Genomic DNA, 72,089 nt, shown 5'->3' with positions numbered 1-72,089 from the left:
TGTATATACAGGTGTGAGGGGGGACTGATGTATATACAGGTGAGGGGGGACTGATGTATATACAGGTGTGAGGGGGGGACTGATGTATATACAGGTGAGAGGGCACTGATGTATATACAGGTGTGGGGGGGACTGACTTATATACGGTGTGAGGGGGGACTGATGTATATACAGGTGAGAGGGCACTGATGTATATACAGGTGTGAGGGGGGGACTGATGTATTTACAGGTGTGAGGGGGGGACTGATGTATATACAGGTGTGAGGGGGGGACTGATGTATTTACAGGTGTGAGGGGGGGACTGATGTATATACAGGTGTGAGGGGGGGACTGATGTATATACAGGTGTGAGGGGGGACTGATGTATATACAGGTGTGAGGGGGGGACTGATGTATACACAGGTGTGAGAGGGGACTGATGTATATACAGGTGAGGGGGGACTGATGTATATACAGGTGAGAGGGCACTGATGTATATAAAGGTGTGAGGGGGACTGATGTATACAGGTGTGGGGGGGACTGATGTATATACAGGTGTGAGGGGGGACTGATGTATATACAGGTGTGAGGGGGGACTGATGTATATACAGGTGAGGGGGACTGATGTATATACAGGTGTGAGGGGGACTGATGTATATACAGGTGTGAGGGGGGACTGATGTATATACAGGTGTGAGGGAGACTGATGTATATACAGGTGTGGGGGGACTGAAGTATATACAGGTGTGAGGGGGGACTGATTTCAAAACTTTTTTGTCTTTTCTTTCTTTTTTTCTAGCAAAGAATAAAAATCCCAGCTGTTATTAAACACCACCAAAAGAAAGCTTTATTTGTGGGAAGAAAATCATAAAAATGTCACAGCGTTGCATGACCGCACAATTGTCAGTCAAAGTGCGACAGTGCTGAAAATTGGCCTGGGTGTGCAAGTGGCCGGTATTGAAGTGGTTAAATAAATAAAACGTATTAATAATTTTTTGTTTTAGATCTAAATTTGAGAGACCAGAAGATAAAGGTTTGCTGACTCTTCTTTGTGAAGACATTAAAGCATCTCTGGATGATTAAAACATCTCTTTCTCATCTGATGGGTGTATAAACTTATTTTTTGAATTTTTTTCATATATTATCAAAATTATTTATTAGTGTTATTACAATAAATTATAAATTAAATATATAACTTTTAATTTTCATTGTGTGTGTGACTGATTATTATTTTAATGTAACTTTTGTGTATAAAATGATATGTTATTTCCTGCTTACAAATAACTCGCCTTAAGCCCCCCCCCCCATCCACATTACATGGAAGGGGGCGGGGAGAAGGTGGAGCAGGGGGTGTGGTTAGGATGTTCTGTCCTGGAGTGGCACAATGTGATGCAAAAAGCAATATGGAGCCTTTGGTGACCCCTAAGACCTTCTCCCCCTCCCCCAATACAGAGCTGACCTGGAAATAAAAATGTCTGCAGACATCACACATCCACAAATTGGATGTCATCCTCTCATGTTTTATTGTTTTAGGACTTTTATACCTTTGTCTTTAAATATAATGAATAATGTGTGTCTCACAAGCTGGTTATTTTTTTTTTTTTTTTTGTAACAGCAATAAAGTAAACTTTTTTTTTAAGTGTAAAAAATGTTTTTAAAATAAAAGTAATTTAATTATTATTTTTTTAATTACCCCTCCCCCATGCTCAGACACTAATGCAATGTGTTTCACAGGCTGTTTTTTTTTTTTTTTTTTGTAACAGCAATAAAGTAAAAAAAAAAATGTAAGTGTAAAAAAAAAATTTACAATAAAAGTAATTGAATTATTATTATTTTTTTAATTACCCCTCTCCCATGCTCACACACTATGCAATGCACCTACATGTGAATATCACAGTTAGATAATAATTCTATTCCCAGAAATCACCATTAATTCTAAACTGATAACCTGTAAAGGGCTCTTACAACGCCACCTATGGATAATTTTAGATACTGTTGTTTTCTTTCACCATTTCACAGTCATATGCAATATTAAATCTTCACATATTTGATATTTATTTACTCAATGCCATACCATGTTTTATATTTTACCCTCCCAAAAAATCGGGTATTAAATTGTGTTTGTGTGTGCTAGAACTTATTTTGGTGCATTTATTTTTATGAAAATTTGTATTTAATAAAAGGCTACGCCAACATCGTCTGACATAAAATATGGCAGCAGCCACCATTTAATTCTTCAGGATCACTGCTTTCAGAAAAATATATAATGTTTGGGTAATTATAATCCATTTTCTTGCTAAAAGACATTTTGACAAGTGTGCGAGAAATTTAAAAATTATCTCTGTTTACAAATTAGCAAAAAAAAAGAGGTCATGTGACGTGACCTTATAACATATTTGAATTGTTTGTCAGTTAGAAAAAAATAATTATTGACTTTTTGGGTATCTATTTACTCATCTCAACCTCATGTTTATATTTTATATATATATAAAAAGATAGGTATTATATATTATAGGTGTTTGTGTGCACTAAAATGCATTTAGATGCGTTTTTCCCTGAAATTAGCATTTAATAAACAGCTGCACGAATATTGTGTGACACAAAATATGGCAACAGCCACCATTTAATTCTCCAGGGTCACTGCTTCGGAAAATATATCACGTTTAGCTATATAAGCCATTTTATTGCTAAAAAAAACATGTTTATTGTAACAAGTGTGTGAGAAATGTCAAAACTGTCCCTGGCAGCGAAGGGTTAACAGGTTTACAAATTTGAATTTGTTTGTCAGTTAGAAGAAAAAAAAAAAAAGCTCATGTGACATGACCATATACATATTTGAATTGTTTGTCAGCTGAAAAAAAAAAAAAAAAAAAAAATATATATATATATATATATATATAAAATCCTGACTTTTTGGTTATCTATATACTCATCTCAAACTCATGTCTTATATTTTATAAAAATTATTATAATAATAATTGTTATTATTATTATAAGCCATTTTTTTCTAGCTAAAAAACATGTTTATTTGAACAAATGTGTGAGAAATTTCAAAATTGTCCCTGGGCAGCGAAGGGTTAACTTGTCAGTTAGAAGAAAAAAAAAAAGAGGTCATGTGACATGCCCATATATGGTCATCCCACGTGATGATGTCACAGATGGACAGTCCCTGATATAAGGAGCTTCTGGCAGTTGCTGGGCTCACTCATAGAATTTCTCTTCGTGGGAAAGGACGTGAGCTCTGTTGCTCTGAGACACGTTGCTGATTATTTTATAATTGGCGCGTTTTCATAGCAAGAGAAGTGCGATAAAGTCAGCGGATCTTCTGTTTATTAAGATAGGAGAGCCAATTATGCAATCAAAAATGGTTGTGGAAAACCAGCCCCCCGCACAGCCCAAAGCCCCTCGTAGAGGAGTGGTGTAAGGGTATCAGGCGGGGGTTCAGGGCAGTTCTTAACACCATCTGCCTCTGTATTCACCTAAAACCCCGACAGAGACACCGAGAAGGTATGTAGGATTTAATTTAATTATAATGTAGAAGCTGGAGGGAATTCTTTACTGGATACATTTTTATTATTCAAATATAATCTCAGCTCACTCCTTCAGATGGCAGTTGGGTGATCTTCTCAGGTGGCAGTTAGGTGGCAGTTAGCCAGCAGAAGACATGAATCAAGGGAGGGAGGAATGCCCACATCTAATTTTTTATTTTTTTTATGAAATGTCTCTCTGTCTATAGACTGTATATATAAATGTATACAATAATAAAAAATATATATATATATATATATATATATATTTTTTTTTTTTTTTAATGAAATGTCTCTCTATAAATAAATATATAAATGTATACAATAAAAAAAACAATATATATATATATATATATATATATATATATATAATGTTAGAAAATATGTTATAAAAATATAATATATATATATAAATGTCTCTCTATAAATAAATATATAAATGTATACAATAAAAAAAAAAGAATATATATATATATTATGTTAGAAAAAAATAAATATATATATATATATATATATTTTTAATGAGATAATGAGATGTCTCTCTATCTATACATTGTATATATAAATGTATACAGTGTATATATATATATATATATATATATATATATATATATATATATATTTTTGTAATATATATATATTTATATATATACACATACTGTACATACTGTATATATTTGACAAAAAAAGAAAAATACATATATATAGAGAGACATTTCATCAAAACAAAACAAAAAACATACTAGGATTATTATTATTAGGCAGAATGATGTAAATGCTTGGGGTTGATTTACTAAAGGCAAATCCACTGGGCACTACAAGTGCACTTGGAAGTGCAGTCATTGTAGATCTGAAGGGAAGCTCTGCTGATTTCTATCATCCAATCGAGTGCAAGCAAAATGCTGTTTTTCTTTTGATTGCATGTCCCCCCTCGGATCTACAGTGACTGCACTTCCAAGTGCACTTGTAGTGCAAAGTGGATTTGCCTTTAGTAAATAAACCCCATCCAGAGGGTTTACAAGCAGTACTGAACAGGCAGCACAGCCTGTATACATACTGAACCAATATGGTGCCCCCCCTCCGTAGCTGATAAGTGGTCTTTGGCACTGAGATCTCAGCACAGTGAGATATCATATTAGGATTGTTATCTTTTGGTGGCCTCGAAGTTAAAGTCCGGATATTCCCGGGGGGGTGGGGAGGGGGATTGGTGTTAGAGATGTCATGGGGGCTTTTTGAAGCCCACGTTTTCTGGCACAGAATGAGCTGAGAATGGTCATGAGCTGAGAATGGTCTCCTGGGGGGGACAACAACAATATTGTCCATGTGTGTATAGAAGATAAATTCTATAGATGAGTACCACATGTTATTATCATGGCACTTACATACATATGTAAAAGAAAATATATTTAAGTGTGCTCAGACTTGTATAACATTTTTCTTTTCTTTTTCTCTCTGCAGGAGAAAATTATTTTTCATCTCCCAGTGTCACCAGTTCCACCCTGGAGGGTAAGAACATTCCACTGGTTCCATCCACCAGTAGCAGCGAGGAAGCAGCACCATCTGTGGAGGACCAACAAAGTGCAGTCCCCCCATCTACCATTGAGGGTGAGACCACTGCACTGGTTCCATCTACCTGTGAAAGCGAGGAAGCAGCACCATCTGTGGAGCACCAACAAAGTACAGTCACCCTATCTACCATTGAGGGTGAGACCACTGCACTGGTTACATCCACCAGTGACAGCGAGGAAGCAGCACCATCTGTGGAGGACCAACAAAGTGCAGTCACCCCATCCACCAGTAAGGGTGAGACCATTGCACTTGTTCCATCCATCAGTGACAACGAGGAAGCAGCACCATCTGTGGAGGACCAACAAAGTGCAGTCACCCCATCTACCATTGAGGGTGAGACCACTGCACTGGTTACATCCACCAGTGAAAGCGAGGAAACAGGACCATCTGTGGAGGACCAACAAAGTGCAGTCACCCCATCTACCATTGAGGGTGAGACCACTGCACTGGTTCCATCTACCTGTGAAAGCGAGGAAGCAGCACCATCTGTGGAGCACCAACAAAGTGCAGTCACCCCATCTACCATTGAGGGTGATACCACTGCACTGGTTCCATCTACCTGTGAAAGCGAGGAAGCAGCACCATCTGTGGAGCACCAACAAAATGCAGTCACCCCATCTACCATTGAGGGTGAGACCACTGCACTGGTTCCATCCACCAGTGACAGTGAGGAAGCAGCACCATCTGTGGAGGACCAACAAAATGCAGTCACCTCATCTACCATTGAGGGTGAGACCACTGCACTTGTTCCATCCACCAGTGACAGTGAGGAAGCAGCACCATCTGTGGAGGACCAACAAAGTGCAGTCACCCCATCTACCATTGAGGGTGAGACCACTGCACTGGTTCCATCTACCTGTGAAAGCGAGGAAGCAGCACCATCTGTGGAGCACCAACAAAATGCAGTCACCTCATCTACCATTGAGGGTGAGACCACTGCACTTGTTCCATCCACCAGTGACAGTGAGGAAGCAGCACCATCTGTGGAGGACCAACAAAGTGCAGTCACCCCATCTACCACTGAGGGTGAGACCACTGCACTGGTTCCATCCACCAGTGATGATGAGTCAACAGCACCTTCTATGACCGTGGATGACCAGCAAAGTGCAGTCATCCGATCCACCAAGGAGAGTGCAGATACTGCACTGGTTCAATCTACCAGTGAGCATGTAGTTCAGGTAACTACAGTATCTCTGTCTGTGGAAGACCAGCAATGTCCAGTCATCCCATCTGGGAAGAACAGTGAGAAAACTCCACTGGCTACTACTACCAGTGAAAGTATAATAACCAAACTGGACACAGCAATGGAGGACCGGCAAAAAATGGTCAAGTCAAACACCATGAAGGGTGAGAAAACACTGGTTACATCCACCAGTGAGATTAAACTCACCAAATCGAATGTAGTTAATGAGGGCCGACAAAATCCGACCACTCCTTCCAACACTGAAGTCAAAAAAATATTTTTGGCTCCATCCACCAGTCCCAAAAAGAGCAAAAAAACTCCAAAATCCAAAAAGAGCAAACCATCACCTATGGTGTCTTCACATCTTGGAGCCAAATTGCCTGGGCCGAATCCACAGAGCAAAATCAACAGTGGAAAGTTGAATGACCGATCTCCAGTAAGCAGGGATGTTGAAAGTAAAAAGTCTTTCCCAACTCCGTCCATCCCCACCACTAAGAAGAAGACAGTTGAACTTGTCCCACCTAGCAATATCAGGAAGGGCAAGTCATGCAAGCTACAGTTGAATAGCTTCACCTTCTATAAGGTAGTTGGAGAGGGGAGCTTTGGAATAGTGGTGCTGGCTACCCATCCCGCCACTGACCAAAAGCTGGCATTGAAGTTCGTCAGAAAGACAAAACTCCTGGCAAATAATCCCAGAATTGGCCTTACTGAGAGATACATCCTAGAAGAAAGCACAAAGAACCCATCCATTGTCCATATGTATGGCTCATTCCAAACAAAGGTAAGTCTGTTCATCTACCAATTTCTTCTTCTCTTCCCTGTACTGTGCTCATCTACTGATCCACATCCCCTAAAATAATTGTGACTTTTTTTGGAGTCAAAACGTGCACAAGGCTAAGCATCACTTTGCCCCAGGGGTCAAGTCCTGGGGAAAAAAGTGTAGGAACTCCCACCCTAGATCCACTCCCCCACCAAAAAAAATAAAAAATTATACGCTCATATGCACAAATGCTTCAAAAGGGGTATTTTTCATCCAATTTTCATATTGTGTGTATGAAGCTTAACTGTTAGTACATTTTAAAAAACAATCCTCAATAAACATAAGTACGGTAATTCTCTGAATAATCAGCATTCATTCATTTGTGCAATGCCTGAATGGTCAGGTGTGCAGTACTTACTATTGCGAGCTGTGTCGGCAGCTGATGGTGTAGCACCTGCCCCACAGCTTGCATACTTCAAAGTCTTGCAGGACACGGCTGCTAACGGGAACTGAGTTCCTGTTGTGGAAAAAGTACAGGAACTCCGTTCCCATGCATTCCCGCATGACTTGAGCCCTACTTTGACCCATAAGATGACAGTGTTTAGACCTGTCAGAAAGTCCTTCGGGGGCACTAAGTGCTAAATTGGGGGAGAGCTTCACTTGTGTCCCACACATCAGGTTCTGGCTGTAGATCAGTGGAAAGCAGTAAAGGTAAGAGAAGAACTCTAGAGTGCTTCCTATAAGGCTGGAACTTGGTGACAACAACCATACAGAGTAGAGGTTTTCCTTCAATAAACCACGCACTGAGAGTCCGCCATTACTGACTTTAGACATTGCTAGCTACCTGGCTGTCTCTGGCCTTAAAATTTTGAGTCACTGAGCCAAAACAAGTCTACAACTAGCAAGGCAGGAAAGGTCCAATCTCCTGATCTACATGCATCTTCCAGAATGCGGAGCCAAAGTATGGAAGTCATGGGATCACCCTAACAGCCATACAAGATATTTCAGTGATGGTGGCCTATGCCACCTCTCTCTGCCAGGTTTTTCAGAGTTCCCATGCAAAGCACTTAGTATGTCTCCATATAATCCTCCATAGACTGAAATCTTCAATGTCTATAACTTAACCTTGTTTTATTTTTTTCACAGACTCATCTGGTCTATGTTATGGAGTATCTTAGTGAAGGGGAGCTCCGTGAACTGATGAAACCTTCAGCTCGACTACCCGTGGACAAGATAAGGTAAGTCCGATGTCAGGATCACTTTGGAGTCGGGGATGGCTGACCACTGAGGACAGGCAATGATTCTAGCCAGGCCCCTCCAGCTGATCCCACCCATCCATACCCATATTTACTATAGGGAGAAGTCACTTCATATTTAGCTTTAACTAGTCTTTGACGTATTTTAATGCTAATCCATGTACTTCTTTCTTCATCAGAAACCTAACGGCGGAAATGCTGTGCGGCCTGCAATTCCTGCACGCCAAAGAGATCGTTCACAGAGATCTGAAGCCAGAAAACATTCTCTTAGACAGCGCCGGCCATGCTAGGATCGCAGATTTTGGAGTAGCGGTGAGGGGAGTCACCGAGTCTAAGAGAACTAATGGATTTATGGGGACAGAAATCTACATGGCGCCCGAAGTAAGTATGCGCAAACTGAAAGTATACCCCAAAGCCAGTGATCGCTAAACTGTGTCCCTTTGCTTGCCTTTATCTGGCCCTTGGGGCTCCATTCCCTACACTTAATCAACCGGTCATTATTCTTCCAATCACACCAATGATGGGGCACTATTCTTTCTACTGACACCAGTGACGGGGAACTATTCCTCCCACTAATAGGAATGATGGGGCACTATTCCTCCCACTGATACTAATGATGGGCCCCCATTCCTCCAACTGATACTAATGGTGGGGCCATATTCCTCCAACTGACAACAACATAATACCAAAGATGAGGGATTTGTACTGCCACAAGCCTCAGTCTGTGCCTCCTAGTGTTTAAAGGACTGTAAACTGACCCTTTGTTTAGTAACTTTGGAAGACCCTACCCCTCCTCCAATATTAACAAGCTCCCCCCTCAGCATGGTGTCGTTTAAGTATGATTTTAGTCCTTCATGAGATTCCTACAACATATATGTCACTATATTGTCATATCTGTCCTCTGCCCGCTCTGACAATGTGCTCATCTTTCTTTGTCTCTCTTATGTTTCTACAGGTCTTGAAACATCTGGATTATTATACCATGGCTGACTATTTCTCCCTTGGAGTAATAGTATATGAAATGGCAGTTGGCAAACACCCCTTCTACAAACGCAAGGATGCCTTCCAAAATTGTATAGACAGAATCAAGATCCAGGATCCTGATTATCCACAGAATATGGACCCTGACCTCCAAGACCTCCTAAAGAGAGTAAGTATACTTGGAGCCTCAGCTTCTCTATTGTTCGGGTATTGTTATTGCTCCTTCGGTGCTTCATTATATTTCATTCTATTTTACAGCTTCTGTGGAAAGACCAAGATGAACGAAAACACCAAGTCAGTGACATCAGGAACCACCCGTTCTTCAAGACTATCGACTGGATGGAGTTAGAGACAAGAAAGCCATGTATATCAGGACCGGTAAGTATATGGATAATGGAGTCTAACCATATCTGGCGGGAGGGGGGATTTTCACCGCAGGCTGTTTACCATCAAAGATATTCATGTATATGTGCTTGTGATCACTACACAGTCATATGACCTGGTCTGAATGAATTCTGGTTATTACTGGAGATGATTACTGTGTATGGGTCAGGTGCACAACACTGAGATCTGATTTATTTTACTTAATCCAGTCTGCTGCACATTTCCTGCCCATGTATCTATGGAGAAGCAGGGTTGTCACCCTTACCTGCTCTTCTGATTAGGATTAAAAACACCTACACTTCTTATCTCCATTGTATAGAGGGGAGTTGGTTCAAGGTCTAAGCTGGAAAAATACTAATTTGTTCCTGGGCTTGGATATTCTTCAAGGGTGGGATAATGCAGTCTAACGTTTCTTTTGACCTCTAGAGGGAGCTAGGGAGGAGGGAGCCTGTTTTGTAAAATTTGCCACACCACAGGGGTTGGGTTCACCATGCTTTATGACCAATTTCTGTATCAATTATAAACAGTGATTAATGCCTTTTTCTCTTTACAGATTGAGAAACCATCATGTAGCAGTATAAAATTGGCTGAATTTATCGACTGTGATCAACGGAAGGCTGCAATATCACCAAAAGATCAGGAGAAGTTTGCCAATTTTTCATACGTAGGTGACAGTTTGATCAAGCCACCAAAGATCAAAAATTCACCAAAGCACGAGGAACTGCTGATGTCCAACAAAGAAGCTCATAAAACACTAATAGTGCCAGAGAAGACGCTGGATTTCATTGACTGCAACAAGGAGAGTAAGAGCAAGAAGCTGCAGTCAATGGACAACCATGGACAACTACCAGCAGTGAGCAACCATGGACAACTACTGAAATCAAGAAACCATGGACAACTACCAACACCAAGCAACCATGGACAACTCCTGAAACCAAGCAACCATGGGCAACTAACAACACCAAGCAACCATGGGCAACTAACAACACCAAGCAACCATGGGCAACTACCAAGAAACCATGGACAACTACCAAAACTGAGAAACCATGGACAACTACCAACACCAAGCAACCATGGGCAACTACCAAAACTAAGGAACCATGGACAACTACCAGGAAACCATGGACAACTACCAAGAAACCATGGACAGCTACCGACTCCAAGCAGTCGGATGCTGCAGCCACAGGGTTGCAATGTCAAACCATCGAGCAGACAAGAACCCCAAAAACCACAGCAAAATGCAAAAAAACACAAAAACAACCACAAGAAATGAATGGGACTGCCTTATGTGGATGCACGAAACACCTGTGAATCTCATGCCGCCAAATGGACATTCATGGGCAACTACCAACACCGAGCAACCATGGAGAACTACCAACACCAAGCAACCATGAACCTCTGTTGAAACCGAGAAACCATGGACAACTAGCAACACCAAGCCACCATGGACAACTCCTGAAACCAAGCAACCATGGGCAACTACCAACACAAAGCAACCATGAGCAATTACCGAAACCAAGCAACCATGGACAACCACCAAATTCGAGAAACTATGGACAACTACCATTATCAAGCAACCATAGACAACGCCTGAAACCAAACAACCATGGGCAACTACCAAAACGAAGCAACCATGAACAACTATCAAAATGAGCAGTCAGATGCTGCAGCCACACGGCTGCAATGCCAAACCATCAGACAGACAAGAAACCAAAAAAAACACAACAAAACCAGCAAAATACAAAAAAACACAAGAAAAAACAAGAAATTAATGGGACTGCCTTATGTGGATGCACAAAACACCTATGCATCCAATGCAGTGAAAAAAGTCCAATTCATGTCTATTGGGACGTAGTGCAGTGACGTATCTTCTATGGGCACAATGTGTGCACTGCACATGGGGCCCCTTGGGGGGGGGGCCCACTGTGCTCTGACAGACACTGCACCCATGGATGAGACATGTTTCAGTGGCGGAAGCACCATACACTCCGCTCGCCTCTCCCTGCACATACTACCCACAATACACTCCACAATGTACATTCCCTACTGAAACAGCAATTGCCGAAACCAAAAAAAAATTGTAATTGCGTGCCCCTGTTAAACAGGGGCAGAAAAATTGGGCTTAAGGCGGTGGTGGTGGCACAACACTGTAAAGCCTCACATATACTTTTGTTGAGCGCAGGAACAGGCCCTGCTGTGAAATATTAGATCAAAAATTGTAATTACGCACCCCTGTTAAACAGGGGCAAAAAAATGGGCCTTAGGTGGGGGGGGTGGTGGTGGCACAACACTGTAAAGCCTCACAGATACTTTTGTTGAGCGCAGGAACAGGCCATGCTGTGAAATATTAGATCAAAAATTGTAATTACGTGCCCCTGTTAAACAGGGGCATAAAAATTGGGCCTTAGGTGGGGGGGTGGTGGTGGCGCAACACTGTAAAGCCTCATAGATACTTTTGTTGAGCGCAGGAACAGGCCCTGCTGTTAAATATTAGATCAAAAATTGTATTTACGCACCCTGTTAAACAGGGGCAGAAAAATTGGGCCTTAGGTGGTGGTGGTGGGGGGGGGGTGGTGGCACAACACTGTAAAACCTCACAGATACTTTTGTTGAGCGCAGGAACAGGCCCTGCTGTGATATATTAGATCAAAAACTGTAATTATGTGCCCCTGTTAAACAGGGGCAGAAAAATTGGGCTTAAGGTGGTGGTGGTGGTGGTGGTGGCACAACACTGTAAAGCCTCACATATACTTTTGTTGAGTGCAGGAACAGGCCCTGCTGTGAAATATTAGATCAAAAATTGTAATTACACACCCCTGTTAAACAGGGGCATAAAAATTTGGCCTTAGGCAGTGGCACAACACTGTAAAGCCTCACAGATACTTTTGTTGAGCGCAGAAACAAGCCCTGCTGTGAAATATTAGATCAAAAATAGTAATTACGTGCCCCTGTTAAACAGGGGCAGAGAAATTGGGCCTTAGGCAGCGGTGGTGGTGGTGGAACAACACTGTAAAGCCCCACAGATACTTTTGTTGAGCGCAGGAACAGGCCCTGCTGTGAAATATTAGATCAAAAATTGGGCCTTAGGTGGGGGGGGGGGGGGCGGCACAACACTGTAAAGCCTCACAGATACTTTTGTTGAGCGTAGTAAAAGGCCCTGCTGTGAAATATTAGATCAAAAATTGTAATTACGTGCCCCTGTTAAACAGGGGCATAAAAATTGGGCCTTAGGTGGGGGGGTGGTGGTGGCGCAACACTGTAAAGCCTCATAGATACTTTTGTTGAGCGCAGGAACAGGCCCTGCTGTTAAATATTAGATCAAAAATTGTATTTACGCACCCTGTTAAACAGGGGCATAAAAATTGGGCCTTAGGTGGTGGTGGGGGGGGGGGGGGGTGGTGGCACAACACTGTAAAACCTCACAGATACTTTTGTTGAGCGCAGGAACAGGCCCTGCTGTGATATATTAAATCAAAAACTGTAATTATGTGCCCCTGTTAAACAGGGGCAGAAAAATTGGGCTTAAGGTGGTGGTGGTGGTGGTGGTGGCACAACACTGTAAAGCCTCACATATACTTTTGTTGAGTGCAGGAACAGGCCCTGCTGTGAAATTAGATAAAAAATTGTAATTACACTCCCCTGTACGATAATGATAAACCTGATTAGTACAACCCTAAATAATTAATCGATTAGAACATTGGCACCAACATCCCATCTGTAGCTCAATATGAAAATATCCAAACTATGTTGTGTGTTTAAGGGTGCCACAACAAGACTTCACATAACAACATCCATATTAGATAAAAAAAAAAAAAAAAATTATGGTTTTTGGACAGTACAAAAGGTTAAGCTCCAAATTGTCTCCATGTGTAATTAAAAAAATGTTATACCTCCCAGTTCATGTCCCCTATCAAAATCATTTCCATGTCATTAGTACTGGAGAACCATCATCCCCTTTGGTAGGCATGCAGCATTTTATCACCATTATGTTCATTCTTACATATCCATTAGGAGCATTAACAGGTCAAAATAGCTCAGTTGGGAGAGCGTTAGACTTTCAGTGAACGTCTAAAGGTCCCTGGTTCGATCCCAGGTTTTGGCAATTGCAAGTGCTCCTTTGTAGCTTTAGATCAGATCCTCCCGAACCTCCTATTGAAATAGATAAGAACTACAATCTAGTTCAAGGTTATCTGCTGCTGTTTCTAATTAAAAAGTATAAATGTGCATGACTAGTGTAGCCTGAATGTTTCCCTCCTTTTGTACCTTTACCAAGTACCTTAACCTTAGAAACGAGACCACACCTTTAATTGGAGTAAACTGGCCACAACAGCCTTTATTAAACACAAAATAAAACTCACTCCAATAAACTTGTATATATAATAAATATATAAATATATATAAATACCTTTTTAACATCAACAACATAAAATGCCCATTCTGGTGATCTCTGACGGTGACCCCACTTAAACCAACACCAACTCAATACGGTACACATGACCAACTTTTCCAAGGCCTCCACCTGTGACCGGTCAGAGACAACTTCCGTCAGTGAACATAGCCGTATTCCATCCACCATTCTGGAATACCCAGAGGGGCCGATCTTTCGATGAGCCCCCCACATCCTCAGATCCCTTCTGATAACTGTCTACCGTCAGAAACCACCAGAAACACCGCCCCAACTTCTAGCATCCTTCAGCTGTCGTGACGGCCTAACGATACCTGTAAAAGAAGAAAAAAACAGCAACAAAAATACACCAAACAAACACTTAAAATTAGGGTGGGAGGGTGGGAAAAACTGCCCTTCTCTGTCGTCTTCCAGACTCCGAATGGTCTCCTTCCGTTCCTCCCCTCCTTTTATTTGGCTCCTTCCCTTCCTCTAAAACAAACTTCCTTCACTCAACTTCTCACTCCGCTTCACCTACAGCATCGTTAACCCTCTAAGTCCCTCAGTCACCCTGTCATGCCCAGCACTCCCTAGTCCCTTTGGTCCCTATTCCGTGCTTCTCTTGACTAGTGTAGCCTGAATGTTCCCCTACTTTTGTACCTTTACCAAGTACCTTACCCTTAGAAACGAGACCACACCTTTAATTGGAGTAAACTGGCCACAACAGCCTTTATTAAACACAAAATAAAACTCACTACAATAAACTTGTATATATAATAAATATATAAATATATATAAATACCTTTTTAACATCAACAACATAAAATGCCCATTCTGGTGATCTCTGACGGTGACCCCACTTAAACCAACACCAACTCACTGCGGTATACATGACCAACTTTTCCAAGGCCACCACCTGTGACCTTTCGGAGACAACTTCCGTCAGTGAACATAGCCGTATTCCATTCACTGTTCTGGAATACCCAGAGGGGCCGATCTTTCAATGAGCCCCCCACACCCTCAGATCCCTTCTGAGTAACCGTCTACCGTCAGAAACCACCAGAAACACCACCACAGCCCAAAAGGGTGACTACCTCAACCTTGAGGGCAACCCCACACCCGAAGAGCCTTCTGTATGCCCTCCTGCAGACCCAAGGTCTATCCCCACATCGGATAGATCAACACCATCCGTCTGCAGATAGAGCCTGACATTGACCTCCAGCTCCTGATGCCGCACAACGATCCCACCATTCTGCACTACAAACCTCCCCACCACCTTGTTAACCCTGATCCTAGTCTTGTTTATGCTGTCCACAGACCTAGCCCACCTCCACACCATTCTGGCCACAATGTCCGACCAAACCAAAATGGTGGCCGGGAAACAGACACGCAGACGCAAAACATCCGCCTTAATATCTGCCAGAATGTCCTTAACCTTTCGGATCCCCAGGTCATTCCCCCCTGCATGAATGACTAACACATCCGGGGGCCTGTCTCTCAGAGCAAAGCGCTCAACCTCCCTCATCACTCGCTCCCACTGCATTCCCGGGAATCCCAACCAGATCAAACAAGCCTCCGCCTGGAAATCCCCAGTTGCCTGCCTGCCAGCCTTGCATCACCTCTCCTGGCCCCCCAGCACACGTAGGAGTGCCCTAGGATCCAAATGAGGTGTGTGGAACTTCCATCTGGAACAAAAAAACACAACACATAACAACCAACCAACTTATGTACCGTAAATACCTGCAAGTACCGAAACTGGCTCCCAACACCCCTGGCCGCACCCCAGTTACTCCAGGATCAACTGCGGTCGGACATAAGAACGGAATCTCCTAGATTCCCAACGCCCGATCCGGCGAACAATCGCTTATCCCACCCACATCTGGCAGCCTCTGTGGCCGCCCCAATGCGGAAGGAGTGTGACGCGTACTCCCGGCCATCCAAACCCAAATCCCGCAGGCACCATCGAAAAACCGACACAAATTGTAACCTGGAGAGAAAAGAACCATCCACATGCCGTAAGAAAGGCCCCGCCCCCTCCGGCCGCACTGCCCTAAATGCCCGTGCCGCAGCCACCGGACACCCCACCGAACCCGGCAAGGCAAACGTGGCAACCATCGCCCCCTTGCCGAGCTGATCTGTTTTTGACCCCCTCAGTTGGATACTCACCCGATCATAAGCCACCTGTACATCCTGATCCAACAACCCCCCGGCAACCCGCTTAGACTGGCACACCAACTCCCCAATCCTAAATGCCTCATAAAATTCCAAAGAAAAAGCCGCTGCAAACAGTAGCACCTCGTAAGAGGAAGCACAGACTAACCCAAGCCGAGCAAAAATCGCCACCAAGTTATCAAATGTGACCGGCCTATGTGCGTCCCGACACTTCCGTTGCCTCCTATACCCCTTCAAGGTTTGGCGCACCCAAAAATCCTTAGTCCCATCCGATTCACCCCATAGCTTGAATAAAAAGGCCAACCCCGCCAACTTTCGGTCAATCGACGCAGGCGCTATCCCCATTTCAATATTCCGAGCCATCCAATACAGCACCAACCAGCGCTGGCCGGAGCCCCGGTCAACCGCCCCTGCCTCCCGGACCAATTCCAACCATTCTGACTATACCCTGGAATAGGCCGCCCACGTAGACTCACTCAAAGACCTCTGGATCCAACCTGCGGCGACTCCAAGGGCAGCTCCCACATCCACCTGGGGCAAGGAGCACCCGACTCCCCCGCTCTCGGCGCCAGCTCCCGGAACTTGTCCCACTGAAAACGAGAGAGCGAGTCAGCCAAAGAATTCTCCACCCCAGGTATGTGCACTGCATACACGTAAACATTCAGACCCAAACACCGAAACACCAGCTGCCGCAGGAGCCGAATGACCGGGGGTGATGAAGCTGTCATACGGTTGATAACCTGCACCACCCCCATGTTGTCGCAATTAATGCGCAACTTCAGATTGGGAAAATCCAAAGCCAACACCACCGGAAAGAGTTCGAGCAAAACCAGGTTGCCCAAAAACCCCTCCTCCTCCCAGGACCGCGGCCAAGGTTCTGCGCTCCAACAGCCCCAAAAATACGCCCCATAACCCGCAGACCCTGCAGCGTCAGTGATCAATTCCACATCAAAATTGCTCACTTGCCCCGACATCCACATGGCCCGCCCATTATAAGAGGCCAAAAATTCATGCCACCCCTGCAAGTCTTCCTTGTGTTCCTTCCGCAAACGAACAAAATGGGTGGGTACAGTCACCCCGGCCGTGGCCGCCGACAGCCGTTGGCAGAACACCCGCCCCATGGGGATGATCCGACAGGCGAAATTCAGCTTGCCCAGCAAGGACTGTAAGGCCCTCAGCTGGACCTTCTGCCGCCCCTGAATCTCCGCAAGCTCCCTCTGCAGATCAAGTAATTTATTCTCAGGCAATCGACACTCCATTGCCCTCGAATCAATCACTATCCCCAAAAAACTCAACTCCGTAACTGGTCCCTCCGTCTTGTCCCCCGCCAATGGTACCCCGAACCTGCCCGCGATGTTCTGCAACGTGGAGAGAAGAATCGCACACAGACCAGAGTCAGGTGGGCCCACGCACAGAAAGTCGTCCAAATAATGGATGACTGACTCCAGGCCCGAAACATCTCTCACCACCCACTCCAAAAATGAGCTGAACGCCTCAAAGTAGGCGCAGAAAATGGAACAGCCCATAGGCAGGCATTTGTCCACGTAAAACTTGCCCCGCCAATGGCACCCCAACAGCCGGAAGCTGTCCCGGTGAACCGGCAGCAGGCGAAACACTGATTCAACATCCGCCTTGGCCCCACGCCCATAACGCCTGACCCATCTCACCTCCGCATCAAACGACGTGTAAGAGACCGTACACGCATCCGGGTCGATGAAGTCGTTGACCGACCCCCCCCCTTTGGAAAAGGACAATTGATGGATCAGGCAAAATTCCCCCGGCTCTTTTTTGGGATCACCCCCAGCGGGGACACCACCAGGTCACCCCAAGGTTGCGCCTCAAAAGGCCCACCCATACGTCCTAACACCACCTCCTTGCCCAATTTTTCGTCCACCACCCCCGGGTGTTCCAGAGCCGATCGCAAGTTCCGAGCCACTGGCAGGACCTCTGCCAACTAACAAGGAATCCTGAACCCAACCCGAAACCCCGAGACCAACCCCCGCGCCGCCCCACTGTCCGGATACTTACTTAGGAAAGGAAGCATCCTTTCCAGATTCACCGGCGTCATCCCTTTTGTGAGCAACATCGCCGGAACGCCTTCCCTTCTTAAAACACTGGGACAGTGCGTGGGCGCCACCACACCCTGAGCACTCGTGCTTGAATCTGCACACTCCCCCGAATTTACAAGCCCCCTCGTTAAAGGGCCAGCACACTCCCCACTTTTTCCCGGCCGGCAGCCCTGAGGACGGCGCACTCCCAGCCCCCCCTGAAGAAACGGAGGCGGAGTCCGAGGCGCAGACATAAGCCTCATCCAGAGGCTGATGTCTTTGTGGTCCCTGCACAGCTCCGACCTCACCGCTGTCCGCTCCCTGAACTGCTTGTTGTAGCGCAGCCATGCCACTCCCCCCATACACCCGATAAGTCTCCCCAATTGCGTCCATATAGCAGAACAACGCCGAGCAATGCACATGCGGGGTTCTTCTCCCCTATCACGCTAGCCAAGATAGCGAACGCCTGAAGCCAGTTGGAGAAAGTGCGCGGAATCAGCCGATACCTACGCTTCTCCTCATCGTCCTTCTTGGAACTGTCAGGCTTAACCCTATCCAAATTGAACTTCTCAAGGGGAAGCAATGAGAAAATCTCCACATACTCACCCATGCTAATCTTGTCGCACACCTCCTGCTTCAGGAGCGCCCCCAACGGGCCCTCGAAGCAGACGTACACTTCACTCCGCGCAGCATCCGCAATCCTGACCATGTCGGTCCGCACCACGGCTTCCGCAGCCACCGGGGCAACCCCCGCGCCCCCAAGCCCACTGTCCGCGATCCCCTCCAAGGCCGTAGCTGCCAGGGGGTCCCCCACCGGCGTGCCCCCGGACCCACCGCCCAACGGCCCAGTCCAGGCCCTCCAACAGATCCCGCAACTGCCCCGTGGGCGCCGAAGGAGCAGAACTTCCCACTCCAGAGGACGTGCCCATCACCCACATCTACTTACCGCCCTGCGACTCCGGGGCCCCTGAACCCCCCTGCACCACCCCTAGCGTCCGTCAAAATTAAAGGGTCATGCGACTTACCCGGCCGAACTGGAGCCCTGCCGACAGCCGCACCGCCACTCTCCTGCGCCGTGGGTTGATGATCCTCCTCCTGCGAAAGCCCACCTTCTGACCTGTCCTCTGCGGTTCGCGCCGGGGACGCCGCCATCCCCCTGGGCGAATAGCATCCCGCCTGCTCCTTGCTTCCAGTCACAGCACGCAGTGCATCTGCTTCCCGACCGCCCGTGACATGCTGGCGTCTGGAACCAGCCCTGCCAGGCACCTTGGCGGTTCTCTTCCAGCCGCATCCATGATCACCTGAGCCAGCACCCCCCTCGCCATGCCCCGCCCCTTGTCCATGCTCTTCCCCAGTCCTGAACCCCCAGGCCATGCATCCCCCCGCCACTGCCCCCCCGGGGTGGCCATGTCCCGAGTCTCCTGCACCCCCCCTCTGCCACATGATATAGGCCCGGCATGGAACCGGTGCCATGACGGTCCGAAGCCTCGCCCCCCGCCGTTTGGCGGCGCGTTGACCGCCCAGACCAGGGAGAGCTATGTACCATCCTCTTCGCTGGGGGAACCGATCGGTCCTCCCCCGGGCTCTGACTCACACGAGGTGGCCGAGGTGCAGGCCCTGGTGAAAAACCTTCCTCTCCGTCGGCCGGCGCATCGTCCTCCAGGTCCCCGACACACTCCCGAAGCCAGTCCGCTGCTCGTACTTCCGCTGCCCGCCGCAGCTGGGCAAAGATCCCATCCAGGTCGGCCATGGTAGAGGAGCAGTGAAAAACTGCCTCCTTTGTCGTCTTCCAGACTCAGAATGGTCTTCTTCCGCTCCTCCCCTAATTTTATTTGGCTCCTCCCCTTCCTCTAAAATAAACTTCCTTCACTTAACTTCTAACTCCGCTCCACCTACCTACAGCATTGTTAACCCTCTAAGTTCCTCAGTCACCCTGTCATGCCCAGCACTCCCTAGTCCCTTTGGTCCCTATTCCGTGCTTCTCTTGCACATTAGAAGTAAACACTCTCTGAGACACGTTCAGCTCGGTTACTTCTAATTTCTGGGCGGTATCAATATTTTACACAGAAAGATACGTCATTGCTGTGTCAGTCTAATTGGTACATCTTATTGGTTAAAATACAAGAGAAATGGAGAAACTTGATTCTTGAAGTTTGGTTGAAGCAGGTTCTGTTATCTCATATGCATTCTTCTCACGCGTGGGATGTAGGGTTCATCTTTAACTCCAAACAGAGAGCCAATCTGTATACTACATAATAAGTAAGGAGTTGCATAGAAACATGTGTATACACATAAGCAAATAGACATTTTCTGATTATCATTATGTACATTACATTCCTTCACAGTATGGGGCAAGTTTTGATTTTGTTATATTGCAACATGAGATGAAAATAGATATGTCAATTGAAAGCCATGGGCTTGAAAGCAGAGGCGAAGCAAGAAATCACAGGGTGTTAATGTGTTACTCCCTTCTACAGTGAATAGGGATGGGAAATGCAGTGTACACCTTCATATTAACCTTAAATATAGTAGAACACACCTGTTGTAATTCCCCTGTTATGCTACACCTGGATTAATAAACGCATTTGTAACCCTTGCAGGGCGGCCTTGACTTATTGGGCTTACCAGTTACCTTCTCTTGGCCTGCTCTTCCACGTCTAGGGGTTCCCAGGGTTGATACCCAACAACTTGAACACTGACATGGATAAAGTCCTTTTTAAAAGGTCTCTCATGGGAACAGAAGGCACGGGAAAAGAACTCAGGCACCTTGAACTGCAAGTCTAGCAAGTCTCTAATTCCACCCAGAGAGTAGCCACTCGCAGATGGGTATATCAAGGCTGAACAGATCTCTAGCCAGAGATCATGGCAGTCAGCACGTTGACTCAAAACTTGAAGCAATCCTATGAACGTATACAAGTTGTAACTAAGGGTGAACAGGAACCTTTTTCCTCAGTACCTGGAACGTTTCCCGTCTCCTCAATGGTACTGGAAAAGCGTGAATTCGTCAATGTCCTTCCCAACTCAGTAACCAGGCACTTCCCAGGATGCCACTTGCTGGCCCTCCTCTGAAGAGTCCTCCCCCGGTCACTTCCACGAGCTGTGGTGCCTCTCCAAGCACACCCGGACACCTTGAATCTTCCCTCAGTTACTGCACCTCGGACCAGCAAGTTCCGAGACTCGGGAAGAGATCCCTACCCCAGACCAGGCTGGTCTATCAGGGGCCTCTGACAGGAACATGTTGTGGGGTGTCAAACACCCCGTGACCGGGACCCCTCACGGGACTACCCCGGTCCTGGAACCAGAACAGACCACACGGGCCTCACAAACTCCTCTCTCTAAACACATGACCCACACATCTTAAGTACCCCTTCCCAAACTCTCCAGCACTCCCACTGATTGGTTCCAAGAAGGTTGATACTCAAACCGTCCAACCAGGCCTGGCTCTGGCCTGTCATGTGCACCTCACTGCTCACATGCCCCAGGCAGAACTTCCAACACAGCCCAGTCAGGCTGATGTCAAGGCCTACGTAATTAACCCTCAGAACCCCTACTGTTCTAAAGGCAAGAACTAAATTTACATGCGTATGACATTTTGTCCAAAATGTCATCCACTACACATTCATTGTGGAAGATCGAGCTGCCAGTTTTGTTTTGCTTACAGTAAACATACAGCTTCATGTTAACCTGGTAGGTGTTGAAAAGTAAGAAGAAAAAGGGGGAGTTGTGGGACTTTAAATGCTGTTTGTCATAAGAAGAAAAAGGAAGGAGATTCAGCCATTTTGGGAGAGGAGGCAATGGTGGCTGGTGATGGGGGTTCCATTGGAGGGGTGGCTTGGTGGCTGTATAGTCTACCCATCTAATCGGCAGGGTCCCTTCATTAGGGCCTGCTGCATGATGGAACCCTCTTAGGGACTGGACTTGGATGATGTTGTTGAGGTCTCTGACCATGCTTTGGTGCCAAATATACTAGAGGAGGTAAGTGAGGGACAGGCATAACAGCAGAGAGACAGGAGGTCAGCTTGGGGCAGCTCAAAGAGAAGTGGAAGAAGCAGCCACCCTATACCACCAGATCGCAGAGCTGTGGGGTCTAGACCACTTCTATCTCCTGGGGCCTTTTTCTTCTTTTCAATATATTTATTGAGTATGCAAGATTCAACTGATACAATAACCGTTTTACAATGACATAAGAGAAGATGAAATGGCACATAAACATAGCCGTAAAGAGAGGTACATGAAGTTATACAATAAAGTATCGCCTTATCCCCTTCTCTGTTAGGCAACTGGAGGCTAGGGAGGCCTAACAACCTATGTACATCCTCTAGAATATCTCCGTTATAGGGTTTGTGGGTGCTGAGGCATGGAACAATATATATAAAAAAAAAACCCCATGAGAGGCATACCACCCCAAAACCAACCCCGTGACAAACAGATAGGACATACCTTGTGTTAAAGGGGTAGAGAGCCCCACCCAAAGTAAGAAAACATCCCTGAATAAGAAAGAACATTTAGAGAAGTAGACTCTCCTTAATGTGCAACCCCAGCTATAACCATGTCTATCAACTATGTAAAGCTGTCTTCTGGTAGCTTGGAGAGAGCACGCCCCCCATGGCATCGGGGGTGAACTTCACACATGCCTCATGAACGGTGGCAATTATCCCTAGCGTGTCATAGTGGATAAGGGTCTGCGTGAGGGAATAAGAATCTGATCCAAATCCTGGGGAAAATCTCCTGTGCTGACTCCCGGGATCATCACTCCACCCCTATGGGAGCACACTGTGGAGAGAGAGCTCCGAGAGCCCCCACTACGGAGATCCCCATCTGACGCCCTCCCACCCCCCAGGGGACCCACTGAAGTCGTGACCCCCAGGTGGGAGTCCATGGGACTTGCAACTGAACCCTCATCCATTTTCCGTAAATAAAAAAAACTCTAGATTAGATATACAATCTATCTGAAGAGAGAGGAATAAATCATGTGGTACAAATCAGACCAGTAACAAATGCATTAAATCTTTAAGAAAGGAAGAAGAAAGAGAAGAAGAGAAAGAAGGGGCAAGGGGGCTGAGGGAAGGATGTGATTGGGTGCAGGGGCCAGAATATGGTTGCATAGTAAAAATCCTTCAGGTTTGTATATGGCCAGGGTAAAGCGGGACCTTAATGTATAACGCCCAAGGTTCCCAGATTCTTTCAAAGAGCTGAACCATGTCCCGTAATTTTGCCACTGTTTGTTCCTGTGTCATAGTCCAAGAGATTTTCCGTTTGGTAGCCGAAATGGAAACGTTTGAGGTTTTCCAAGCTTTTGCTAGCGTGATCTTGGCTCCCAGGCACATAAAAAAAATAAGTTGCTGCGTGGCCTTAGGAGTATCCTGCAATCTACGGTTTAACAATATGTGGGTGGGGTCTTGGGGTATTGCAGTTTTAGTGACTTTTCGTAGTAAATGAAGAAACCCATTCCAAAAATTTCTAATACGGGGGCATGTCCACCAGACATGAAGCATCGTGCCTACGTGACCACAACCTCTAAAACAAAGGGGAGAAGCATCAGGGATTATTTTGGCAAGTCTAGCAGGAACATAATACCATTTTGTGAGAATTTTGATGTTAGCTTCTATCAAAGTTATGTTCAAAATACCTTTGTAAGATCTCTGGAAAGCCTGAAACCACAGGTCCGCGTCCAGCTGTATGTCTAGATCATTCTCCCATGATCTGGCATATGCCGGCTTGTCAGTCCTATCTGCCAGGGACATATATATCAAGGATATTCCACCCTTTCGAGGACTCGTGTCTGAGCACCACTGTTCGTACATTGTAGCTCTGTGCATGATCTGTTTATCTGACCAGAGTGATTGGAGAAAATGCCTGATCTGTGATAATCTGAATTGTTCGGATGCAGGCATTTCCAGTTTACTAAGGCAGTGTCCTAGGGAAACAGGGCCGTTAGGCGTGAGGAAATAGCCTATTCTGAAAAGTCCTTTATTCGGCCACCAGTGAAATGCTTGTATGTTCATTCCCGGGGGGAAGTCAGGGTTGTGGAAAAGATGAGTGAGGGGATTCAGTGTCGAGATTAGGTGGGCGTTTTTATGCAATTGGTCACAGAGCGCAAAGGAATGCAATAAGGTAGGGACTAGAATGGAAGGTCTGTGCTTTGCCGGTCTCTATACCAAAAAATTAAGGGTATAGTGGGGCACCGCCTGTCTCTCAATCGAGACCCAGTCGGGCCTATTAGCCTTTACATAAATCGCTGAGAACTGGGCTAATTGAGCCGCTTGGTAGTAGAGCCATAGGTTAGGAAGCCCTAAACCACCCTGGGATTTAAGGCGGAATAGGACATCCCGAGCCAGCCGGTGGCCCCTCCTCCCCCAGACAAATCCCACTACCTTAGATTGAAATTTCGCTAGGGTAGATTTTTTAATAGGGATGGGTAGGGATCTGAAAAGATACAAAAGGTGAGGTAGTAAGTTCATTTTGACTGCATTCAGCCTGCCTAACCATGATAGTCCTTCCTTTGTCCATTTAGAAAGGTCCGCTTCTAAGGTTCTAAAACTGGGAGGGAAATTGGCATTGTATAGGTCTTTAACACACTTAGTTAATTTAATGCCTAGATAGGATTGTCATTGGCCCAAGAGAAGGGAAAGTGTTGTTTAAGTCTTTCAACAGTCAGTGGAGGCACAGAAATGCTAAGGGCAATGGATTTCGAGATATTGACCTGGAGGCCCGAGATGGTTCCGAAGTCACGGAGTAATTGGAATAGATTGGGGGTGGAAATAAGTGTAGATGTTAGGAATAATAACAGGTCGTCAGCAAAGAGAGCGCATTTATGCTCCTCTTGTCCGCAAAAAAACCCTTGAATGTTTGTGTTTGCTCTAATGGCCATGGCCAGAGTCTCAATTGCTATAGCAAAAATCAGGGGCGACGGGGGTCATCCCTGCCTCGTGCCCCTTTGGATAGCAATTGGTGAGGAGTAATGTCCTAATAGGCGCACTTGGGCAGAGGGAAGGGCATAAAAGGTGTTCATCATTTTAATAAACCCAGTACCAAACCCCCACCTCGTTAGGATATCAAAAAGATACGGCCAAGATACAGTATCAAAGGCTTTTTGTAGATCTAATGATAGCAAGAAGCCCTCCTGTGCCACTCCCCCATCCCATCCGGAATGTAGAAGGGATATTAAATCAATTGCCCTTCGTACCTGATCCAGTCCCTGTCTCCCCAGGATGAAGCCCACCTTGTCTTTATGAATGTAGCTGGGTATAAAGCTGGACAACCTGTTGGCAAGAATTTTTGTCATAATTTTTAGATCATTATTAATCAATGATATGGGACGATAATTTCCAACTTCACAGGTATCTTTACCAGGCTTGGGTATGACCGATATGAAAGCAGTGTTTGAGTAATTTGGGAGGGGGGCTCCATCCCGGAGGGAGTTGAAGAACCGGGCCATGTGGGGGGCCAACTGTGGACCAAATTTCTTATAGTAGCAGACGGAGAAGCCATCCGGGCCTGGGGCCGAGGCAGACTTCAAGGACTTTATGACTTCCAGTATTTCATCTGAAGAGAAGGGTTTGTCTAGTAATTCACAGTGTGTTTGCTGTAAGAGTGGTAGATTAAGGTTCTGTAGGAACTGTTCTCTAGCTTTAGAATGTGTGTGGGGCGTTTTGTCATAGAATTGTTCATAGTAGTCATGGAATGATTTTAGGATCTCTACTGGGTTCTGTGTCAAAGTGCCCGTCTGAGTTCTGATTTTGGGGAAGACCAAGGTACGCATTCTTGGGCTTAGTTTACTGGCTAGCTTGGATCCTATTTTGTCTTTTTGGTAATAGAAGCGGACCCCTGTCCATCGCAGGTTCTTTTCAGCGGAGGTGGTAAGTAAGAGGTTCAGTTGTACTCATGCCCTGTAAAGTTCTGCTAAGCTATCCGGGGTAGGGTTTTGCTTATGACGTTTACTCAGCCGACGAAAACTGTCTGTGAGCCTTAAGAGATCTGCAGTGTGTTCCCTTTTGAGTTGGGCGGATAATTGTATGAGTCTCCCCCTCAGAACTGCCCTGTGTGCTGCCCATAGAGAGCCTGGTGAGATCGACTCTGTGTTGTTTTCAGAGAAATATTGCGTTAAGGCTGTTTCAACTAATTTGCAGTGGGCCGGGTTATTCAAAAGTGATTCGTTAAGTCACCAACGAAAAGTTCCCCTCTCACCCATTCCTCCTCTGATGATCAGCGAAACCAAGGAGTGATCTGAAAGGGGAGACTCGTGAATTTTAGAGGATTCGACCTCGGGTATAAAACGTGGTGGGACAAAAATGTGATCAATCCTGGTCAGCGTATTATGGGTAACCGAATAGTGTGTATAGTCTCTGGCGCGTGGATTCATCTCCCTCCAGATGTCGATAAGACCAGCTGATTGTATGGTCTGTGCCACCCAAAGGCTACGTTTGGAAGGTCTTTTGGGTTTAGGTTTGCAGGGTCTCGAAGAATTTGTCCTGGTGGGTATTTGGGGTGTAGTAAGAAACAAATGTGTATGTTTCCTCGTTAATTGTTCTGGTCACTAGAATGTAGCGACCTTCGGGGTCTCTGATGGTTTTCGCGTGGGAAAAATGAATTTTGTTAGAGAAGCATATTGCCGCCCCTCTGGTTTTGTTAATCGCATTGGCCAGATAAAATTGAGAGACATTTTTGTGGAGGAAAGTGGGATTATATGTGGCAGGAAAATGTGTCTCTTGTAGTAGTGCAACATCCGCCTTCAGCGCATGAAACTGTTGCATTATTTAGCATCTTTTTACTGGGGAATTTAGGCCCTGGATGTTATTAGAGAATATTCTAATTCTTAATTCTGCCCTTGTGGTGTCAGTTATGAGGTGTGTTGGTGGAATTTAATGATCAAAAGGAGCTTAACTGGCAATAATACTGTCCCTGGCAGATAGGAAATGACCTAGGATCCTTTGTGGAAGCATCGAAAATTAGGTGATGTAGAAGATCCAGCTAGAGCCCGCAGCTGTGAAAATTGGGTGGGGGGGGGGGGACAGGAAAGTGGGGGAGGGAAGAAGGGGGAGGATGGGAAGTAAAGAAAGGAAAAGAGAGAGAAGAAAAAGAAGATGAATAACCAAATACATCATACAAAACACATACCCCAAACCCTCTGGGGTCAAGCAGAGACCTTCTACTGCCCGTACCCCAGCCAGAAAATCAGGACGACCCCGTAGGATCGTAGGAGTCTAGCCCCGGTAGGGGAAGGAACTGAGGTTCCTCTAACGGAGTCAAAGGGAGGCGCATTGTGCCCTCCCTGGTCAGCTCCGCCGTGGCGGTTAGCAATCTCAGTGTATCTAACTGAAAGTCTGAGCCCTATCGGAAAAAAAAGGGGGGGGGCAATCCCCATGGGGGAAAGAAAGAGCTTAGTTCGATCAGGTACTGTGAGTCAGTTCTTAAGGAGTCCACGGACCAGTCCGGGATAGCCTACAAAGTGGATAGCGCCCCACAGCCACCTCTGCAAGGTGACAGAGTGTCTCTAGGCACAAACCAGGAGGGGGCAAGAGAAGATGTGGTGAGAAGAAAAAATAGTCCAGGAGCTAGCTCAGGTCGGTTTGGACTCCCGCGATCTCTTGGGAAGTTGCTGCTGCCACACTTGTGTCAGGGGACTTGGAGGGGATGGACGTTTGGTTGACGGAGCTCCCTTAGTAGAAGAGGTCTGCGGTATTTCCTGAGAGATCAGACCAAGCTGTAATAAAAGACGTTCTTCATCTTGAAATGTGGAAAAGTTGTAGGGCTTGTTGCGGTACGTGAAGTTTAGGCGTAGTGGGAAAGCCCATCTGTAGGTAATCTCTTTGCTTGCCAGAACCTGAAGCAGCAGTTTCAGTGCACATAGTTTTTGTACCGTATATGGGGACACGTCGGCGAAGATTTGGATTGGATGTCCCATAAGGGACAGATTGTCCGATGCTCTGGATAGCTTCATCACTTCCTCCTTAACCGCATAATAATGCGGTTTAACTATTACATCCCTCGGGAGCCCATCAGGACGAGGAGGTTGCAATGCTCTGTGGGCCCTGTCCAGTTCCAAACGGTGCGCTGGAATATTGGGGATTATGCTTTTGATGAAGTCCTGGACCGCTGAGGGGGTGTCCTTAATAGATTCAGGGAGGCCTCTGATGCGGAAGTTATAGCGTCTCAACCTGTTTTCAAGGTCAGCAATTTTCGCGGTAGCAATCTCCAGGTGATCTTGGAGCTCTTCGATCCTAGCCGTGTTTTGGTTAATGCGCAGAATCGCTTGGTCAGATTTATGTTCAATCGCCTCAATCCTCATTCCTATCTGTTGCAGATCAGTGTGAATAGAGGCTGTGATCTGTGCTGCTGTTTGTGATAGTCCTCTAGTCAGCATTTGGGAGAACTCAGTCATCATAGAGGGAAAATCAGTGGGAGAGAGGGAAGGGTCCCTGGCATCTGTGTCCCATGGTTCAGGACCATGGAGCAAGTCAGTCTGTGGAGACAGGGCACCCTCTCCAATCACCCGCCCTATAAGTGATTCTGTAGATGCTGGTGAGGGGGCCCCAGGTAGATGGCTACTCACTGTGGTATCCAGAGCTGTGGAGAGCGGTAAGGCTGCCTGATCCTGGTCTGCTATGGAGTCAGCTCTGCAGGCCGGGCCTCGTGAGGTGATGGCGGCCATTTTAGATCGGCTGGGCTGTGCTGCAGCTGAATTCAGGGCGGGAGTAAGGATCCGGTGGGTGTGAAGTTTGGACATCGGGGGATAGCCGGGAGTATCCCCGACTTCATGGTAATAAGCTCGGGCAAAAACGAGGGCTCAGACCGGGATATCGGCGGTCGTTAGGCTGGAGTGGCGCGGAGCTCCCGGTCTACGCGGCCATCTTGGACGCTGCCGCGCATGCGCCTACCTGGGGCCTTTTTCAACATATGCAACCCTCAACATAGTCATTTGCAGTCAGCAGCATCTCAAGTCTGTTATTAACATCAGTCATTTGGTTATTACATGTATGAAGTGCTCACCATGCAGCTTGGTTAGAGCAGCACCTGAAGGATATTGGTAGGCAGCAAAAGCGCCACACTTTTCCTTCTCTTTCCAGTTTTTCTATTTCCACCTCTCAGCGCACTATACGAGAATCCCTATCAGCAGCCTCAAGTGATAGGGATGAAAGTATTTAACGGGTGTTAGAAGTTTTTGTATACAGGTCTATTCCAGCAGGGAAAAATATCAGCATTGGGTCACGCAGAGAAGGGGCAAGCATAGGATACAACCAGTGAGCATGGTGCCAGTAGTGATAAGGAAAAAAAGGGCCACACTTCTCCTCTTCCTTCTTCCAGCTCTTCTCCACCTCTCCATCTACAATACAAGATTCTCTATCATGAGTCTCAAGTGATAGGGATGAAAGTAGTCATAGGGTGCCAGAGGTTTACCTTACAATCCTTTCCGTGGAGCCGCCAAAGTAGGGGCAACCCCTTGGCTGCAATCATGCTCTGATTCTGCCAATCCCAATCTGCCATCTCCATCTTTAGCATTGAGCAGGCAGGTTTCTTTGCCCCAGATGCTGGAACATAAGGAAAACTGCACTCTCAGCCACACCCATTCCCAGCTTATCAGTGCCAGCTTGGCAAAATATTTGGCTTTACAGCTGATGTTCCAGCTGGTGCAGTCTGTTCCTTTCCATATGCTTTTTTCACTTCTGCCCTACCGCAGTGGCTGGTTCCCAGACGCTATTTGTTTGCCATCTCGTAAAGCCATCCCTGCCCTCCACCATCATGAATAAGGTAATGTTTTCATGTCCTGGACAATGTGGTCAGGTGCAGTGTCCACATGGCCACAAATATGCATCCAGCAAGTATAGGCAGGGACTTTATATCTTGTTCATGGCCCACTGAGTCACCTTGCTGTAGCTGGGAAGGATGAAGGATGGGGCACACCACTGGAGCTGGTTGTACCACTTTCCATCCCGATACCTGGTGACGGTAACAGAGGAGTCACTTTCATCTCAACACTCTCTTCCGGTGAGCTGTTCTTAGAAACACCAGTCTCCCCAAGCAACAGCTCAGGCAAAATGCTACCACACAGTTTTGCTGCTGGTATGCCTAGGGGGGAAGTAGGAACACTAGGTCATAAATTCTTTCAGCTCTGTAGGGGCAGGCCCAAAGGCTGTTAATCCCACACCATCTTGTGCCAAGAAAGGTTGTGTGCAACAATGGCACCAACTTACTGTTCACCATTTGGCAGGGAAGGTTTACACAATTGCCTTTCCTGGACACTTGTCCTCAATCCGATGGAGCAGATAGAGCATGGGATAATAGACTGGGCACTAGAAGTAGAGCAACCTGAGGTAGCCTCCCTGGTGTCTCAGGGTCCACTTTATCCTGAATCCATCCTTCTGAGACTACAGCTGGCACATATATAGCATGAGGAGCATTACTGTCATGGTGTCATTCAGAAGGAGGAGAACATTGAGCAGTCTTCAAGGGGTGGATTCCACCCCTCACAAATCCTGGGACTTCTATATGTGTGAGGGGAGATAGCTATGGACTATGGACTAGCTATGGTTTTCAGAGAACTTGCGCCTTTGGTAACCTCTGCCTCTGGTGATTTGTGGCAGATGGACTTCTTTATGCTCCAGTGCATGCAAAAGGACCCCAGAGTTTGTGGAATCAGAGGGACCATTATCTCTTTAGCTCCCTCCTGGACATTATAAAGGAAAAGTCAAAAAGCTCAAACTGCCCTTGCTAAAGGGGGCAACAGAAGAAACACCTTGAGGACCTGCTGCAGAGGAGCCTCCTTTCCAGAGGCACCCTTTAAAGGTCATGGTGGCTTGAATCCACCTTCTTGAATCCTGGCTGGGGTCAAGGGTAGATGAATGGACTACATGCCAGAGCTCGCCAAGTATGCAAATCGAACCTGTCACAATGACCTAGCTTTAACTGATGGTATGAATATTTGGACGGCTGCTGCAGGTTATGTGAAGATACCTTTGGCTGCCTGTAATTTACATCTGAATCAATTTTCCATACCCACCTCCCTTCCCTAGTGAAAGTCTCTCTTTAACACACGCACGACTTAAATCAACCCTGACTCTGTCTTCTAGACAGTAAAATATAGTTGTAAATGTACTGTAACAGTGTGAGTCCTTGTCACATATACATGTCACTACCCCCTATAATATCAAATTGCAAAAAAGAGAGACACTTCCTCTTTAACTCTAAAAATGATCATGAGGAGATGGGGATATTTAACGTACCCAAAATTAGACAAACAAGAAAAATGCAAATTCCAATATTTGGACCAACGCATTTCACCCCAAAAATTGGTCTTGCTCAGGATCCACTTGATTGTAAACTCTATCAATCACAGTGCCAAAACAAACATACATTATGTTATGCAGTATCTAGACTGTATGTAGTATCTATAAACTATTGCTGTTTGTAATAATATACATTTTATTCCTTATCAGCTGCATTGCGTGATAGAGTTTACAATGAAATGGATCAGGAGGAAGCCCTGCTTTTGGGTGAAATGCTTTGATCCATAGATATACTTATATACTGATCCTACTGTATACATTGAATGTTGAAATTTGCAGCTGTGGGCAATTGCACAATAAAATTTAGTTGGGTTATATCAGGGTTTTTCTCAACTAGGGTTCCTCCAGAGGTTGCTAGGGGGTTCCTTGAGCAATGAGCAATTTCTGCCTCTCAGATAAGTACCCACTGACACCCTTGAACCTTTTAGGCATCTGTAAGGGGGTAATTCTTCCCACTGACTGCAGGTGTAAGGAGCATTATTCCCACTGACCATCACATTAATGCGGTGATTCTCAACCAGGGTTCCGTGGAACCCTAGGGTTCCTCCAGAGGTTGCTAGGGGTTCCTTCAGCATTGGGCAATTTCTGCCTCTCTGATAAGTTCCCAATGACACCTTTGACCTTTTTAGCTATCTGTAAGGGGGTAATTCTTCCCAATGACCACAAGTGTAAGGACCATTTTTCCCACTGACCATGACACTAATGTATCATGAGTTGTAGATTTCTAATTTTTAGTAGGGGTTCCTGAGACCGGAGAACTATGTCTAGGGTTCTTCTGTGTTGAAAAGGTTGAGAAAAGCTGCATTAATGTATCATGCCTTGTAGATATAGAATTTTTTTTAGCAAGGGTTCCCTGAGACCAGATAGTTATTTCAAGGGTTTCTCTGTGTTCAAAAGGTTGAAAAATTCTGGGTTATACATTTTGTCCTCTAAACATATACAGTATTACTCATTTCCAACTACAATATCAAACAAAATGGATGTGTTTCAGAGCAATAAAGAGCCATATTACCACAAAAAATAATTTATACAGAGAACTTTGTCTGATTTTATTTAGGGCACAAATAGGGAAAAACCAGTTGCAGAAAACTATATCAAAAAGGTGAGTATTAGATTGAAGGGCTACCAATAAAATGGCCACAGGCCGAAACACAATACACATATAACAATCTCCAAACAAAAACGTAAGAAACCTCTCATCCACTTTTATCCTAATAGAATTTAAATAGAGTTCATGCTTTATACATACACTTTATAAATAACTAGACTTGAGTTCGTATACAATAAATGAACATCTTTGAACCCTGGGTAAAAAAAAAAAAAACAGCCATTTTGCTCTACACTTTACAATCCAAGAACTTTATTAATGGCTGAGAGATGACTTTGTTACACGATTATTAAGCAGGCAGCTCAAGCAGTGACTGGATTGGCTAATTTGCTTTCTCGGCATTCTCAAACTCTTTAACCTCACTGGACTCGCCAACAATTTTCCTGTCCACCAGCATCTGCGTGACAATCTTTACAATCTTCTTGGTTCGAATGTCAGGTTCTGCAAAAAAAGATTTTTATATTTTTTTCATTTGATAGAGATCTCATGTAAAAGCCATGCCATTCTCTAACTAGAAATATTCCAGCTACAGTATTTAAAATATGTCTCTCTCTCTCTCTATATATATATATATATATATATATATATATATTGTGAGGGGTTAGCTCGGCAGCGGGTGTGTGTGACCCCCTGGATGAGTTCACAACACAAAATCAGGCACAGCAGACAGCGTTGTAGGTGCAAAAAACAAAAGATGCGGTTTATTTATGCTACATGCAGTGATACATATAATAGCCAAACAAAAATAAAACATGAAAATAAATCCTGGTCAGCTTGACCTCTAACTACACACTAAGATTCCCTGTCTAACAACTGAGTGCAGCCTTGTGCTGCACCAGTCCCTTTCTCTGTTGTAGAGGTTTGCCACATAGGCGTTAACTCACCGCACAGAACAGATATCACACTCCCCAGTCTATACAACACAAAACTGGTTCCAGGATGGAGCATCTCCCTAAGCATGCTGGGGTTTTTTGTAGAGGTCTTAATGAGCCCACTTACTTCAGCTGGGCTCATTAACTCTTCCCCTCTAATTGTAAAAGTCTGCATAAAGCCTGAATCTAGGGCACACATATTTCCCATCCTGGATACAACCAGGTGACTTTACCTGCGTGCTGCCACATACACACACCCCCCCCCCCCCCCCCCCTCTTGTTTCAACCTTGGGGTTGTAACACAAGCAGTCAGACACGCATGTATCCGAGACAAAGCATCCACATTCCCCATTTTAACACCAGGGCGATGCTTAACTGTAAAGTTAAATTCTTGTAGGGCCAGGAACCACCTATTTACCCTTCTATTGGTCTCCTTGTTCTGAGCCATCCACTTTAAAGGAGCGTGATCAGTCACCAGGTCAAAGTGCCTACCTAGCAGATAGTACCGAAGGGAATCTAGAGCCCACTTCACTGCTAAACATTCCTTTTCAATCGTGGTGTAATTTACCTCATGGGACTTCAACTTCCTGCTGAGGTAAATGACTGGGTGCTCTTCCCCGTTCCAGACCTGGGATAACACTGCTCCTAACCCAACGTCTGATGCATCAGTTCGTACAACAAAGTCCTTAGAGAAGTCTGGTGAGTACAACAATGGCTGGCTACATAAGGCTGTTTTTAAGGACTGAAATGCTTCTTCAGCCTCTGGGGACCATTTAACATGACAAACTCTTTCCCTTTTGTCAGGTTGGTGAGGGGCACAGCCTGAGAAGCAAAATGGGGAATGAATCGTCGATAATAGCCAGCGATTCCCAGAAAGGCTCGTACCTATTTCTTGCTGTTGGGACGTGGCCAACTCTGTATGGCCTCGACTTTATTGACTTGGGGTTTTATCACCCCCCTCCCAATAGTGTACCCAAGATATTTGGCCTCCTCCTGTCCAATGGTACACTTCTTTGGATTGGCCGTAAACCCAGCTTCCCGGATAGAGTCTAGGACTGCTTGTACTTTCGGCAAATGTGAGACCCAGTCTGTGCTATGGATAATCACATCATCCAGGTAAGCTGCAGCATATTTCTGATGGGGACTCAGAATCTTATCCATTTTCCGCTGGAATGTTGCCGGTGCATTCTGTAATCCAAACGGCATTCTCTTATATTGGAATGCCCCATCTGGGGTTACAAACGCAGTTTTCTCCTTGGCCGACTCGGCCAGGGGAATTTGCCAATACCCTTTGGTGAGATCAAGAGTTGTCATATATTGGGCTGTTCCCAGCCGGTCAATCAACTCATCTATACACGGCATGGGGTAGGTGTCAAATTTTGTAACTTTATTTAATTGTCGAAAATCGTTACAAAACCGCCAGCTCCCATCAGGTTTGGGCACTAGTACGATAGGACTGGACCAGTCACTCTGGGACTCCTCTATCACACCCAATTCCAACATCCTTTGAACCTCCCCACGTATTGCCTCCCGTCGGGCCTCTGGTATTCTATAAGGTTTTAGTTTTACCCTTTCTCCTGGCGGGGTGATAATGTCATGCTCTACGCCAGATGTTTGTCCCGGAAGCTCAGAGAAAATCTCTTTTTTACGAAGTACAAACTCTTTAACCTCCTGTTGTTGGGGTTTCGATAAGGTGTCTGCTATTCCAACCTCAGGAACTAAGCAATCAGGCTGTACTTGTGACAAAGTCTCTGCGACTAGGGATTCCCTATCCCTCCAGGCTTTCAGCAGATTGACGTGATAGATCTGCTCCGGCTTTCACCTTCTTGGCTGTCTAACCCTGTAGTTCACCTCACAAATTTTTTCAATTACTTCATATGGACCTTGCCATTTGGCCAGAAATTTGCTTTCAACCATAGGGACTAGCACCAAGACCCTATCCCCGGGGAAAAAGTATGGGTCTTGGCCCCACGGTTGTACACTCTCTGCTGTGCTAACTGCGCTTGGGTTAAATGTTCCTTTACAATTGGCATTACCTGTGCAATTCTATCTTGCATCAGGGCGACATGCTCAATCACACTCCTGTGAGGAGAACTCTCATTTTCCCAAGTTTCCTTGGCGAAATCCAGCAGCCCTCTTGGGTGTCTCCCATAGAGCAACTCGAAGGGTGAGCAACCCGTAGAGGATTGGGGTACCTCCCTAATGGCAAACATTAGATAGGGTATTAGACAGTCCCAATTCTTTCCATCTCTATCCACCACCTTCTTTAACATTTGTTTAAGGGTTTTGTTGAATCTTTCAACCAACCCATCTGTTTGGGGGTGATACACAGATGTACGCAATTACATCACTTTGTACAACTTGCATAATTCTTTCATAACCCGGGACATAAAGGGTGTACCTTGGTCCGTAAGCAGTTCCTTACAAATACCCACGCGGCTAAAAACAAGAGATAGCTCTTTGGCTATGGTTTTGGCCGAGGTATTTTGGAGAGGAATTGCTTCCGGATAACGGGTGGCATAGTCCAATATAACCAAAATGTACTGATGCCCCCTGGCGGATTTCATTATCGGACCTACCAAATCCATTGCGATCCTTTCAAAGGGGACCTCAATGATAGGAAGAGGTACCAGCGGGTTACGGAAATGTGGCATAGGTGCCGACTTCTGACACACAGGGCAGGAGGAACAATAATTTTCTATTTCCTTCATGACCCCAGGCCAATAGAATCTCTGCAATACCCTCTCTCTGGTTTTCTCTGTCCCCAGATGACCTCCCAGAATGTGCCCATGAGCCAATTCTAACACCAACTTCCTGTAAGGTTTGGGCACTACAAGTTGCTCAATGGTTTCTTCTGCCCTTTGAGCCACTCGATACAGCAGGTCCCTTTCCATAGTGAAGTAAGGATAAGGGCAAGTCTTATCTGGGTTCACTAACTCGCCATCTATTTTCACCACATTTGCCCGTGCCTTTATTAGGGTGGGGTCTTTTAACTGTTCTGTGGCAAAATTTTCCCTGTGAACCTCAAGATCCGAAAACTCCACAGACGGCATGTTTTCATCTGAGGATGTTGGCTCCTCCCCAGTTTCTCGAGTTTCCCCCGCCAATACCGACAAGGGAAATTCAGGAGAGTCCTCACCACTCCCAGAGGAATTCTGGTCATCTTCCTGGTTTTTAGGGGCACCAGTGGGGGGCTCAGGACAATCCCAGAGTTCCCAGAATTTTGGAAAATCCCTTCCCACAATAGCATCATGTGGTAACTGAGACACTAACCCCACCTGATGAGAGAGGTTACCTTTGGGGGTCTCAAAAAACACTGAAGTTACAGGATACTCTTGGGTGTCCCCATGCACACAAATAACAGCCACCCTGTTCTTCCCAGAGACCTCTGTAGTAACTAATTCAGCTTTTATCAATGTTACCAGGCTACCTGAATCCAGCAACACATCAACATTTCTACCATTAATACACATTTTACATAAATGTTTCTCAGGTCCCCGAATGGGAGTGCATGCAACTGTCGCAAACAGCGACTGACGTCTCTCCATTATAAAGTCACATTGCATAGGCTCATCCACAATGGGGCAATTGGCTGCAATATGTCCCTCTTGCCGGCAGCGGTAGCAAATAATCTTTTTCGCTGTCTCTTGCAGCATGGGCTTCCTGGGCTGCTCCCGCCAGACCTTAGGTAGAACTCCCACCCTCTCACTCTCTCCACCCTCACCCCTTGGAGTCATCTTACCCGCCACTGGGGATGATCTGGTCTTAGGGTGGAAAGTCCGTGAGTCCCTGGAAGAGGTGGTCAGGTTCTCTGTAGCCAAGTAGCTCTCAACCAGATCCACAAGTTTATCTGCATTTTCTGGGTCTCCATGGCTTACCCATTTTTGGATGGCAGTACGAAGAGCTCTCAGGAAACGATCCATAACAACACGTTCCACAATGTTTGGTGCGGTCAAAGTCTCTGGCTGCAGCCACTTCCTGCTCAGGTGAATGAGATCATACATTTGAGACCTGGGGGGTTTTCCAACCTGAAAAGTCCAATTATGCACACGCTGAGCCCGGACGGCCAGGGTGACACCCAGCCGTGCCAATATTTCTGTTTTTAGCACCACATAGTCTTTTGCTTGGTCAGGCTCTAGGTCATAATAAGCTTTCTGCGATTCCCCAGTTAACAGAGGGGCCACCAGTCCAGCCCATTGCTCCTTAGGCCACTTTTCCCTTTCAGCAGTCCTTTCAAATGTGGTCAAAAACACCTCCGGATCATCCTCTCCAGTCATTTTTGTCAATAAACGGCTCACACCAAAGGATGCGGTATTATTGTAACCACTTGCTTCATTGGTCTGCGGACGTTGCTGTATTAATGTCTCTATTTTCTGTTGAAAACTCTGCTCTTGCTTCTGCAACAGGTTTATAAAGCGGGCTTCAGATTGCTGCTGTGCTTGTTGCTGAGCTTCCAGACTCTGCAGGTGAGCTTTCTGCTGGGCTGCAAGGCTCTGTTGTTGAGCTGCAAGGCTCTTTTGTAAAGCCGCATTTGTTTGCTGCTGATTTGCATTTGCTAGAGCCAGCTGTCTCAGTATCTCCTCCATGCTGGCCTTTAAAAAAATTGAAAAAAAACTGCCAAAATTCTCCACCAACTGTGAGGGGTTAGCTCGGCAGCATGTGTGTGTGACCCCCTGGATGGGTTCACAACACAAAATCAGGCACAGCAGACAGCGTTGTAGGTGCAAAAAACAAAAGATGCGGTTTATTTATGCTACATGCAGTGATACATATAACAGCCAAACAAAAATAAAACATGAAAATAAATCCTGGTCAGCTTGACCTCTAACTACACACTAAGATTCCCTGTCTAACAACTGAGTGCAGCCTTGTGCTGCACCAGTCCCTGTCTCTGTTGTAGAGGTTTGCCACACAGGCGTTAACTCACCGCACAGAACAGATATCACACTCCCCAGTCTATACAACACAAAACTGGTTCCAGGATGGAGCATCTCCCTAAGCATGCTGGGGTTTTTTGTAGAGGTCTTAATGAGCCCACTTACTTCAGCTGGGCTCATTAACTCTTCCCCTCTAATTGTAAAAGTCTGCATAAAGCCTGAATCTAGGGCACACATATTTCCCATCCTGGATACAACCAGGTGACTTTACCTGCGTGCTGCCACAATATATATATATGTAGCGCTGGCTCCTGACGAGCAGGCGCTATTGTTTTTGTAAAGTTAAGTTGCCTGAAGCCACAGTTGAAATGAATAGATAAAATAAAGTGGGGGAGGAAGGAAGTTTAAAGGAGGGTGAAAAGTGGCCATTGTGTAATACAATGGCCAGGCCCTCCGGGCCAGCAATAATAATTCTTCCGTTCCCAGACAATATCTTCAGACCTCCTCTTCCTCCTTAAAGTCCATCAAGTGATAGTTTCTGGGCAGACTGTGGACCAGTCTATGACAGTCCTCAATGGACATCTCTCCTGCTGGTGGGTGAGGCGCTTTCTGGCACACCATACAGCGTCCTTAAAGCAAGACAGCACCCGCCAGGCGCTGTCAATGTCCTCCTTTGAATGAGTTCCACAGAAGAGTCCGTTCAGCTCACCAAACTGTGTGATGGGGCAGTCTGTGGCACAAAGTCTTTAAGTTCTGGTTCCAAGGCCCTCAATAGGCCCTGTGCAAAGGGGCACTTCCAGAAAACATGCAAAGCAGTTTCCTCCTGGATAATACAAAAAGGGCATTGCCTGTATCTGCACAGGTTTATGGCATGCGCGAATGTCCTGAGCGGCAACCCCCCTTGGATTGCCATCCATACCAGATCTTTGTGCCTGTTGGTGAGTCTCTTTGAAGAAACATTCGTCCAGACCACTTTTCAAGTGGCTGAAGGGAGGCCTGGAACAGTCAACAATGTCAGATGCTATAATCAACTCCATGGGCACATGTACCATAGGCTTTCAGTACCAACCTTGACCCACGACCTAGACCACAAAAGCCCCCACCCCAGGCAAGAACGCATGACGTTCTGAGAGCTTGGTGAGAGCCCTTTAGCATCAGGCTCCACCGTTGCTCCCATCACTCCTTCCTAATTATATTCGGGGAATACTAACCGCTGCTCCCCCTCAGCTAGAGAGGAGCCAGTGTTCTCTCCCAACAAACTGACGCGGAGGTAGAGCTACCCCAAACTAGGCCAGAAGGCCAGGGACCTGGCCCTCTAGCCAGACACAATGCAGCACCCATCCTCACCAGGAGCACCCTTCTAGACGGCTCAGACTCAACCATGGGCCGGCCCCCAGTATGTGTTGTGCAGCATGGCGGAGTCACTACCGAAACCGACCCTTCCAGGTGCAATGACACCATTGGATTTTCCTGCCCTCCCCAATGGGAGCGGCACAACGCCTCCTCTGGCAACTGATAAGAACAGATACTACACTTGATCTTAGCCAAAAGGCCGAGTGCCAAGAAGTTTAACCACCTCCCGCCCTCCGTACAGTAAAATGATCCTGTCTCGTTCTTGACGTCGTCCCAGTGTCACTGCTCTGGGAGGTGCCCGCGGAGCAATCGTGGTTGCGCCGTGCCTCCAGGACAAGGCGCGACCCCCGATCTGGGTAAAGAGCCCATGTGATCGGCAGTAGCCAATCACAGCCAGTCACAAATAAACATGAAAGTTCTGTTATTCGGCTCTCCTTGCCTCATACTGACATCTCCTCGGAGCAGAGAGTATGAAGGTAATCACGGCACTGATCATCAATGTAGCCCCAGCAGTGCCCATCAGTGACACCAATCAGGCCTGGTTCACAACTATGCATTTTTGTGCGTTTTCAGTTTCGCAGAAACACAATCCAGTCCATATAACATGGTTTCCTATGGGTCACATCTGCGCATTTTATGGAAAGGACCAGGGACTTTTTTTTCAGTTTTTTGGTTCCATAGACTTCAATGAAATCAAAAACATGCACTGAAAACAGCAAAATGCACCCGGAATATGAAAACTGCAACCTGCATATGTGTGAACCAGGCCTCAGTGCCCATCGGTGATGCCAGTCAGTGCTGCTCATCATTGCCCATTAGTGCCACTATCTGTGCTCACCAGTGCCACCTATCAGTTCTCATAAGTGGCACCTATCAGTGCCCACCAATGCCACCTATCAGTGCCCATCAGTGCAGCATATTAATAGCTCCCCATCAGTGCCACCCGATCAGAGCCACCCCATCAGTGCCCATCATTGTGGCATATTAGGGCCTCCTCATCAGTGCCACCTATCAGTGCCCATCAGTGCGTCATATTAGTGCCTCCTCATCAGTGCCCTTCAGTGCCACCTCATTAGTGCCCATCAGTGTGGCATATTAGTGCCTCCTCATCAGTGTCACCTCATCAGTGCCATCTCATCAGTGCCACCTCATCAGTGCAGCATATTAGTGCCTCCTCATTAGTGCCACCCCATCAATGCCCTTCAGAGTGGCATATTAGTGCCTCCTCATCAGTGCCACGCCATCAGTGCCCTTCAGTGCCTCCTTTTTAGTGCCCATCAGTGCCACCTCATCAGTGCTCATCAGTGTGGCATATTAGTGCCTCCACATCAGTGCCCATCAGTGTGGTATATTAGTGCCTCCTCATTAGTGCCACCCCATCAGTGCCCTTCAATGCCACCTCATTAGTGCTCATCAGTGCCACCTCAACAGTGTCATCTCATCAGTGCCACCATCAGTGCAGCATATTAGTGCCTTCTCATCAGTGCCACTCCATCAATGCCCTTCAGTGTGGCCTATTAGTGCCTCCTCATCAGTGCCACGCCATCAGTGCCCTTCAGTGCCTCCTCTTTAGTGCCCATCAGTGCCACCTCATCAGTGCTCATCAGTGTGGCATATTAGTGGCTCCTTATCAGTGCCCATCAGTGCGGCATATTAGTGCCTCCTCATCAGTGCCACCCCATCAGTGCCCTTCAATGCCAGCTCATCAGTGCCCATCAGTGCGGCATATTAGTGCCTCCTCATCAGTGCCACCCCATTAGTACCCTTCAATGCCTCCTCATCAGTGCCCATCAGTGCCACCACATCAGCGCCCTTGTGTGCCACTTCATCAGTGCCCATCAGTGTCGCCTCATCAGTGCCCATCAGTGATTTCCATATCAATGAAAAAAAAGATCACCAACACCAACTTGAAAACTGCTTCAAATCAATAGAGGACTGGATGACCACTAACTCCCTCCAGCTGAACGAATCAAAGACATAGCTTCTTATCTTACACCCAAATCATAAGCCCGCAACCAAAACCTTCTGGTCTCCACCAACCGTCTTTGGGCAGACTATCTCCCCAAAGACCAACGCGAAGAGTCTCAGGGTTATTTTAGACGCACAAATGTCAATGGATGCGCAAATAGGAGTAGTAGTCAGTGGATCTCACCATCTGCTGCGCATGCTTCGCAGACTCATCCCTTTTATCCCAAAGAATGACAAAGCAGTGGTAGTTGGAACAATCATTAATTCACGACTGGACTACGCAAACTCGCTTTACATAGGATTACCACAATATCAACTTGCGCGATTACAACTGATCCAAAACACGGCGGCAAGGCTGATAACAGGAAAAAAACCCTGGGAATCCATCTCTCCTTCACTGAGGAGCTTACATTGGCTAACCGTAAAAATATTGGATCGCGTTCAAGACCCTTTGCCTCCCCCACAAATGCGTGCATAGAGAAGCTCCGCAATACCTAATGGAGAAAATAAATCATTACACACCAAACCGCAGTCTTCGATCAGCCAACAAAAACCTCCTCCTCGTGCCCAAAGCCCGGTATAAATCCAAGGGGGAATCGGAGATTCGCTGTCCAAGGGCCTCGGCTATGGAGTGCTCTACCAATCAACATCCACCAGGAAGAAAATCACCTGGCTTTTAGGAAAAAAAACTCAAGACCTTCCTCTTTTAGCAGATGATCAAACCTCGCCACAGCGCCTAGAGGCGATTCAGTTCTGTGCGCTATACAAGTATTTCATTCATTCATTCATTCAAGGAGAAAAAGTACTTATTTACAAAATTTACTGACAAAAACAAAGAAAAACAATTTTTCTTCAATACGATCTTTTTTTGTTTTGTTTTTTTAGCAAAAAATAAAAACCCTGAGCTGTGATTAAATACCACCAAAAGAAATCTCTATTTGTGGGAAGAAAATTATAAAAAACATGCCATATGGGTACAGTGGTACACGTCCGCCATTGTCATTCAAAGTGGCTGGCGTTGAAGCGTTTAAAGCGCGTCTAAAAGTAAAGACCAAACATTGAATATATCACAGCTTAGCAGTCCTTAGATCGGGTGGCTGCTTTAGTTTTCTAGAACCACTTTCATCACATGACAGAAAATAAAGACAAAAAGGATAGAAAACATTTCTATGTGGGGTCTTTATAAAAGTCTTGTACTTAGAAACTTCTTACTGCCACATTATAAGATTTAAAGGGTGGTATTTATATATAAAAGAAAAGTGGGGGGCGGAGGGGAGCCGTTAAAAATTTATCATTTTTTTTTTTTTTTGGTGTTCTGCCTTACCTGTTGTGTTGTATTGTTTGAGCCGGGGAATGCCCCGAGGCTATGTTCTGTAATTTTTCTTTTAAAACGAATAAAAAGAATTTATAAAAAAAAAAAAAAAAATTATCATTTACCAGCTCCCTCCTTGTCTTAATGAAGAGAGTCAGTGACTGATTTCTTTTGTTTGTTTTTTCCCATTTATTCATAGCTGAGGCTTAGTAAATAGTGTTTACTATGCTTCAGTTTACGAATGAACGGGAAGTCTCTGTATAGAGCTATTCCTGTTCATTCATTCTGTGCATCTGAGGCTACAGAGAACGGGACTCATGAATCTGTCCTCACTCCCTTTCCCTGTCTCAAAAGTGAGACATCAGGGGGTCTGTTTAAACCCCTGATATTTCATCAAAAAGTCAAAAAAAATGTAAAAAAATAAAAATAAAAATGTAATTAAATTAAAAAAAAAAAAAAAAATGGTAAAAAAATGTAATTAAGAAACAACTAGCAGTGGTGGAACTAAAATAAAATAAAAATAAATAAATAAATAAAATGGTAAAAAAATAATTCAAAAATTTAATTAAAAAAGTACTGGCACCAGTGGCGGAAATAAAGTAAAATGAAAAAATTAAATAAAATGTTAAAAAAAAATGTAATTAAAAAACAACTGGCGCCCAACTGGCACCAGTGGTGGAACGAAAATAAAACAAAAAATAAAATAAAAAGGTAAAAAAAAAAATAAAAAAAAATGTAATTATACAATGACTGGGACTAGTGGCGGAACTAAAATAAAAAAAATAAAATAAATAAAATGGTAAAAAAAAAAGGAATTAAATAATGACTGGCACCAGTGGTGGGACTAAAATAAAATGAAAAAAAAAAATGGTAAAAAAAATACATAATTAAGAAACGACTGGCACCAGTGGTGGAACTAAAATCAAATGAAAAAAAAAATATCAAATAAACTGGTAAAAAAAAATGTAATTAAAAAATGACTGGCACCAGTGGCGGACCTAAAATAAAAAATAAATGGTAAAAAAAATATAATTAAAAAACGACTGCCAGCAGTGGCAGAACTAAAATAAAATTTAAAAAATAAAATGGTAAAAAATAAAAAAATAAATGTAATTAAAAAATTAGCGGCACCAGTGGCGAAACTAAAATAAGATTAAAAAAAATAAAAAAAAGGTAAAAAATAAATTAATTAAAAAACGACTGGCACCAGCGGCGTAAATACCAGGATCGCAAAGGTCGTGACTGGGCTCTGGCATTTCGCCACTTGGCAGGGGGGCACCCAAGATGTCGGGAAGGTGGCCCATTGCGCAACCGTGATAAAGGGTCCCACAATGGGAGTAAAAGCCCTGGAATCAGTGGGAAAGGCCCCAGTCAGGGGTCGGGGGGGGGCAGGGAAGAGAACGCATGCCCAGTCCCGATTCGTGCCCCAGCCTCTGCCACAGATCACAAAAATCATCTCAGTTGAAGTCACAGGAAGTGACGTAACGCGTAGGATACGGAGACCGGAAGTGACGTTCGCACCAGAGCGGTCGATTTAAATTGTCTTGCTGCTAATACTGCCTATTTACCCCATTTCGTTTGTGAGTAATTTTAACCTTTTAATAAAGTAGTGGATTTTAAATACATGCTACACTATGGTTGCTCTTATATTTATTCTCTGAGCTATATTGGAACATCTTGATGGAGTATATTGTGACAGCACAGAATCACTTTATATGCTTACAGTGGTGTGAAAAAGTGTTTGCCCCCTTCCTCATTTCCTGTTCCTTTGCACGTTTGTCACACTTAAGTGTTTCGGAACATCAAACCAATTTAAACAATAGTCAAGGACAACACAAGTAAATACAAAATGCAATTTGTAAATGAAGGTGTTTATTATTAAAAGGTGAAAAAAAATCCAAACCATCATGGCCCTGTGTGAAAAAGTGATTGCCCCCCTTGTTAAAACATACTATAACTGTGGTTGTCCACACCTGAGTTCAATTTCTCTAGCCACACCCAGGCCTGATTATTGCCACACCTGTTCACAATCAAGGCATCACTTAAATAGGAGCTGCTTGACACAGTAAGGTCCACCAGAAGATCCTTAAAAGCTACACATCATGCCGAGACCCAAAGAAATTCAGGAACAATTGAGAAAGAAAGTAATTGAGATCTATCAGTCTGGAAAGGGTTATAAAGCCATTTCCAAAGCTTTGGGAATCCAGCGAACCACAGTGAGAGCCATTATCCACAAATGGCGAAGACATGGAACAGTGGTGAACCTTCCCAGGAGTGGCCGGCCGGCCAAAATTACCCCAAGAGCGCAGCGACGACTCATCCAAGAGGTCACAAAAAACCCCACAACAACGTCCAAGGAACTGCAGGCCTCACTTGCCTCAGTTAAGGTCAGCGTTCATGCCTCCACCATCAGGAAAAGACTGGGCAAAAATGGCCTGCATGGCAGAGTTCCAAGGAGAAAACCACTGCTGAGCAAAAAGAACATCAAAGCTCGTCTCAATTTCTCCACAACACATCTTGATGATCCCCAAGACTTTTGGGACAACATTCTGTGGACCGATGAGACAAAAGTGGAACTCTTTGGAAGGTGTGTGTCCAAGTATATCTGGCGTAGAAGGAACACTGCATTTCATAAAAAGAACATTATGCCAACAGTAAAATATGGCGGTGGTAGTGTGATGGTCTGGGGCTGTTTTGCTGCTTCAGGACCTGGAAGACTTGCCGTGATAAAAGGAACTATGAATTCTGCTGTCTACCAAGAGATCCTGAAGGAGAATGTCAGACCATCTGTCCGCGTACTCAAGCTGAAACGAACTTGGGTTCTGCAGCAAAACAATGATCCTAAACACACCAGCAAGTCCACCACCGAATGGCTGAAGAAAAAACAAAATGAAGACTTTGGAGTGGCCTAGCCAAAGTCCTGACCTGAATCCTATTGAGATGTTGTGGTATGACCCTAAAAAGGCCGTTCATGCTCGAAAACCCTCTAATGTAACTGAATTAGGACAATTCTGCAAAGATGAGTGGGCCAAAATTCCTCCAGGACGCTGTAAAAGCCTCATTGCACGTTATCGCAAACGCTTGGTTGCAGTTGTTGCTGCTAAGGGTGGCCCAACCAGTTATTAGGTTTAGGGGGCAATCACTTTTTCACACAGGGCCATGATGGTTTGGATTTTTTTTCACCTTTAATAATAAACACCTTCATTTACAAATTGCATTTTGTGTTTACTTGTGTTGTCCTTGACTATTGTTTAAATTGGTTTGATGTTCCGAAACACTTAAGTGTGACAAACATGCAAAGGAACAGGAAATGAGGAAGGGGGCAAACACTTTTTCACACCACTGTATGTGACATCATCACGGGACTGTGTTCACGTCATTAACAGCTGGATATAGTCCAATTGTTTTGCTATTTTCTGCACTCAGCACTTTCTGTTTATAGAGTCTTGATTTATAGTTTGATTATTGTATGTGTTTTTATTTATTTATATTTTGTGTTACACTTAGCACTTTGCTTGCATTTTTTGCACTTTATCATTGTCACTAGTTTGCGCCTACTTATTCAGTAACTGTTTATATTTCAGTCACTTTGGTTTTGCTGTGATACACTCAGCACTTTTTGCCGTAGAAGTCTGATTTACAGTCAGACCACTGTAAGTGGTTTTATATGGACTATTGCACTTAGCACTATTATTATGTCATAGAGATATAAGTTGCACCCTGTATTGTGACAGTTATCATTGTGTACACACTGCTGCAAGCACTTTCGATAGAATAATTTTCACACCGGGAGAAGAGCTCTCCTCTACCATACTAGTCTGAATACATACCATCTGATACATCTCCATCTGAATAATTAGCTCTCTAGCATTTTCTTATAAGGTTCCATTTTTCTGGAAGCGCAGCACCATCATTTTCTCCAAAGCTAACTTACGTTTTGGTTCAGGGATTATGATCTTCTCTCTGAATAAAAAAAACAAAACAAAACCATATAAAAACAAATTAATATAAAACTAGAATGAACACACTTGTAAAAAGTACAGATTATAGTGTTGTCACCAAGTTTATTTTATTTTCTCTGCATCATTTATTTTAAATTCTAAGCTATTCAGCTTTCGTACCTGTACACTCCTTACAGATCAGTAATTTTTACGTTTTCACTATGGGCCAGTTTATTGTGCAATGCCTACTTAAGTTAACAAAGTAATACATTTTTGGGGGGAAAGAAAATTAGGATTTCTTTTGGCAATATTAGTTTACCAAAAATATTTGATTTCCTTTCAAATCAATACATAGAATAAAAATTGTAAAACCAAATCGGTATTTATATACATATCTGTGTGTATATATATATATAATATATATATATATATATATATATATATATATATATACATACATATATACATACATATATACATACACACACACACACACACACACACACACACACAGATATGTATTTCCTCCTCAAAAATATAACAAAATACAATACGGTCTGAAATATAATAGCCCTTTACCTTTTATGAGTCATTATTAATACCAATTTTCTGAACAAGATTTGGGGGTAAACTACAATAGCTGTGATTTGCTGAACAGGACAAATGAAAGATTAATGTTTTCCGGCAAAGCTGAGAAGGTTGATTTGTCGGATACATTTTTTGAGTGAAATTTCTTAAGACAAGCAGACAACCTCCCATGGTGTATTCACGAGCCAATAAACCCAACAGTTTAGATCAAGTCCTCACTTAAGTCTCCTAATTGTATCTCATGGTGGGTCCAATCATATCCATGATTTCGGCCCTGAGGAAGGGGAGGAACTTCCCCTGAAACGTGTTGCCTTGATCTGATACCTTTGTTCAATAAACACTTGGGTTTGACCTTCAATTGTCGTCATGAACTTGTGTACTGATTTGGCTCTTACTTTGATCCGAACCTGGAAGTCAGCTGTCAGTACCGAGCCAATGAACCGGTGGGGCTTCGGGATTCCGGCAAAAGTGCACATGACATCATTGATCTAACTTGACCGCATGCCCATATAAGATCAATGTCCCTTGTTGGGATAGTCATAACAACAAGGCACTTAGATCCCTTTCTATGGTTCAATGGAGGGCCATGATTTCAGCCTTGAGGAAGGGTGAGGAACTTCCGCTGAAATACGTTGCCTTGATCTGATACCTTTGTTAAATAAACACTTGGGTTTGACCATCTCTTGTCATGAACTTTTGCACTGATTTGGCTCTTACTTTGATCCGAACTGGGAAGTCAGCTGTCGGTACTGAGCCAACGAGCTGGGAGTTCAGGATTCCGGCAAGTGCCCATGACATCATTGACCTAACATGACCACATGGCCATATAAGGTCAATGTCCCCTGTTGGGATAAGTCGTAGTAATATGGAGTAATACAGTGAAGGGCTCTTTGGTTATGTTTGGCACACCCATGGTGTGTTGGACCTCTGCAGACAGGCCACTGCTTCCATACAAAGGTCCTTCTTTGCAGAATGCTGACGGGGAGGGGCTTTTTTTTAAACTCAGGCTGTGGCTACGTTCTAAAGAAAATAAACTTTGCCTAAGGAGTTAAAGCACTTTATCTGCTGTTGTGGGCAGGAGGTGAGGCAGCCATCTTGGACGTGCTCAGTAGAACATCATATTAGGGGGAGCAGCTTTATTTTTCATTTCTCCCTAAATTAATAAATGGATTTTACTAGACCCCTCCCCCACTCCTATGTGCTTACCAGGACTAGAATTTCATATCCCTGGGCCCCATCAAGTTAACGGTGGCCTCCCAAGATGTATGAGCATTGTGTGTCAGCAAAGATACCCTCCCACCCCCCCAAAATAAAAATTGCAAAAAAGGAGGGGAATTTTGGGACTTTAAATGAAGCACAAGTATGTGCCTCCATCCCGGTAATCGGTACGTAATAGAGGAAGTTTGGGACTTTAAAATGAAGCACTTGGATAATGGAGGTAGATTTTAACCATATTAAAAAAAACAATAATAATTTTTTATTTTTTATTGATTGTTCAGTAACAGATCATAAAAAATAATAAAGATCAAATTCATAAAGTATATAGGCGTAAGTACAGTAGAAGCATGATATATAGTAGTCACATATAGCAGCATATAGTAGTAATAAATAAAATAATTGGGTAGTATGGCATGGTAGTGCCTTTGACAGCAAAACCGACATCAGCAAGTGCATCCACATAATAGATATGCATCCACTAGATGTAAAACAAAAATAAATGTAATATATAGTTAAAAAAGTAAATTCATAATAAAATATAGTTCCGTATAAGATATAGCTGGGACATCATTTCAAAAGCTTGACGCGTTTCGTGGGTGTCTCCCCACTCATCAGGAGCTGATGCGACCAAAAAATTCCTATGGAATAGAATAAAAATAATATAATGTACTAACCATATAAATAAAAATATATTAATGGGGATTTAATGCGTGTAAATGGTTGGCCAGGGCAGACTCACCAATCCGGATGGAAAGTGCAGTGTGCGGCAGTGGGCGTAGGGTGGGCCATGGGCAAGATCCCTCCCCGGGAACTGAGGCGGCATAGACATGGATGCGATATCAGGCAAAACCAAAAAGATACAGCAGTGTTGAAGAGTATCAGATATGGAGCGTGTGGCAATTGTTGAAAACAACATATCTAAAAACAAAATGTTAAAAGTATGTATGATTGATGAAAATAATGTGATGCGAAAGTAGTTTGAAATTGATAGTGACCCTCAAAGGGTACAGAGAGAGTGCTGGCCATAAGGCAAGTATATACTATGTAGTAAGTATATGCAGATGAATGTAAACAGTGAATGGTGTGCAAAATTAAAAATAATGTAATAGTGTGAAAGAAAGTATGAGTGTGCAGGTTAACAAAAAGTGAAGAAAATTGATGAAGGGGTGTACATAGACCATGATAGACAAGGAGAGTGACAGAATTACCAGTCAGCAAAAAAAAAAGGTGTAAGTAGTAGGAGAAAAAAAGAGATTTTTCACCTAAACATCGCTCCTAAAACACCAGCAGACAAGATATTAGGATGAGAGATCCATCCAGCCGGCGTCCTGCCAATAAGGTCTGCAGACACCGGTCAGGGCGGCTCTGATAATAAAGGCCCCTTTAACTATCAACAGCTGATGCTGATTGCACAACCAGCATGGAAAAAAAAATAAATAAATATAGAAGGTAAACTTTAATGATAGTAATGGTGATATTTATAAAAGCTAGTATAGTAGCTTGAGACAAAAAGTAGTAACCATGAGCATAGACAGGGTAAAGTGCAATCAGAACAGAGATGAAGTGTGAGTAGAAGGAGAAAAGAGATTTTTCACCTAAACATCACTCCTAAAAAACAACACCAGCAGGCAAGACGGCCAGTGTGTGCAGACTCCATGCAGAGACCTGCCGCACACATAGCTATCTCCAAGTGGGGTTTAAATATGCCGCCAACGCCACATGCGTGAAACATAGGGGGAGGAGCCACACCTAACCTGGATAAAAAAACCAGAGACAGGCGCGCCAGATCCCCCCAATAGAGACACGGAGACGGAAAACACTAAACGTCGGCGTGATGACGTCAAAGGTGACGTCACCTGCACGACGTAGGACGTGTGGCGCCGATGCGCAAAGTAGAGTCCACCCGAACCTCCCAATCAGATGTGAAGGGGGAGGAGGGGAGGACCAACTGGCGCATTGCAGTTCCCGCAAGGAAGAAAAGACCCCAGCAACACCCAAATACCCAACCGCCCCACACATAACAATAACCGTAATCGGCCAGCGAGTGTGCACTGGACCCTATTAATTAAATATCCATGTGGGACGTTTATACGGTGTCGGTAATGCTGTCAATGTACAACATAAACATGAATAGAATAAATGTATGTAGGTACATAAAAAATCTAAAGACATCAGCAACATATAAATGGACCTCACGCCGGGAAGATAGGGGAACACTATCAATCCCGTATATCCAGGTACTTCCATCCCGATATATATGCAAAAAAGGAGGGGAATTTTGGGACTTTAAATGAAGCACAAGTATGTGCCTCCATCCCGGTAATCGGTACGTAATAGAGGAAGTTTGGGACTTTAAAATGAAGCACTTGGATAATGGAGGTAGATTTTAACCATATTAAAAAAAAAAACCTCCCCTCCTCCCCCTTCACATCTGATTGGGAGGTTCGGGTGGACTCTACTTTGCGCATCGGCGCCACACGTCCTAAGTCGTGCAGGTGACGTCACCTTTGACGTCATCACGCCGACGTTTAGTGTTTTCCGTCTCCGTGTCTCTATTGGGGGGATCTGGCGCGCCTGTCTCTGTTTTTTTTATCCAGGTTAGGTGTGGCTCCTCCCCCTATGTTTCACGCATGTGGCGTTGGCGGCATATTTAAACCCCACTTGGAGATAGCTATGTGTGCGGCGGGTCTCTGCATGGAGTCTGCACACACTGGCCGTCTTGCCTGCTGGTGTTGTTTTTTAGGAGTGATGTTTAGGTGAAAAATCTCTTTTCTCCTTCTACTCACACTTCATCTCTGTTCTGATTGCACTTTACCCTGTCTATGCTCATGGTTACTACTTTTTGTCTCAAGCTACTATACTAGCTTTTATAAATATCACCATTACTATCATTAAAATTTACCTTCTATATATTTTTTTTTTTTTTTTTCCATGCTGGTTGTGCAATCAGCATCAGCTGTTGATAGTTAAAGGGGCTTTTATTATCAGAGCCGCCCTGACTGGTGTCTGCAGACCTTATTGGCAGGACGCCGGCTGGATGGATCTCTCATCCTAATATCTTGTCTGCTGGTGTTTTAGGAGCGATGTTTAGGTGAAAAATCTCTTTTTTTCTCCTACTACTTACACCTTTTTTTTGCTGACTGGTAATTCTGTCACTCTCCTTGTCTATCATGGTCTATGTACACCCCTTCATCAATTTTCTTCACTTTTTGTTAACCTGCACACTCATACTTTCTTTCACACTATTACATTATTTTTAATTTTGCACACCATTCACTGTTTACATTCATCTGCATATACTTACTACATAGTATATACTTGCCTTATGGCCAGCACTCTCTCTGTACCCTTTGAGGGTCACTATCAATTTCAAACTACTTTCGCATCACATTATTTTCATCAATCATACATACTTTTAACATTTTTGTTTTTAGATATGTTGTTTTCAACAATTGCCACACACTCCATATCTGATACTCTTCAACACTGCTGTATCTTTTTGGTTTTGCCTGATATCGCATCCATGTCTATGCCGCCTCAGTTTCCGGGGAGGGATCTTGCCCATGGCCCACCCTACGCCCACTGCCGCACACTGCACTTTCCATCCGGATTGGTGAGTCTGCCCTGGCCAACCATTTACACGCATTAAATCCCCATTAATTTATTTTGATTTATATGGTTAGTACATTATATTTTTTATTCTATTCCATAGGAATTTTTTGGTCGCATCAGCTCCTGATGAGTGGGGAGACACCCACGAAACGCGTCGAGCTTTTGAAATGATGTCCCAGCTATATCTTATACGGAACTATATTTTATTATGAATTTACTTTTTTAACTATATATTAAATTTATTTTTGTTTTACATCTAGTGGATGCATATCTATTATGTGGATGCACTTGCTGATGTTGGTTTTGCTGTCAAAGGCACTACCATGCCATACTACCCAATTATTTTATTTATTACTACTATGTGCTGCTATATGTGACTACTATATATCATGCTTCTACTGTACTTACGCCTATATACTTAATGAATTTGATCTTTATTATTTTTTATGATCTGTTACTGAACAATCAATAAAAAAATAAAAAATTATTATTGTTTTTTTTCATTTTAAAGTCCCAAACTTCCTCTATTACGTACAAAATAAAAATTGAGTACAAATTTTTACCCCTAAGAATAAATTCTTCGCACAAATCCCCCTTAATCACCCTTCCAACCACATCCCCCCAAATCACTCCCAGAAGAAATCCTCTCCCCTGAGAAATCTCCCCTCCTAGAAAAATATTACCCCCTCAGCAACCCCCAAATTCCTCCTCCAAATCAGCCCTTCTAGCACAACCCCAAACCCCCCCCCCCCCATCTAGCAAAAATCCTCTTCCCCCATCCTCCCTCCCAGCACAAATCCCCCTAAATCCTTTTTCCTACCCCCCCCCCCATCAGCCCAAGCAGAAATCCTCTCCCCTGAGAAATCTCCTTCCTAGAACAAATCTTACCCCTCAGCAACCCCCAAATTCCTCCTGCAAATCAACCCTTCTAGCACAACCAATTCCGCCGCCCCCCCCCCTTTCTAGAAAAAAATCCTCTTCCTCCCCCCGAGCACATATCCCCCTAAGTCACTCTTCCAACTACACCCCCAAATCACCCCCAGCAGAAATCTGCTCCCCTGACAAATCTCCCCTCCTTGAACAAATCTTTTCCTCCCAGCCACCCCCAAATTCCCCCTTATAAATCACCCCTTCTAGCACAACCCCAAATTCCCCCCATCTAGCAAAAGTCCTCTTCCCCATCCTCCCTCCCACCACAAATCCCCCTAAATCACCCTTCCGACCACACATCCAAATCACCCGCAGCAGAAATCCTCTCCCCTGACTAATCTCCTTTCCTAGAGAAAATCCCCCCCCCCCCAGAAACCCCCAAATTCCCCCTCTAAATCACCCTTTCCGATCACACACCCCAAATCACCCCCAGCAGAAATCCTCTCCCCATCTAGAAAAAATCATCTCCCCCCCCCCCCCCAGCAACCCCCAAATTCCCCCTCTAAATCACCTCTTCTAGCACCACCCCAAAACCCCCCCATCTAGCAAAAATCCTCTTCCCCCCCCATCCTCCCTCCCAGCACAAATCCCCCTGCTGACCACACAGCCCCCAATCTAGCAAAAGTTCTCTTCCCCATCCTCCCTCCAAGCACAAATCCCCCTAAATCACCCTACTGACCACACACCCCAACCCCCCCAGTAGAAATCCTCTCCCCTGACAAATCTCCCCTCCTGGAGCAAATCTTTCCCCCCAGCAACCCCCTAATTCCTGCCTAAATCACCCTACCGACCACACTAGGGTTGGCATCTTTTCTTCAAGCCAAACCCGAACACTTTAGCGGTGCATGGCAAATTTTTTTGTGCTATACTCTATAGGATTTTAAAGACCTGGAGGAGAGCAATAATGCGTTGCACTTAGCACTCCTTATTTTTTATTTTAACAGGTGGCAAAGGATTGGTGTCCGACTATCTTGGTAACTTGCGAAGCTACAGTTCGATCTGAATAATGTGACTGGGTCTTAGGCAGAAATTCAGTCACGATTGAAAACCTGAGCTATTCAAGTGGACCCCCCACAGGTGGCAATCCTAGGTGACATAATACAGGGGTCAGTGTTAACCCCCATAACACAGGGTCAGTGTCACACACTTAATATATGGATCAATATTACACCCTCCATAATACAGGGACCCCCATAGAGCAACCCATTAGATCAGAATCCCTTTATATCAGTCCTCCCCTTAGAGACCCAAAAGAATTTAAATTGAAAAAAAAAAATGCAGCACAACCTCAATAATTGTGAATGATGGTGGAAACCCCCAAGGATAATCCAAGTATTAATACACTCCAATCTTTTAAAAAAACATACGTATTGTTCATTTCCACACACATACAATAGTGTATGAATAATGGTGTAAATCCATTCCACAATGTGCTGTGCTAATATCCAATTTATAAACACCTTTTGAGTTAGATATGTTGGATATTAGCACAGCACATTGTGGAATGGATTTATACCACTATTCATACACTATTGTATGTGTGTGGAAATTGAACAATATGTATGGTTAAATAAGATTGGAGTGTATTAATACTTGGATTATCCTGGGATGTTTCCACCATCATTCACAATTTATTTTTTCACATTTGAATTAATATCAGATTCCCTTTAGAGACCAGTCTCTGAGAGGAGATGGGGGGTCTGGCAGAGAAGAGGGGGTGGGGTCTGGCAGAGAGGAGAGGGGGGTCTGGCAGAGAAGAGAGGGGGGGGGGTCTGGCAGAGGGGAGACCAGTCTCTAAAGAGGGGGTTGATATAAGGACACACTGATCCTTATATTATAATGTGGGTCTCTAAAGGGGGTGCTTATATAAAGAGAGTTTCCCTTATCAAATAGAGGTCTCTAAGTAGGGGGAGGGGGTGCTGATATAATAGGGGGTCTCTAAGTGGTCAACAGCAGTCAGAACCCCCCTCCCCACAGACTCCCCCCATTAGCTCAGATTCCCCTTCCCTTATATCGGCCCCCCCCTTGATAGATCAGGGATCCCCACATCAGTGTCCCCTGCCCTGAAAGACCCCCATTAGACTGCCTTACCGAGAGCTGCTTCAAGCTAGGAAGTGTGGGAGCTGGAGCATTCACTAGAGGTGGGGTGGAGGGAGGTAAAAAAGGGGCAGGAGAGAGAGATACAGAAGAGAGGGGGGTCTGACAGAGAGAGGAGGGGGGTCTGGCAGAGAGAGAGAGACAGGAGAGGGGGGTCTGGCAGAGAGGAGGGGGGGGGGTTCAGGCAGAGAGGGGAGGGGGGTCTGGCAGAGAGAGAGACAGGAGAGGGGAAGGGGGGTCTGGCAGAGAGGAGAGGGGGTCTGGCAGGGAGAAGAGGGGGATCTGGCAGAGAGAGAGACAGGAGAGGGGGATCCGGTAGAGAGGGGAAGGGGGGTCCAGCAGAGAGGGGAAGGGGGGGTCCGGCAGAGAGGGGAAGGGGGGGTCCGGCAGAGAGAGAGAGAGGGGAGGGGGTCTGGCAGAGGGGAGAGGGGGATCTGGCAGAGGGGAGAGGGGGGTCTGGCAGAGAGAGAGAGACAGGAGAGGGGGAGTGGCTGACAGAGCGGATGAGAGAGACAGACGGGAGACAGACACACAGCGCGGGTTAGGACTCCGGAGCATGCAGGGCTGTCGCCATGATCCAGACACAGTGCAGCCCTGCATCTGCATGTGACCAACAGCTACAGCTTGAGGCAAATTATTCAGGGACCTTCATGTCCGCCATCCGGTCCATCCCACACATGACCTGCAGCCTACTCGGCCAATCACAGAACACCCGCTGCTGCCCTTTGCTGAGCTGGGCTCAGACTCGGAGCACACTGATGTTTAGGCAGTGTGAACTGAACATTGATAGCAAGCCTGGGATGATCATGGATGTTTGTTGCGGCCGGAGCCAGAGATCCGGCTGCCACAGGACGGTTGATGTGTGCCTGGGTTTCCAACAGGTGGAAACCCGGGCACATGTGTCCAAACCCGGACTGTCCGGGTCAAAACCGGACAGGTAGCAACCCTAAATAGTGCTCAGTGATAAGTCCATCAATCGATATCCTTAAGGATTTTCAGTTGAATCGGATCATTGTGATGGTGCTCCAAAGTGCCAACAATCTTGTGCCCACTCCCCTCCCCCCACCCCCCATTCCTAAGCCATTCAACCCTTCCCACACCTTCATACATCAGCGTTGCATCTGGAAAGCTCTTTCTATATTGGTAAGCTTGCGTGCTTCTTTGTTCTTGTCAGTTGCTCTATCTGAAGATCTGCAAGTTTTACCTTTTGCAGAGCATCAATCACTTTGGCCTGAAGTTCTTGTAAAGGCGCCATTAGCAATAGTTGCAGAGGTAACCCAAAAGATGGCGATCGCAGATGTTCACACTCTAAACAGGGCCTTCAAAATTAAAAGGGTACCTAGTCTACAAAAGGGTACCTAGTCTGCATCTCAAGGTACCCTTTAAAAATGATGGACAGTCTTGAGGCACCCCATGCTAAAAAACATAAAAAGCTATTCTGATTAGTGATGGCCGAACGGTTCGCCCGGCGGTCGTTTCGCTGCGAATTTCGGCTGTTCGCGGTCCGCCCGTTCGGCGGACTATTGCCGCCGTTCGCCCGGCGGACTTCCGTGTTTACTGTGTAAAAGAACTTTGACCTATGATGACACATCCATCATGGGGTACAGGACAGCCAATTGAGACATTACAGCACATGGACATTCCCCCTAACTTATAAATACACCCGATCCGGCGGCCATTTTACATTCTTTCTTCTGTCACTATAGGGAGAGGTTGCTGTGTGGAGCAGGGAGAGAATACAGTGACCCAAATCGCTAGCTATTTGGTACACAAAAGTTCTTTTCAGGACTGGTATAGGTGTTAGGTGTAGTTCAGGATATAGGTTCGAGGCAGTGCTGTGCTAGTGATTGTTGCAGCAGCCTGAGCGTCTTTTGTCAGTTTAGAGAAAGGGACAGGACGGTGTGTGCTGCAGGGACAGCCAGTTTAGTCATCATCATTAGCTGTTACTATCAGGTCCACAAAAGTGCTATTTCAATTATTGTTCCAGTAGCCTCTGTTTTGTCAGTTTATATAGGGACAGGCAGGAAGCAGTGTGTGAGGCAGTGAGGGTCAGTTTAATCAGTAGCTGTTATTATTAGTTCCACAAAGGTTCTTTTCAGGACTGGTATCAGTGGTATGGTAATAGGCTTGTACACGTATAATATTCTTTCTTCCAAATATAGAAAGAATATTATACTTGACTGCTGCCCTTCTGCTGCAGTCTGCTAATCATTCACAACCCACTTGTTCCACAAAGCTCCTTATAAGGACTGGTAACTTGGTCTGTCTAGGGTGCTACAGTACATAGGGTTGAGTGAGGTACAGTCTGCCATTCTATAAGGACTAGTATCGGTCCACAGTACATAGGGTTGAGGTGCACTACTGCTGACCGCTGCCCTATACTGCAGCAGTTCTTCATCGGTATAGGGACTGACGTACAGTCTGCTAATCACTCACACACAACCTACTTGGTCCACAAAGGTCCTTATAAGGACTGGTAAGGTATAGGGTACTACAGTACATAGGGTTGAGTGAGGTACAGTCTGCCATTCTATAAGGACTGGTATCGGTCCACAATACATAGGGTTGAGGTGCACTACTGTTGACCGCTGCCCTATACTGCAGAAGTCCTTCATCGGTATAGGGACTGAGAGTTTTGTCACAGGGTCATTTAAAAAATGACAGGCAGAGGAAGAGGCAGGCCCTTCCGCAGGGGTGGTAGGGGTAGGGCCGGAGCAACAGGCTTGAGCCAAAGTGGGAAGTTGCAGAAGGTGCGTTCAATTACTTTAAAGGACGCACCAGACTTGGTTGAATGGCTCGCTCAGCCTTACACTTCTGCACCCTCCTCATCCTCTCAATCTGCACCCTCTTCTTCACTCTCTGCTATGTGCACCCCCAAAGACACTACCACCAACAACACCACCACCACATACCTTCCGCTTGAGTCACAGGAATTATTTTCTGATCCATATCAAGACATTTCTGATGCGCAGCCACTCTTGGTATTGGATCAGGAAGAGGAGGCAGCAACAACCGCTACTCAGCAGTCTGACGACAGTACCCAGATCAGCCCAAGGAGGAGGTTGGTCCCCGGTGTTGCTGCCTACTCCGAGATCTCTACTTATAGCGGTGGGGAAAGTGACGTTGATGATGACGTGTCTAGTGATGTCACGTGGGTGCCCACAAGAGAGGAAAAGGAGGGGAGTTCAGAGGGAGATATGGACCAGCAGATAGGGAGGAGAAGCAGGAATAACTTACATTGCACAGGAGGGCCAAAGCAGACTGCAAATGTATCAGGAGCGAGTCATCGACCATGTACGGTCACATCTGGCGCTCCCAGGACACCGGCACATGGCTCCGCATTGTGGGCTTTTTTTAACGTGTCCGCTGCTGAAAATAATGTTGCCATCTGCAATCTTTGCAGTCAACGCATTAGTCGCGGTAAGCCCAACACTCACCTAGGGACGACCGCCTTAAGAAGGCACATGAGCAGACATCACCGAGCCGAGTGGGAGCAATGGAACACACAAAGCCACACTGCAGGCTCTCACCGTCCAGCCTCGTCTTCTACTTCTCCTTCTCCTCTCTCCTCACAATTGTCCTCCACTCCACCTTCCATCACGCCAAGCTCACGTTTTTCTGCAAAAAGGCAGGCTTCCGTGGGCCAAATGTTCGAGCGTAAAAAAATGATGACGCCGGATAACCCTCTTGCCCAACGGTTGACGGCTGGCTTGTCAGAACACATAGCCCGCCAATTACTGCCATATAAACTGGTGGACTCAGAGGCCTTTCGCAAATTTGTGGCCATTGGAACACCACAATGGAAGGTCCCAGGAAGGAAGTATTGCCAAGATACATCTGACCACAGACACGTGGTCTAGCAAACACGGGCAGGGAAGGTATATCACTTTTACTGCCCACTGAGTGAACCTTCTGACGGCCATCAAGCATGTAACCCGTGGCACCCGTGTAGATTTGGTTTTACTCAGGGGTCAAGTGCTGGGGAAAAAAGTGTGGGAACTCTCACCCAAGATCCACTCCCCCACCAAAAAAATAAATAAATAAATAAAGGTACGCTCATATGCATATATATTTCACAGAAAATACAGAACATATATAGTAAAGTGCCAGTTTACAAATACAAAATAAGTTAACTTGTCAAACAGAATAATCAACACAATGGGTGATGATCTTTCCCTCGCAGGGAATTTCTAACACAAATACACCCTGTTCCAAATTCAAATACAGCAAATTAGAAAATATCACACAAACTGGAATAACGTTGCCCTTGCCGTGCAAGATTATTGGCAACGGATCAAAAAACTCATGGATCGGATCATTCCTTGGATCTGAGTCACAGATCGGATCTTTTTTCGGATCAGCAAATAATAAATTTGCAAAAACCTGTGAAAAATGTCACCACCATATAGTCCCCACTGCAATATACATCTCCCCTACTGTAATATCCACGTCATCTCCCCCAATAATATTTTGGCTGAGCATGGATGGGTATGGCTGGGTATTAGCAGAATATGTATTGGCAGGGTAAGTATTGGCAGGGTATTGCAGAATATTGGCAGGATAAGTATTGGCAAGGTATTGCAGAGTATTGGCAGGGTATGGCAGATTACTGCTGGGTATTGCAGATTATTGGCAGGGCATTGCAGGGTAAGTATTGCAGAGTCTTGGCAGGGTAAGTATTGCAGAGTAAGTATCGGCAGGTTATGTATTGCAGAGTATTGGCAGGGTATAGCAGAGTATTGGTGGAGTAATGCAGAGTATTGGTGGATTAATGCAGAGTATTGGTGGAGTAATGCAGAGTATTGGCGGAGTATTGTTGGAGTAATGCAGAGTATTGTTGGAGTAATGCAGAGTATTGTTGGAGTAATGCAGAGTATTGGCGGAGTAATGCAGAGTATTGGCGGGGTATTGCAGAGTATTGGGTAATGCAGAGTATTGGCGGGGTAATGCAGAGTATTGGCGGAGTATTGGTGGAGTAATGCAGAGTATTGGCGGAGTATTGGTGGAGTAATGCAGAGTATTGGCAGAGTATTGGTGGAGTAATGCAGAGTATTGGTAGAGTAATGCAGAGTATTGGTAGAGTAATGCAGAGTATTGGTGGAGTAATACAGAGTATTGGCGGAGTATTGGTGGAGTAATGCAGAGTATTGGTGGAGTAATGCAGAGTATTGGTGGAGTAATGCAGAGTATTGGTAGAGTAATGCAGAGTATTGGTGGAGTAATGCAGAGTATTGGCGGAGTAATGCAGAGTATTGGCGGAGTATTGGTGGAGTAATGCAGAGTATTGGTAGAGTAATGCAGAGTATTGGTGGAGTAATGCAGAGTATTGGCGGAGTATTGGTGGAGTAATGCAGAGTATTGGTAGAGTAATGCAGAGTATTGGCGGAGTAATGCAGAGTATTGGCGGAGTATTGGTGGAGTAATGCAGAGTATTGGTAGAGTAATGCAGAGTATTGGTGGAGTAATGCAGAGTATTGGCGGAGTATTGGTGGAGTAATGCAGAGTATTGGTAGAGTAATGCAGAGTATTGGTAGAGTAATGCAGAGTATTGGTGGAGTAATGCAGAGTATGGGCGGAGTAATGCAGAGTATGGGCTGAGTAATGCAGAGTATGGGCGGAGTAATGCAGAGTATGAGCGGAGTAATGCAGAGTATGGGCGGAGTAATGCAGAGTATGGGCGGAGTAATGCAGAGTAATGCAGAGTATTGGCAGAGTAATTTAGAGTATTGGCGGAGGGGTAATGCAGAGTATTGGCGGGGTAATGCAGAGTATTTGCGGGGTAATGCAGAGTATTGCAGAGTATTGAGTGACTAACCTGGTTTACTAGTCTTCTCGCTCGGGATAGAACTGGGTAGAGGGGAGGGAGGAGACAGTCCGTATGCCAGCGGCGTGTGTCTGCCGCTGGCTGCGCTGGAGGGCGCATGCGCACTGACTCCAGTGCGTGCCCGCGTGTACGGCCGATGTCATGTGACCGGTTGCTAGACGCGGAGCGGCCCTAGCCTAGCAACCAGTCACTGACTCGGGCGGCAGAGGAACGGCGGGCTACGCACGAGCAGCAGGCTCCTCCGGCTGCTAATGGGAACGGCGTTCCCGTTGTGGAAATAGTACGGGAACGCCGTTCCCATGCGTTCCCGCAGGACTCGAGCCCTGGTTTTACTGCCACGGATTGCATGCAGGCCTGACTCCTCTTCTCCTCCTCCTCCTACTCTATCCTCCTCCCTCTCCTCCTCGGCTGACTCCTCCTTTTCCGCTGCTAGCGTCTCTTCCGCTGCGCCGCCCAAGCTCCCCAGAACCTTTTCGACATGCCAGGTGAGACGTTGCCATGCCGTGCTGCGTCTGTTGTGCCTGGAAGCCAAGAGCCACACTGGCCCGGCACTCCTTTCAGCTTTGCGTTCACAGGCAGATCAGTGGCTAACACCGCTCAATTTGACAGTTGGTAAAGTGGTGTGTGACAACGGTGCCAATCTGCTTAGCGCATTGAAACAGGGCAAAATCATGCACGTGCCATGCATGGCACACGTCTTAAACTTGGTCGTCCTTGTCAAATACCCTGGGGTCCAGGACATCTTGCGGCAGGCAAGGAAAATCTCGGCCCATTTCAGAAGATCTTACACGGCCATGGCTCGCCTTGCTGACATTCAGCGGCGACACAATCTGCTGGTCAGACGTCTTATTTGCGATTGCCCGACACGATGGAACTCAACCTTCTATATGCTTGATAGGCTGCTCCAGCAGAAACGTGCAGTTAACGTCTACCTGTATGAACTCTGCGGCAGAACCGGTTCTAGGGAGCTGGGTTTTTTTTCTCCGCGCCAGTGGCTGCTCATGCGCGCATGCAGACTTCTGCGCCCATTTGAGGAGATCACCAAACTGGTCAGTCGCAGCCATGGCGCCATCAGTGACATGGTACCTTATGCCTTCTTTATGGAGCGTGCATTGCGTTGTGTCATTGATCAAGCTGTGGAGGAGCAGGAGCGGGAAGATGAGAAAGTCGCAATGCTGGATGAATTCCCAGGCGGGGCTATTCTATCTGAGACAAGTGAACAATAGGAGTCTGAAGAGGAGTCAGAGGAGGATGGTGCCGGGGCAGATGAGGAGGAGCAAGAAGAGCATGCTTTAAACCTTTCTGGGATCCCTGTTGTGCGTGGATGGGGAGAGGAGAATGAAGAGGACGACATTATCCTGGATGATGAGCAGGAGCCAGGCCACCACACCACTTCCACTTTAGTGCAAATGGGGGCCTTCATGCTCCAGTGTTTTAATAGGGACCCCCGTATAAAAAGCATAAGGGTCAAGGACCAGTACTGGGTGGCAACGTACTTAGACCCCCGGTACAAACACAAAATGGCGGAAATGTTACCGCCGTCACAGAGGGCTGTCAGAATGCAGCACTTCCAGGCCTTGCTTCGAGAAATGCTGCATTCTGCTTTTGCGTGCGCTGGCAGAGGAGCAATTCCCACTCCCAGAGAAGGAGTTGCGGGTACCAATCCAACAGCGCCTGCAAGAAGAGGCCGGTTTGAAGATGTTTTGGTGACTTCGGATATGAGGTCATTCTTTCAGCCGACCCATCGACAGGTGTCATCCAGATCCAGCATCAGGGAACGCCTAGACTGTCAGGTGTCCGACTACATCGGGTTAACGGCCGATGTGGACGCTCTGAGGAGTGATGAACCCCTGGACTACTGGGTGGGCAGGCTTGACCTCTGGCCAGAGCTTGCCCAATTTGCAATCGAACTGTTGGCTTGCCCCTCGTCCAGTGTCCTGTCCGAAAGGACGTTCAGCGCAGCAGGAGGGATCGTGACCGATAAGCGTACTCGCCTAGCTCACGACAGTGTTAACTACCTCACATTTCTAAAAATGAATGAGGCATGGATCTCGGAGAAATTCAACACATGTGACCAGTAGACCATGTATATGTCTATAAACAATTTTTTTAATCGAGCACAGAGACCTTCTTTCTTCATTTGGCTCACATCCTTGTCCAAAAAAAGCACACCGTACTATATGCCCATACCCTCCTCTTTGAAGAGGTTGAGCGGTGTCATATTTCTACTGGGGCTGCTTATTATGAGGGGCTCCCACCATCCCTGTGCTGTGCTGACATCCTCCTGGGGCTGTACCTCTGCTGTGCATATTATGAGGGGCTCCCACCATCCCTGTGCTGTGCTGACTTCCTCCTGGGGCTGTACCTCTGCTGTGCATATTATGAGGGGCTCCCACCATCCCTGTGCTGTGCTGACATCCTCCTGGGGCTGTACCTCTGCTGTGCATATTATGAGGGGCTCCCACCATCCCTGTGCTGTGCTGACATCCTCCTGGGGCTGTACCTCTGCTGTGCATATTATGAGGGGCTCCCACCATCCCTGTGCTGTGCTGACTTCCTCCTGGGGCTGTACCTCTGCTGTGCATATTTTGAGGTGCTCCCACCATCCCTGTGCTATGCTCATTATGAGGAGCTCCCACCATCCCTGTGCTGTGCTGACTTCCTCCTGGGGCTGTACCTCTGCTGTGCATATTATGAGGGGCTCCCACCATCCCTGTGCTGTGCTGACATCCTCCTGGGGCTGTACCTCTGCTGTGCATATTATGAGGGGCTCCCACCATCCCTGTGCTGTGCTGACATCCTCCTGGGGCTGTACCACTGCTGTGCATATTATGAGGAGCTCCCACCATCCCTGTGCTGTGCTGACATCCTCCTGGGGCTGTACCTCTGCTGTGCATATTATGAGGGGCTCCCACCATCCCTGTGCTGTGCTGACTTCCTCCTGGGGCTGTACCTCTGCTGTGCATATTTTGAGGTGCTCCCACCATCCCTGTGCTATGCTCATTATGAGGAGCTCCCACCATCCCTGTGCTGTGCTGACTTACTCCTGGGGCTGCTTATTATGAGGGGCTCCCACCATCCCTGTGCTATGCTCATTATGAGGGGCTCCCACCATCCCTGTGCTATGCTGACTTCCTCCTGGGGCTGCTTTCGGTGCAGGTGTCAGTGCTGTATATCACAGTGCTAATGTCAGTGCTCTCTGTCACGGTGCTGCTGTCAGTGCTGTATATCACGGTACTGGTGTGAGTGCTTTATGTCACGCTGCTGATGTCAGTGCTCTCTATCACGGTGCTGCTGTCAGATCACTCTATCACGGTGCAGGTGTCATTGCTGTATGTCACGCTGCTGATGTCAGTGCTCTCTATCACGGTACTGCTGTCAGTGCTGTATATCACGGTGCTGGTGTTAGTGCTTTATGTCACGCTGCTGATGTCAGTGCTCTCTATCACGGTGCTGCTGTCAGTGCTGTATATCACGGTGCTGCTGTGAGTGCTTTATGTCACGGTGCTGATGTCAGTGCTCTCTATCACGGTGCTGCTGTCAGTGCTGTATATCACGGTGCTGGTGTTAGTGCTTTATGTCAAGCTGCTGATGTCAGTGCTCTCTATCACGGTGCTGTTGTCAGATCACTCAATCACGGTGCAGGTGTCATTGCTATAGGTCACGCTGCTGATGTCAGTGCTCTCTATCATGGTGCTGCTGTCAGTGCTGTATATCACGGTGCTGGTGTGAGTGCTTTATGTCACGCTACTGATGTCAGTGCTCTCTATCACGGTGCTGCTGTCAGTGCTGTATATCACGGTGCTGATGTGAGTGCTTTATGTTACGCTGCTGATGTCAGTGCTCTCTATCACGGTGCTGTTGTCAGATCACTCTATCATGGTGCAGGTGTCATTGCTGTATGCCACGCTGCTGGTGGTCATCTCCTGCACCCTCTTCTTTGCCTACCCTGGTCCCTGACCTTCCCTCTCCTCCATTGCCTTCATGCGTTCCACAGTCCTGAATTGTCACAACAATTTCCCATATAAAAAAAGAATGCTTGTAGTTGTCGATCCCAGATTCACCGCATACATGTGTTATGTCATTGGCCATGTGGTGGGACTATGTTTGCACAGCTATTAATTATTTTGTGGCTGCAAATTTGACCTGTAGGTTTGCGAAGTTCGCCTCCCATTGAAGTCAATGGGGCCCGCCGCGAACGGTCCGGCTCGCGAACTATCGGCCGCGTTCGCGGTCCGCGTTCGTGAAACGTCCCGTCGGAAGTTCGTCCATCACTAATTCTGATAGTTTTACATAATGCAGCAACAACCACAAGTCCAAGTAGGACAACCCAACGTTAGAGGCGATTTGTTCTTCCAAAGCAAATACACTTTTGCAACTGGTACTGACTAGTATTCTAATGTTTCTCTTCTCCCTCAGGTTTTTCTCCATGACTTAGCTAATGTGACCCTCAATGCTGATGTAGAGGGGCAGGAGAAGGGGATACTAGGATGCTGTGCAGGGAACTGACATCCTCAACATCAACTGATGATGCCAATGGTCATTAGGATGCCAGCAGCTGGAAGGTTGTAATGGTGCACAATGAAAACCTGTGGTTTAGGGTTACTAAAAAGAAGGAAGCCTTCATCCACACACCGGCTTTTATACAATTTTTGGGGAATTTTTAGGCATTTTGCCAAGGCACCCCTGAATAAACCTCAAGGAACCCTGGTTGAAAAAGGCCGATATATGTTGTTAGCACATGAGAACTTTATGCATGTATGGCATTATATTGCTCTATACACCTAGTCAGTTAAGACCGAGCACTGGATATTCAATATTGCACAAACTGACAGGAAATATTTTTGATTGCAGAGCAAAGCACGGCACATTTGGTTTTATACCCAGTGATCCTGCCAGAAATGCCGTGCCCTTGTCACGGAAAAGGATTAAACTCACCTCGAACAATGTTATTTGTCTTCCAAGTCTACCACTATCCCCCCCACCCACTTCCCATGTGGTAGAGATGAAGCATTTGCAGTCCCTGTCGTAAGGTGACAACCATGACTCCCTCGATAGATACAGTGGAGAAGTCAGTGTAGCCACCCAGGGACAGGTCGTGTATTTAGGGGAAAATAAAAGAAACTAAAAAGGAAACTCCTAACAAACGCAAAAAAAAACAAAAAAAAACACGAATTCAGCCATCACATCTAAGAATTGGTAATCTAAAATATATTCCATTTTGGTTTCTTCGATACTTTGAATGTTGGCACACATTGATGCTAGGTCATCATGCCCCTGTTGAAGACACTCTTTGTCGAAACGCGTCGGGCTCGCATCTGGCACCCCACATTGCTTTTATCCTGTCTTTTGTGATCACTTGTCATAATTTTTGTCCATTTTTATGACTTTTTAATAAAACCTGATGGTTAATATTTTTTTGACCTGCACCATTTGGAGCTTTCTTTTTTCTTTGTCATAATTTCCGTGAAACACCCCTCCCTTTTCATTTAGGGTTGGAATTCCAACTGAGCTACATCCGATCTGGACAACTTGAGGAACATTCCGAAGAACATCTTGAGAGATGCCCCCCAAGGTCTTCCGTCATTTGGAGTCTCCTTGAAATCCAGTCTGATTGCCATCTATCTACCATTTGGTCCTATGTCTGGATCCTAAGCGCTTCCGACTCAACTGTCGTAAGACTGGTGAGTCTAACATATCTGGTAAGAGTACTCTACCTACCTTCTAGATTTCTTCAGACAAGTTGATATATTTGGTTGCACTTGATCAGTGAAACGTCCATTTCTTCTGAAGAAGTTTTATCACAATTTTTTGCGCATCAGTCATATTATAGAGGACTTCATTCACTGTTTTTCATATTATTTATGATTGTACACAGATCTTCTCTTAAGATTACACTATCACTTAAATTAGCGCTACACTATTTGTTGCTCCATATTGTTTAACTTTGTTTGTTTGAAGTGTTGGCAGCTGTTTTTTGTATGTTTTTTTGCTAGTTAGATATAGCGCAGTGTTTTCCCTTTTTCTTTAGAATTTGATAGAAAACCTACTATTGCTGTCGGATTTGGTTCCCCCTCCCAATATAGCTTCCACTGCATTTCTAGGGTTAAAAACACTTGTATATGGCTTCCCTGACTACTTTAGTCTTTGTATAAATCATCCTCACTCTTCTTTCTTACCCCAGACCCTTCCTGTCCAGGGGAAGTGGATTTTTAAGGTAAACCATTCTCGGCACAAAACCGGTGTTATGCCTGAGAACGTTTTCCCAATTAAATCTGTTCCTCTTGGCTCTCGGCTGAGATCAGAACTCCGCCTCTCCAGCCCTCTGCACTGCTCCTCCTACTCTACCCCAAATGCTAATCATCCTCCTACCGCCCCTGCCCCCATGCACGTCCCCGGTTTTCTGGGGAAACCTATTTTGGTATAGACACTGGAAGTTTTCCCCGCAATCTCTATTATTATGTTATCATTACCAGTCCAACAATATCACCTGGAAGAATGAAGACTCTCCTATTATTATTATTACTCCTCCCACATATTATATTATCTTACACCCGTCTATTATTTTATATTATTTATTGTTAACCTTCCTATTATTTTACATTATATATTATTACCTCTCCTATTATTTTATTTTATTTATTGTTAACCTTATTATTTTATATTTTTTCTTGTTAACCTTGCAATTATCTTATATTATGTATACTTACCCTACCTATTATTTTATAATATGTATTGTTAACCCACCTATTATTTTACATTTTTAATTATTACCCCTCCAGTTTTCTACATTACATGAGTGTAGCCAGCTGAGTTCTTCCTTACATCAGTGTTCCCTGCGGATTTCTCTCTTACATCAGTGTTCCCAGCGGAGTTCTCGCTTACCTCAGTGTTCTCTGTGGAGTTTTCCCTTACATCAGTGTTTCCTGTGGAGTTCTCCCTTACATCAGTTTTCCCTGAAGAGTTATCTCTTACCTCAGTGTTCCCATTGGAGTTCTCCCTTACATCAGTGTTCCCTGCAGAGTTCTCTCTTACATCAGTGTTCTCTGCGGAGTTCTCCCTTACATCAGTGTTCCCTGCGGAGTTCTCCCTTACCCCAGTCTTCCCAGTGGAGTTCTCCCTTACATCAGTGTTCAACAGAAAACCAGCCTAGGCTTGTGTGCTTGGCCTGGGTAGGGCCGTCTTTACCGCAGGGCAAACAGGGCAGCTGCCCAGTGTCCTTTCACTGTTTGGGGCCCAAAGCAGAGCTTCCCTTTAAGCCCATGCGCTGTCCATAAATCGGCACTGAGAGACATCAGCCGGCATCAGCTCAGCAGCATGCACACACAGTGCAGCAACCAGTGTCAAGGTGTGGCCCGTGGGTGGCCGGGGCCTTGAGCTCCACTGACGCTCTGGCACCGCCCCTTGCTATGCTGCCTGCAAACGTGTGTACGTGATTGGGCTTGGAGGAGAGCAGAGGCCTCGGATAAAGGAGTCAGACCACCTGCCCATCCATTGCAGCCTCACTGTTCCCATTCATTGCAGCTTAACTATGCCCATCCATTGCAGCTTCACTGTGCCCATCCATTACTGCCTCACTGTGCCCATCAAACGCAGCCACTGTGTCCTCTCTTCCCGTCCTCTGCTATGATTGGACTCTTGATAGGCATCCAATCACAGCACCTGTCGTTTCAGCTAATAAGGTGACGGGTAACAGATCAGAGCACCTGATTGGCGTAGAGAGGCGATTTAGTGTTAGGAAAGCGAATATTCATTTGCTTCTCTAACACAGCTGAGTGACCTGCGAGCACCCAGCGTGGCTCTCGCAGGTCATGTTTTTTGACTCCTATTAGAGCCTATGGCTCTAATCAGGTGCTTCAAAACCACCTCCATCCGCTGTAATTCGGGCACCCTGCACCCGAAAATGGGCCGCGAGCCTCAATAGGGGGTGGCAGTGGTGGCCACAGATAGATTCAACCATTGCATCAATCTGTCTATTGGTGCTAGAGGGGGTGGCAGGAGAGCCCCTCTAGCCCTTATGGACGCACCGCCACTGGAGCCTAAAAATCACTAGTGCATGTGGGCTGCTAGTGGATAGCAATCATATGAGGACATGAAAAGCTTGGAAAAATTATTATGACATCAAGAGTTTTACCATCGTACTTCCGGGACAGAAAGAGAACATTGATTAAAAAAACTGGTAAACACACTCATCCAGTCTCTATGACCACATTAAATGTATATATGTACCATGAACTATGGGAAATGTGGGAAACCTAATAGCTTCACACGTATGACTGGGATAGATTTATAAACAAGTATGCAATATAAAATTAAAGAGAAATAATAGATAAAATATAAGATATATTAATATATTTTAGGGCTGCAACTAACGATTATTTTCATAATCGATTAATCGGCCGATTATTTTTTGATTAATCGGATAAAATCATTAAAAAAAAAAAATTATTTATTTAAAATAATAATGACAAAACCGAGTGTTTTCACTCAAACTGCATCACAACATAACTATTAAAGTAAATTCCTCATTCATTACTGACAATGCAGCGAGGGGGCTGGCCCTAATTGGGAGAGGGGACCATACTGGAGGGTGGGAGGGAGTTGGCTAGTTTTGAGACCAGGCGTTAGAGGGAGTAGGTTGGGAGGGAGTTTGGAAGAGAGGCGTGTGGGAGAGGAACCAGACCAGAGAGGTTGTGATAGAAAGGGAGTTTGGTTGGACAAAGAACCAGACCCAAAAGGGGGGGAGTGGGCAGGGGTAAGGGAGCGGACCAAAGCAGGCGGGAGGAACCGGACTGGACTGTGGGAAGGAGTGGTGGCGGCTCTGGACCAGAGTGTGGGTGGGAGAGGTCTGTGTATTCCTCAAACTGACACAAATGATGGGGTACTATTCCCTCCCCCCAGAACACCAATGATCGGGCAATATTCCCCCCCAGGAACACCAATGATGGGGCACTATTCCCCCTCCCAGGAACAGCAATAATGGGGCACTATCCCCCCCCAAGGAACACCAATGATGAGGCACTATCCCCCCCAAGGAACACCAATGATGAGGCACTATCCCCCCCAGGAACACCAATGATGAGGCACTATCCTCCCCCCCCGAACACCAATGATGAGGCACTATCTCCCCCCCCGAACACCAATGATGAGGCACTATTCTCTCCCCAGGAACACCAATGATGGGGCACTACCCCCCCGCAGGAACACCAATGATGGGGCACTCCTCTCCTCTCCTCTCTCTCTCTGTCTCTCTCTCTTCTCCCTCGAGGCAGCAAAGCGAGCGGGGCTGAGAATACCGCGCTGACGTCAGCAGAGAGAGGAGGAGAGAGGCGGACGTGCCTGATCACATGAGAGCCGCTATGAGAGGTATAAAGCGGCGCCGGCCTTTTACACAGGGGATTGTAACACTCGGACAGATGCGGGACTGAAAGGCAAGGAAGAGCAGACCAACTAATCGTTAATGAAAATCGTTGTCAACAATTTTCATTATCGATTATTATCAATTTTATCGATTAATCGTTTCAGCCCTAATATATTTAATTACATAACAATTAACGTCAGTTCAGTTTCTGTAGGTTCAGAGAGATATGTTGTAAAAAATTGTTCATTGTATCACTTTATTGATACAGGTAAAATCTGTCGTCACTGTTGTATCAATGCAGCAAAACAATAACACATTATGAATTTCTATCTATGAGGGATTTTTTTTTGTTTTTGTTTCACAAAGGGATTTTTTATACTGGTATAAAGTTTAACCCTTTCATGACTAAGCCTATTTTTGGAATTTGGTGTTTACAAGTTAAAATCCATATTTTTTGCTAGAAAATTATTTGGAACCCCCAAACATTATATATATTTTTTTAGCAGAGACTCTAGAGAATAAAACGGCGATTGTTACAATATTTTATGTCACACGGTATTTGCGCAGTGGTGTTTTAAACACAACTTTTTGGGAAAAGGGACACTTTCATGAATAAAAAAAAACCAAAACAGTAAAATTAGCCCAATTTTTTTGCGTAATGTGAAAGATAATGTTACGCTGAGTAAATAGATACCAAACATGTCACACTTTATAATTGCGCGCACTTGTAGATTGACGACAAAGTACGGTACCTAAAAATCTCAATAGGCGACGCTTTAAAAAAATGTTACGGTTACCAGGTTAGCGTTACAGAGGAGGTCTAGTGCTAGAATTATTGCTCTCGCTCTGACGATCGCGGCGATACCTCACATGTGTGATTTGAACACCATTTACATACGCGGGCGCGACTTCCGTATGCGTTTTCTTTGCTTCGCGAGCTCGCGGGGACGGGGGGCGTTTTAAAAAAAAAGATTTATTTTTTTATTTATTTTATTTATTTTAAAATAACTAAATTGTTTTAAAAAAATAAAATAAAAATTGATCACTTTTATTGCTGTCACAAGGAATGTAAACATCCCTTGTGACAGTAATAAGTGGTGACAGGTCCTCTTTATGGAGGGATCGGGGGTCTAAAAGACCCCTCACCCCTCCTTTACACTTCAATGTATTCAGATCGCCGAAAACGGCGATTCTGAATACCGGATATTTTTTTTAAACCGGCGCCATTGGCAGCCGAGTAAACGGGAAGTGACGTCGCTTCCGTGTTTACGATGAGGAGACTGGAACGAAGCCGATTACGGCTTCGTTCCAGTTCCTCCGCAGCAGCCCGAAGCGGCGGAACACTGATCGGTGCTCCCGATCGAGCGGGAGCACCGGTAGCAGCGGCGAGAGGCGGCGGGAGGGGGGGACGTCCCCTCCCGCTCCTCCGGCATAACAGCCGAGCGGCTTTTAGCCGCATCGGTTGTTATACCTGGATAGCCAATCGCCTGCTGCAAAAAACG

The 72,089-nt window shown here is 45.6% G+C and overlaps 3 long non-coding RNA genes across 4 annotated transcripts; 1 reads left to right on the top strand and 2 right to left on the bottom strand.

Moving 5' to 3' along the window:
• Window positions 1-32,547: 32,547 nt before the first annotated feature.
• On the bottom strand, window positions 32,548-55,535 carry LOC143933240 (uncharacterized). Its single transcript, XR_013263070.1, has 3 exons — window positions 55,397-55,535; window positions 46,847-46,979; window positions 32,548-33,075 (listed from the first exon to the last, which is right to left on the bottom strand). It is a non-coding gene; the product is annotated as an uncharacterized LOC143933240 (long non-coding RNA).
• LOC143933239 (uncharacterized) lies at window positions 48,998-50,101 on the bottom strand. Its single transcript, XR_013263069.1, has 3 exons — window positions 50,026-50,101; window positions 49,503-49,681; window positions 48,998-49,401 (listed from the first exon to the last, which is right to left on the bottom strand). It is a non-coding gene; the product is annotated as an uncharacterized LOC143933239 (long non-coding RNA).
• On the top strand, window positions 51,779-52,862 carry LOC143933238 (uncharacterized). 2 transcript variants are annotated; one of them, XR_013263067.1, is made up of 3 exons: window positions 51,779-51,854; window positions 52,198-52,376; window positions 52,476-52,862. It is a non-coding gene; the product is annotated as an uncharacterized LOC143933238 (long non-coding RNA). The 2 variants fall into 2 exon arrangements; XR_013263068.1 differs by having other exon boundaries at window positions 52,447-52,862.
• Window positions 55,536-72,089: the final 16,554 nt, after the last annotated feature.

This window comes from Lithobates pipiens, unplaced genomic scaffold, assembly GCF_037356315.1.
Source record: "Lithobates pipiens isolate NorthernLeopardFrog02 unplaced genomic scaffold, aLitPip1_a1.2 Scaffold_27, whole genome shotgun sequence".
Lineage (NCBI taxonomy): Eukaryota > Metazoa > Chordata > Amphibia > Anura > Ranidae > Lithobates > Lithobates pipiens.
Note: the sequence above shows the minus strand (reverse complement) of the source record. Positions and strands in the feature narration are given on the sequence as shown.